This window comes from Colossoma macropomum, unplaced genomic scaffold (genome assembly GCF_904425465.1).
Source record: "Colossoma macropomum unplaced genomic scaffold, Colossoma_macropomum, whole genome shotgun sequence".
Taxonomy (NCBI): domain Eukaryota; kingdom Metazoa; phylum Chordata; class Actinopteri; order Characiformes; family Serrasalmidae; genus Colossoma; species Colossoma macropomum.
In genome coordinates, this window is record NW_023494802.1 from 32461673 (window position 1) to 32526163 (window position 64491).

Sequence of the window (64491 nt, forward strand, 5' to 3'; positions counted from 1 at the left end):
AAACTAGAAGACTAAATACCCTCAGAGGTTTGATCATGTTATCCTTAAAAATCCATTGAAACCTTTTTATCAGGTTAAGTCAAGGGGTCATATCTTTTTTTATATTTTATTTTTGTCCACTTATGATGCTTGTGGGTTTATGTACTTCAAATAGTCATAATTCATTTTTATATAACCATTTTCCTGTGTGTTTCCGTTGATTAAATCATTCAGTTCCGCCCAAACAGCTTCCTTTCAACAGGGTGTGTTTACCCAACACCCAACCAAATGTGAGCAGGCAGGAAGTTACATTCACTTGCCTAGTCATGCAAACTTTTTATACAGACCATTCTACCAAATTGGTTCAGACTGCAGTCAAACACAAAAGAACAATTAAGTCTTCAGACCAAGGATTAGGTAATGATCTATTTAAACCCGAGCCATTAGTTGAGATAGTAATAAGCTAATAATAAACAAAATCATTTATAGGGAACTTTCTGTCGGGAGGTGGCTGCGTTTTTCAGTTACGCTCAACATCAGCTAAAATTGTATCTAAAGTAAAGCTATTATCGTATTGGTAGTGACCAACTGGAGCCCCACTGTGAGCCCTGAATGGATTTGAGTGGGCAGTACACCACTGGATTAGCCCACATATAACCTGACACAGGCCCATTGCGGGTCTCTCCACGCTAGGCCTACATCACCTAGCCCACTGATGGCCCCAAATGGAGTAGGGTGGACAGAACATCAATGTGCTAGCCCACAGATAACCTGACACAGGCCCACTGTGGGTCACTCCACACTGGGCCCACATTAGTCCAATGTGGGCCCTTAATGAATTTGAATGGGCAGTACATTGCAGCTAGCGCATAGATTATCCAACAATGCTTAAACTTACTAAAAATTATTTTAATATTTCTTAGCTGAGCAAGGATGTTCAAAAAGTTCAATATCAAACAAAGAAAAGGATATTTACAAATAGTTTAATATTATTTAACTGAGGATATTAAAAAATATTTGAATATATTTTGCAGAAGAAAGATTTGAAAAATAGTTTAATATTATTTAGCTGACTGAGGATATTAAAATTTTACTGCATATATTTTGCAGAACATACGTACATAATCAAAACCGCTTATCCTTCTGGGTCACGGTGGGGTGCTGGAGCCTATCCCAGCTGTCATTGGGCGGAAGGCAGGATACACCCTGGACAGGTCACCAGTCCATCGCAGGGCAGACAGACAGAGTCACACACACCTAGGGGCAATTCAGCATGTCCAAACAGCCTGACTGCATGTTTTTGGACTGTGGGAGGAAACTGGAGTACCCGGAGGAAACCCACGCAGACACGGGGAGAACAGGCAAACTCCACACAGAAATGACCCTGGTCGCCCGGCCGGGAATCGAACCCAGGCCATTCTTGCTGTGAGGCGATAGTGCTACCCACTGCGCCACCGTGCTGCCCATTTCGCAGAACAAGGATATTAAAAAATAGATCATGCACCGTGGAAAGCAAAAAGTACAGAAATTGTCTTGACCTAAAGACATAGAGTAAAGCTTTCCACTAATAGTATATTTTTTATTAATTAGTTGAACATTGACATTTGCAGTTACTGATTTGGCTCCCTCTGGTGGCCAGAGAAATATAAAACACCTCTTGCTCTAATTAAAATTTGCTGAAATCAAATTATATGATTTCCTGTACAGTTAAGCAACCTACACATATTTGTAAAGTGTTAATGTGTCATTAAGATGCATAATTTGAAACAATAGTCATGTTTTTATTTTAATCTTAGACAGGAATAATTACATTTTAGATTGTTGGCAGTACATTGAGCATTGTAGGAGCCAACTTAAGCCAATTCAAGCCAAATCTCATAGGTTTCCTCAACTGATTATTTGCAATATATATATCATTTTTGGTCACAATCAGAGCATAAGTGACAGATTTGTGGTCCCTTGTTTCCGAATAGGCTGGACCGCACTGATTGATCCATAACTTGCAATAACATTGTGCTTAAAAGCCAAGGTTTTTTAAATAATCATTGATCTTGAGACTTTGACGGTTATATAGACCAAGTTTGAGGTGTTGCAAAAACATTTCAGCAAGCAGTATGAAAACATCAGTTTTCAAACTCCGATGATTTACAGAAAAACAATAGAGTTTTTTAAAAGACTTGTATAAGCAAAATTGCTTGGCTCAGTGGAATACATAAAATTCTGAAAGTTCCTTTGCCGCAAGATAGATGTTGCAAAGACTATGACCATAAGTATGTTTGAAGTCATAATTTGCATTTAATGCTGATGCTCCTTCTGCTGGGCAGAAAAGATATTACCCTTATTAATTATGTGGCCATCCTGGCTTTAACTCAAATTTCCACATTTCCTGTGCAATTTTGGAACAGACATATAATTGCAATGTTTTAGACGTTAATAAGATGTGTAATTTAAAACCATTATCTTTTCTTTATTTCATTCATAGAAGAATATAATGACATTTTAATAATTACGCACTAGATTAAGTGTTGTAGGGGCTTATGATAATCAAGTTAAATGAAACTTTGCATGTTTCATCAGAAAACAGTAGTGTACAAGTTTACCAAGATGTATCACAATCACCTAAAAACTAAAGAATCTATAGCCCCCTAAGTCAGAAAAGGCCAGGCCGAACAGATTCATTGGTGTTGATATCTTGAAAAACCTCAGACTAGTAGAAAAATGTAGATGTCACATATTTTGCCAATTATGATGATAAATTTGGGGGCGGAGCTAAAAACTTGCAGTGGTGTGTTGGTGTAGAATAAAGCAAGGATTATGTAGAAGCAAGAATTTTGAGGGTAGCCCCAATGGTTCAGGAGATATGGGCAAAAACGTAAAATGTTGCTCTATAGCACCACCATCAGGCCAACTGGGGTTTCATTTCAGTTGCCTGAGTAGTGGGGGGGGAATCTACACCTACCCTCTAAGTTTGGTCTTTGGATGACTTACGGTGTCTTCTCCACAAACCATTTTAGGGCAGAAAAAGAATAATAATAATAATAATAAGAAAAATCCGAGCAAAAGCAATAGGGTTCCATGCACCTAAAGGTGCTTGGACCCCTAAATATCAATTGAAAGGTTCTTTAGAGAACCAAATGAGGTTCCTCTATGGTATCATTCAAAAGAAGTAGGGTATAAGCTGTTATCCAAACCACTATGGGGAAACCACTGGTTCTGCTGGATAGTATTTGTGGACAGGGTTCTGTAGGTGCTGGAAGGTATGATATGACTTAGTGGCCTGATTCTGCTGAGAAATACTGAACTGAATCAGACCTTTTCTTGTAAATTATTACTGTCGAATTATTATTCAACATTGCATATATGAGTGAGAAATTTAAATGCAAACATACAAATACACTACAATTTGCTTAGAACATTTTCATTGTAATATTGATCCTGATATACTTTCACATGTTAGGAGTACAAAATAAGTAGATGACAGTTTAGGTGTTTATGGCTGACATATAGAGCTCATAAGAGAAGTGAAGAAGTATTGTGTATTTATTTTAGTCTGTGCGATGTCAGAAATAAAGGTGCTGTGCAGCATCATCAAGGTGCCAACAATGTAAATGTTCCCTCAAAAGTACAACAATGATTTCAAGCTCCAACTTTGTACCTTAAATATGCTTCTCCCAGAGTAAAGCTACATATTTGTACCTTTTCATGGCCTGAAGATTAAAATAGAACAATGAAATAAAAAGCACAGATAGGGTGTGTGGAGTCAATACAACTTAGAAAAAAAAAGAATGTTTCCATTCTTTGCCTTTATTGCGGCTTCCTTTCTTTTCAGGAGACTGGCTTCCAGTTTTTCAACGAAACCTACAGGGACATTTTTCCACACCTCCAAAGGTCAGTTTTAGAATTTGCCATCTTCCACAGGGTGTAGGTGCTTTTTAATGACGTGATGTGATACACCACAGAACCCACAGTTGCTCTCTCTTTCCACTGCCCTCCCTTCAGTGCTAATAAGAGTTACCGGTGGACAGTGGTTATTGGCAGAGTGCTGCTTCTTACATGAATATTAAACAGAACAGTTACACAGAAGCCTTAACAACTAGGGTTTCCTTAGCCAGCTTCCATTCTTTTCAAGAGACTTGCTTTTAGTTTTTCAAAGAAATCTGCAGTGATATCAAAAGTTCAGTCTTAGAAGTTGGGTGAATTTTCTGATTCTCACGATTGAAATTATCCAAAACACATTCAGTGATGTTAAGGTCTGGGCTCTGGGGTGGCCAGTCCATTGTTCTGTGAACATGCTTTCTTTTATCTATTTCCTTTCCCGTTATTGCTTCTTGACAGCTGTCAGTGTGACTCTACATCACATATACGAGGCTTCCTGGGCGGGCCTCCTGACTGACTCTACAGTGCAGCTACAAGGCTTCCAGGCTGGCCGCAATAAAATGCTATGGAATCCCAGGCTAAGGTGTTTCTAGGCTGTTGCTACATAATCCTGAGTGGTTGCTTTTTTTTTTCTGCCCGCCACCACCCCCCCTCTTCAGAGGAACAATTTTTCTTTATTACTGTATTACAAATTTCTTCTAGTATATGCTGTCATCGTGTAGAGGGAAGACAACAAACTGCAAACATACAAGCAAACAAAAATTACAAGGGGGGATAAAGGAGAAAAAAAATGTTAGAAATTGGCAGAAGAAAACAAACATATAGAACATGTAAAAAAAAAAAAGAAGAAAAAAGAAAACAGAAATGATAATATATGTACCCTCAGAGAATGAACTAAGCTATAGCTATTTATAATACCTGCCATATATATTTATTTGTGTGTGTGTGAGTGTGTGTGTTAATATGTGAACAGGAACATTCGGGTAGAGGCACCACAGGTAGGTATAAAAGCTGATGGAAGTTAAGGTGGTTGTAGAATGTTGTTAAGTGTTGACTATGTTTATTCGTATTAATGAGATTTGTTTTTGACAGATGCTGAGATGTTTTTCCATAGCTATGTGTTCTAGAAATGTTTCCATTGATTGATGGTAATCTTTTTCCTTGTTTTCCATTTTGTCAGAATAGTCTTTTTAGTGATGGCTAACGCCACAAAAAGTGTTGTTTTCTTCCTTGTTTAGATGGACTGATGATGTGTCACCTAACAGACAGAGTGATGGGGATGGGGAGATGGGTTGTTTTAACAATGGAGTTAGTTGATTTATAACAAGTTGCCAGAAGTATTTGACTGGTATGCAATACCACAAGGCATGTATGTAATTGTCTGGAGTGTTTAGTGAACAGTGTCTACAGATTTCAGAGTCTACTATTCCCATCTTATAGAGCCTTTGCCCAGTGTAGTGTACTCTGTGAATTACCTTATATTGTATGAGATGAAGGTTAGTATTGTTAGTCATGCTAAATGTGTTTTCCAGAATGTTTGTCCAGGTTTGTTGAGGTTGGTAGAGGGTGTAACCAAGAGATCTTCTTCCCACTTTTTCCTTGGTACATAAGTTGTGTTAAATGTTGAGGCTTAGGGATGATCCTGTGCCATTTGTAGTAGTTTCTTGGGCATAACAATAGTACTTAAAAATATTTAACAATGTATTATTCAACATACATTAAACTTTTGTGTTTCAAATTATGACTTTAGGGGTACTTTAAAGGCTAGTTAAGACTTGGTCTTGCTCTCATTTGGACTCTTGACTAGGTGGTCTTAACTACAGCCCTACAGGCAACTATATCCTGCACCAAGGTGCCATTAAACCTTTGAGCAAATCCACAAAACAAAAACTCAATAGAAAGAAACCAGAAGTTATAACCAAAGCCCAGACAACAGTCCAGTTGCACTTGTAGTGCGTTGCAGTTCCACCAGTTTTTGCAGTAGACTGACAGACAGTAAAAGGAAAAAAAAACATTATGATATTTCTGATAAAGGAACTAACAGTAAACCTTTAAGTCAAGGGGGCTCTAACTTTTAAATGAGTGCATGCATTACTTCAGTGTTGTAAAGGGAAGCCCATTTAAGAATCTGAAATAAAAAGACATCAAATATCTACAATCATGTATACAGTCATTTCATTGCCTGCTTGTCTGCCTTACTTAACGTAACGTTTGTGTCGACATGATAAACCCCCCACTGATATTTAAAATCATAGTATGATCATCTCCTAAGCAAGCTGTCTATTTAGAATACATGTTCTGAAAGGAGCACATTCTTCCTGGCATGTTTGTCATATGTTATAAAAAAATCTACACATAAGGCATATGTCGTGTTAGCAATGGCATCTTTAATCTGCTTTAATCTGTTCCAAACACATTCATTAATAACCGTTATTCACTCAGCAGCGGGTTTTAAACTCAGAATGAACAGAAAAACTATAAAAGTTTCAGCTTTCAAGCACAACATTTAAACAGGAAAAAGCTAAAATAAAATAATAAAATAATAAAAAAAAATAAAACCAATCAATTAAGCCAGCTATTTTTTTAGGAAGCATAAGCAATTTTTTGAGCATTCTGTTTGACTGAACTACCCAGGAGGATAAGTGGTTTAAATAGGTGTGTGTTTGACTAAACTAACTCAATATAGTTATAAAAACACCCTTCATTTATTTGGTTTCTAGTGAAAAAAGCAGAAAAAAATTGAATGCAAAATTACACAGAACTCTCAACAACTAAATTTTTTTGTAAGTATTTAGTGTCTCACTCTTTGCTTTTTTTACAGCTTCCATTCTTTTCAGGAGACCTGCTTTCAGTTTCTTAAAAAATCTGCAGGGAAATTTTTCCACACCTCCAAAGTTCAGTCTTAGAGGTTGGTTGCATTTTTGCTTCTCATCATCAAAGTACTTCCAAACACATTCAGTGATGTTAAGGTCTAGACTCTGGGGTGGTCAGTCTATTGTTCTGAGAACACCAGCAGCTTCTTTCTTTAATTTGCAAATTTTCTTCCTTATTTCATTGCCTTTTCTCAGCAATGGCTTTTTGACAGCTATGCACTTTTCTCTGTCACCTGAACTCTTTAGTTTCGTGATTTAGGCCCTATATAATTGCAATTTTACACTTGATACAGATATTGATCTTTGAAACCAATACTAATCCCAAATGATTGTGTGTTGTGTGAGCATGCAGGCATTTTACCACGCAATATTTGGAAACTCCTGATTTTTTCTTTTTTTCTTGGACTTTCCCTTCTTTACGCAATTTTATCTCATCTCCTCAGAAATATCTTCTGGAAAATGGCTATTCTGAGTGGAAATTAAATAAAATAAAGGGTGTTCTCTGACTTTTGCACAGTACTATACTTTCATACACACATACTTACAAAGTATGTGGGTGTAAGTTTTAAAACGGCTGAAATTATAAGCATAAAAATAATATCTTTCCATGTTAAGGATCAATAATACATTACAAGAAAAATTTACATGCAGCTAAATATTATTCAGTAGAACCACACAACTAAAAATAAAAAGTGCTTAGCAAGTCTGGAAGCTTTGGCATGTAATAAATAGTTCGATTGTTCAGTACTGCCTTTTAAATTGACCTTTGGTGTAATCTTGGTCCAGCACATATAAAATTTATTTGCATCTCCAAACAATTTAGGCTTAACAGTCTCAACAGCCTTTCGCAGGACTACACCTATCTCAGTGCAAAGCTACAGCTTCTGCAGCAGAATTACATTAGTAACATCCAACATATTGGTCCCCATTCTCAGTGTCATTATAACATTCCCACTTTTCAGTCAAAACAGATGGGCCAAATTCTTTTACTGTTTGATGCCCTCTTAAGAAAAAAAAAAAATGTAGGGATACATTGATACCATTTTTTCAGACCGAGTACGGGTACGAGTATGTCTTTTAGTGCTTGCCGATACCGAAACCATAATGAGCAATCTACTTAGAATTAAGTAGTTGCTAGTGTAATAAGGGCAATGTACATTAACAGTTAAGACGTTAAATCTAGATGATTTTAAATGACATGCATTAGATAGCCAAGTTACCTTTGATCAAATAGTGTTGCAGTGGAAAGAGCAGGGTTTAGTTCAACATCAGAAAAACACTTCTATACGGCTATGGGTAGAGTATGTTTCATAGTTCCTCATCTGTCTCTTTTAACAACAGTCTCTGTGGCATAGTGACAGAATCAGATTTTAGAAATCTTGTTCCTCACACAGTATGTTTGAATAGACCATTGTGTATGGACAAGGCCTACGATTTATATATTCACATTGTACAAAAACGCTTGATCCAACTGACATGCCTCATTAAACAGCCCCTGCAGACAGCTCTGTCCTTTACTGCCAGCAAGCGCTGTTTGTTCATTAACATACTAGCGAACAATAGACTTACATTACATGGTATCAGGCAGTAGACAAATGCTGAAATCATGCATTTTTCAGTATGAGTAAATGAGCATAGTATAGGTCCAATACCCGAAATCATTAATGGTATCAATGCATCCCTAATAATAATTAGACAGTGGTAGACAAAATATACAAATGTAGTACTTGAATAAAAGGAAAAGTGCCTATAAATATTACACAAGTAAAAGTCCAAAGATACTTGCTTTTAAATGTATCTGAGAATCCAAAGTAAAAGTACTGCAAGATATTCCCAATATACCTCAATTTAGGAAACAGGAAACATTTCACCTGCTGCCTAAAATCCAGATAAATCGAGTTTCTAACTTGCTGAAAGCTTGTCAGAGGTGCCCAGGCCTAGTTACAGTTGCTAAGCTGGACAAGAAAAATGCACTATGACTATTTCATTTGTGGAATTGCATCATATTCTTCTAGATAATATTGAAAATCTAGTTTCTATGGAAAGTGGTGGAGTAGAAATTAAGATATTTTACTGTCAAATGTAGTTGAGAGAAAGTAAAACTCTCAAAAATTGGAAATACTTTAATAAGTACCCACACATAAAAAAATTACGCAAGTACAGTAACGAAGAACATGTACTTCGTTGCTATCCACCACTGAATAATGATAAAGTACCTTACAGCAAAAGTTAGGACAAAGACAAAAGCCACTAGCTGTGGTTTGAGCACAGCTGTGAGAAAATGAACACAATCAGAAAAAAAAGCAGACACTGCATTAAAAAGCACACACATCTTATCTAATGGACAGTGATATATTCACTCAAAAATGCCAGTTTTTATCTCAATCAGATTACATTCATGGTCAGCATGGGCATTCAAAATCAGCCACAGTAAAAAAAAATAAATGCATTGAATTTACCTGATTTACATTTCTACATCATTTCCACACAAAACACAATTACTCTCTAAAAAATGTAAGAAAAAATCAAGTATATCTGGAATTTTTCTATGTAGAAATGACATACACATTTGAATCAAGGAAATTCAAGCCATCACTTTTTTCACTGCGTAAATACTTTTCCGAAAGAAACTCGCCCAGCATTTGAATAAACTGGAGAGGACACCCAGTCAAGCTTGTGTTTGGTGTATGCCATGTTATTTGAGTGAAGATTCCTCCTTGGAATACTGTATGGCCAGGGAATAGCTGTTGGATCTGGAAAGATTACAGAGAACACCCAAGTAAGTGAATATTATTGCCTTTGCGGTGGGGGGGTGTTGAGGGTTGTAATCAACATAAAAGTATTTATGTTGCTTTTGTTCCATCTCGTTCTGCCTTTTTTCAATAGCAAAAAAAATCAAAAAGAGTAGTTCAATTATATGGTCACCAAATAGGTGAGCACTGTACAATTTTCAAGGCTTTGTTCAATAAATGTCAAATCGTCTATCTTAACAACTGCTTAATGGTAAACTAGTAGAGAGGAGCTGGTTAGCATTAGCTTAGCTTTGCTCACCACAGAACATGTTTGATCCTGGACAACCAAAGCATCAACACAAATGATAATGATTCATAGCTGTGGGAGTGAAGTCAAGCTGCTGCTGTTGGAGGGACAGAGAGGCAAAATTAAACTGTTCTGTGGTGTTTGTACCAAACATCACTGTACAGGTAAGATTCTGACCAAATGACGCTCACCTGAAACAAGTGATGATAAACACTAACATCTGAGAAAGCAAAAGTCAAGTAAGTGGAGCTGGAGTGACAGAAAGCTGAAATCGAACCTGTTCTGTGGTGTTTGTAACTGTATGTTTTGGCTAAGCTAACAAGAGCTTAGTTAGCAGGCCAAATATGCCAAACATCACAGCACCGACTTGGTTCCAGCTAACTATGATAAGATGACACTCACTTATAAGATATCTGAAAGCGCAAAATCGAGTGACTGGTGTTAGAATAAAAGCTGAAATGCTATCATGCTTAACTACACGTTTTCCTGGCTCTGATTTTTCTACTCTTTCCATCAGCATCACCTATCAATGAGCTCCTCTAAAATACAAAGGGGTGGAATGTGTTTATTTAGCTGTTCAGACATGAAATAAATTTGAAATGTTATAATTTTTAAATACTGGCATAAGTTTTAATGCAATATTGACAGTAGTCACAGGAATATATTTTCATTGTTTTTGGTGAGAGCTAACATCAGCTAGAGTAGTTATCCTAGTAAGTGATTAAGCAGGGCTGGCTATCATAATAAAATAATAACATCAATACCAATAGCAACACTTCTACACCAATTCCCGAACAACAGAGAATGTGAGTGTAGCTCAAATCAGAAATGTGTGATATTGGCAGGTGATAGTAGTGGGTATATTTATGGACCGTAACATGCATGCACTATGTAATTTAGACGGCCAATCACTAGTGTATATTCTGGAACAAGCACGCTGATAGGCTCACAGCTGCTGAGAACACTGACTCCCTTAGGTATTGAAATGGAAATAACATTTTCGCTACTGTGTACTATTGGAGCAATTCAGTCTGAAGTACTGAATTTCCATATCTAGCCTAACCATTAGTCAGAGTGGGAAGCTTTCAAGTGTCTTGTAGGCCTAATGTTTGTTTTTTAGCTTTAGTTCAATCAATTTTTCAACAGTTCAGCATAATTAAATCACTGAGACGTAAAAAAGGCATTCAGAGTGGTCGGATATGAAAGGCTCCATTCTAGAGAAACTAACAGAGTCATAACTGGTCACAGTGGTGGTGATAGGAACCAGACATCTGAATATACATTAGAGGAGGTTATTACACAAACTGATTCCAAATAGGCTGATGAAGACATTGTTTTACGATTGTTGAGATAAGCCTTTGGCCTAGGACATATTTTTGTAAATACTTTCATTGTGGAAAGGTATATGCAGGGTGTTGTCAGGCAAATTAGTCCCTAAAAACATATTTTTTCTATTTCTATTTTACCATCTTCAGCATTATATATAAGAACAGTAAGTTTACAGATCATTTTGGATAGTACATAAAATGCGCTGTAGACATTGCAGCTCTTAGTTTCTACCACCACCACATCCAAGTCAGTAAGAACACAGCATTTCACATCAAACCACTCTGAATGATTTTGTTTCTTTGTCAACGACTAAAATATGTCGAAATTGAGAAAAATCAATGGATTTCCTTTTTAATATGACCATACGTCTGTTACTCTTATTTCACAATTAAGTTCGGGTTGGAAACAAAAGGGTTAAATCTGAAACACCCGATGGATAAGTGTCAGGCTTTAAAATAGGCATTATGTTCCCTGTTAGATACAGTTAGATACAGCCAAGCGAGATACAGTTAGATACAGCCAAACGAGATACAGTTAGATACAGCCAAATGAGATAATTAGATACAGCCAAATGAAATACAGTTAGATACAGCCAAACGAGATAATTAGATACAGCCAAATGAAATACAGTTAGATACAGCCAAACGAGATACTGTTAGATACAGCCAAATGAGATACTGTTAGATACAGCCAAACGAGATACTGTTAGATACAGCCAAGCAAGCTCTCTCATTGGTTAGGCCTACACAAGCTGTACAAACAGCCTAATGCATCGGATTAACCACTAACATAATTAGGAACAGCAAGTGGATTTACAATGGGGCGGATCAATTTCTGGAGAAAAAAAAGATCACTCAAGGCCTTCTGGAAGTTCTAGATACATCACTTATTAATCCGATAACTGCAGAAAATCAGATTTTGTCAGTAATCCAATCAACGCATTTATATGCACTTGAGTAAGCTGATAATGAGGAACCTCCAGGTCTACATGAGTCAGGCAGTAATCGAATGTCTGCTTTGCAACCAGCCAATAAACTCACAGAAGAACATGACGTAAAAGTAACATAAACTTAAACTTCATGCCGCAGCTTTTTAAAAATACATCGCGCCACGAACATACATCATCTAGAAGATGAAGAATACTTAAATCCCTCATTTCGTTGTCACTCCAACAGTGTTTGGCTGCCATCTCACAGCAGTGCTGCTTGCTTATTTCTTTTGCAAATGTGCAGACTGAGAATTCTAAAAGAAATCCAAATAAGAGGATACATGTACTGAGAAATCCGATTATGATCAGTGCATGTAACGCACTTACTGACTTTAATCTAGAACTGGCAAAATTAGCTTAGAGCTAACATATTACCAGAAGTACTACCAAATCCCCACAGGTGCGCTAACAGAAGCATTATTGTAGTCCTTCTTTTTCCTCATTTTTGACCAAGTCTTGTCCTTTGACCCAAACAGTGTTTGGCAAAATACTTTGAAAAAACAGTGATGTATTCATAGTGAATACACTGTCGAAAATGTTTTCAGTAATGTATTCCATTACAATATATAAGAAAGTAATGAAAACATTTAGAATATATTTAGAATACATATTGATAAGACACATAGGAAAACTCTGCTGTAATGTTTATTTAATTCACACTGCTACTGGTAGGCATTTTTTTTCAAGTAATCCTTCTTTTAATGTTTCATGGAAAATATGCGCTGAAAATCAGTTCTTTTCTTTTCTCTGTCACCGCCTGCTTCTGACCACTGCTGCTCCAACAGCCCTCAGCAGAAATCCAGTACCACACCGATGCTAAACTTATCACTCACAAATGTCCACTACTGAGATTATTAGTTTGATCATTGATTTGTTTATTAACTCTAAGATTAACTGATCATTACATTGATTTATCAGTCTACTCAGGCTTTAGCAGGAACTTTAGTGTTTGTGAAGAAGCCGTTAAAGAAGTTCTCTTTACAGTTCATCGAATGAGCATGTTTTCTGCATGCCATGTGCTGATTTTAAAATAGTTAACAAACAAGCATTGATGATGCTTCTTTTGAACATTGTGTTTTTATTAAGTATTCTCAAAGTATTCTTATAAAAATGTAAAAGGTAACTGTATTTCGACTACTGACTTTACAAAATGTAACTTGGACTGAATATAGATAATTAATTCCTGTATTTTGAATACGTTTTCCTAATACTTGTATTTTATTACATCCCAACCCTGGACCCAAACTGAAGGCCTAGCAGTAATACTGATGGTTCGCTACTACCATTAATGAAGCATTTTCTGTATTTGGGTAAAATCTTGCTAGTAATTCTAGTAATTGTAACCCTAGATATATATGGTCTCTATCCAAAAAAAGCAAATATTCTTAATTTCTTTCAACATTATTTGAACACAGCAGCTGCCCTTTACATTGTGTTGAACTTTGCTTGTCTATTTTGTTGTTTACTTTTTTTATCATTTTGTTTTTACCATTTGAAAATGACAACCACTGTTTACATTGTGTTAAAATTTCATGATGAATGGACCAATAGAAATAAAATCGAAAGTTAAGAAAGTTTTCTTTCTTTTCCTGTAAAGTTACTTTTTTGGAGATACAAGGTTTTGTTCTGACAGCGACAACATACTATTTCTGCTTTTGGGCCTATCATGGTCCTGACCATCTGTCATGTGGTTTTATCAGGTTTCGTAGAGTAACTAGCAGCAAAATTATCCAGTAGAAACAATAAGAAAATAAGTAGGATCAGTATCTAGGCCAGCAAAGAAGTTAGTGCTACCAAAACAATGATTAAGCAGATACACGTACTGTTTTCCTTACCAGGACAGTGAGTGTGCTATAACTCGCCCTCTTCAATTATAGTGGCCACTTTTCCAGAGTAAACACGTCTACAGCTGCAATCCAAAGGTCCAGCATTGGTCATTTTGGGTGTAGCTAAATATCCAGGTACATTTAATCTCAGCCCACTTCCCTGATATCAGTTTAACTGCAATACTTACCCAGGACTTCGTCAGTTTAAAAAACATGTGCCTACTATATGTTCACTTTATCTAAGAGAAGCAGTTTCTGTCCTGCAGGCATCACAGTGTGGTATGCATACAATGCAACCAATAACAGCAATTCAGATCAGCTTTGTGGTGGTTATTAGAGCAAAAAAAACTTGTTACACCTACAGCATGCTGAAAGCAGTAAGGAGAATGACATGAATACTAACTGACTTTAAAAATAAATTATAAACCTTATTAGTTCACTATGTTGTTCTGAACATTTGTCCAAATGCTCTTAAAAGACTTACTGTTTTTTTTTCTTCTTTAAACACAGCAGAGCAGCAGCTGGATGAAAAACAGAAAACATAATTAATCTATAAGCAAGTTTTGTAAATATTTTATCTTGTTTCATGTTCTTTCTTTTATCTATACGACTGAGAAAGTCTAAGAAAACAAATACCCTTAACCTATATATAAGCATCCTGTGACCACTGATGCAGGACTAGAGGATGACTAACACAAACTGTGCAGCAACAGATGAGCTACCTGTGAACTGTCTCTGACTTTACATCTACAAGGTGGACCAACAAGGTAGGTGTGTCTGACAGAGTGGACAGTGAGTGGACACAGTGTTTAAGAAGTGTTTAAATAACAAATTATGCAAAGAAACTATGGACTACAGTCTGTAATTGTAGAGCTACAAAGTGCCCTTATTTGGTAAGCGGAGCTATAAAATGGACAAGGTGTGTAGATATAAGGTAGGTGTAGCTAATAAAGAGCTCAGTGAGTGTATATTTCTATATACTGGGATATTAGTTGACTCAACTAATATTCCAGTATATTAAACTCAGAAAATAAAATTTCAAAAATGCCATATTTAAGTGTGTTCCTGTAGTGGATGTGTTAACTTCTTTTCACTTCAAAAATCAGCAAAACATGTCATAAGACTGGGGTGTTTGTTTGCATACAGCTATAAATATAAGGCATGACAGAGGGCAAATTCCCTTATTCTCTCATCAACAGGGAAAAGATCAGAGAATACACAAATGAAATGAGACAAAAGTGTGCTGACCTTCAAAAATCAAGCATTGTCTATTAAAAAATAGCTACATGACACATACTGAAACTTTGACTGGATCTGGTTTCTATGGTGAAATGAGACAGAAAACAGAACCTGAAACAAAATAGGGTTTGTGATGTTTTGGGACTGGTTTTCCGCAAAAGGATCTGCGAACCTTGTTAGGATACATGGCATTATTTTTTTATATTAAATCTTAAATGACAGATTTTTTTCAGGGTGTTTGTTTTCTTAGACTAAATTTACTCCAGTTAAAGTTTTTTTCCCTCACATTGCAAGTGTAAGCTTTAGCTAATTAACCCTTTTTACCCATCTTTACTAAGGGTGCTAACTGTATCTGTTATGCCAAAATAACCCAAATGATAACCTAATCTAATGTTTAATGTCTAACCTTTCTACATGTATTTTAACCAAGTGAACCTGTCGATATGACTAAGTTATTAACATAGCAAGTGCTGGAACAAAAAGTGGGTGTGCATGGTAGGTGCTTAGTCAAGTTTCAACCAGTATTCAATTCAATATCTGTTAGTCATCAACAGAATACTTCCCTAACACCAACCTAAACCTTGCTTTAACCACACAGCATTGCCACAGTTAAAGGGGGTATTTAGATTCCTCACTGGACTTCCATTAAATGAACAATCAGAGTATTTGTAGCCAATAAATAATCAAAAATATAATAAAGTGAAACCAAAATCTTTATTTCAGAGGTGGATAATGATGGTCCAGACGGTCAGTCAGTCACTTAATTAATGTAACAATTCATTCTAACACTTACCCAGCAACAAGAGGAGTATCAGTAAAACAAACACCAAAATCCCATAGTGACCTATGAAACATGACAAAGAATAAATTCAACTTGAGATTTCATTTGCTTAAAAATATTATTTTTGTCACTCAATCTGTAGCTAGTAATATGAATGCAAAAATTAATAAAATAAAATCAATAAAAACTTGTTTACAAAATTTCAAAAGACTTGAGGTAGCCTGTCAGTTTTGGCACATGTATGTCAATAAAGGGCGCTATAAAAGTTGTATAAAAGTACCCATACATCCAATCAAGCTGAAATTTTGCATGCTACATCTTTGAGCTTATTTACAAGACGGTTTTTTTAAGGATGATTTGATAATTGGAAAAACTGTGGCTGCCATCAGCCAATCAGATTTCAGCTTATATTTGACAGGCTTAACATTGACCAATCATTATTAAACTTGAGTCTCGACTCTCGATTAGCCTAAGAAGTTTCAAAAGATTTGACCACTGGAGGCATTGACCACGTCTTGTACATTATTTCACTTCAGGAGATGAAACTGGGTTAAAATAATGCAATTTAGTGATCTTAATAACTTAACAATTACAAGCGTTTTCAAGAAATGCAATGAAATCCTTCTAACATCAACTACTTGAAAACAACCCTTTGCAAACCAGTTTTAATCTGATCATTTCAAAATTGGTCTTGAAATAATCTGTGTAAATTCAATTATTCAAAATTGTTTACTTTTCTGCCCACCATAGTCACCACATATTAATTAATAATTGAGGCTTTGGCGATTTTGAATTACATTACTAAAACTCAAGAACTGTTTGTCTCCTTAAACCTCTCAAATTAAACCACTTATATAAACAAAGATTCAGAAGAGGCAGGCAAAATTTGACAAAAACAGGCTTTTGGGGATGATACAGTGCACAATAAATCTTAAAATCCATTAAAAAAACTATTGCTATTATTTTTATTAGTTTCCTGCAGATAAATAAAGCGTCTGGTGTGATTCTGTTCTTTTTAAGCTGAACAACTCTGCAAATACAAGATATTTCAGAAACTTGACTGCTTCTCCAGCATTTTAAATTATTCTTTTAAAGGCTGCAGCTTAGTAAGCCAAGGTCAAACAGTCAGACTCGACAAAACTTGAAAAGAATCTGCACTGAAGGCCCGAGATGAATAATCATAACATATGAAGGACTATTGATAAACTCTGACTTTCAATCATTCATCTCCTGTCTGCGAAAATGCCCCAGACCTCACCGGGCATCTAACGATTTACAGACAGTTACCGTAATTTTACAGATGCATTAAGATAACAGGCCTCTTACCAGTAAAGTTAGCTATCTAGCATCCTTCTGCAATTCAATTCATTGTAACATTTCAAACTGCCTGCCCTCAAAAATCCATCCCACAGCAGTTGTGGTTTTTCAAAAGTTCATTTCACCTTCAGAGAGAGTTTTTTTTCTAGCTTTTCAATGAGAAAATGTGGCTCTGCTGTAGGATACATGGGCCAATAATACCCAATAATCATCCAGAACTCGGTCCTGGTCTACAACTGTCTGAAGCCACTATATAGATTTTTTTACACATTAATTCCTTATTTGGAATTTGGATTCCATGCATTATACTTTGGTGTTACTTAACATAAACTCTTATCTAAACTAAAAAAAAAGACCTATAACAGATCCCTGCCAAAAGGAGTCTGAAGGAAATTTTCATTTCCTCCTACTACTACACTCAAAGGTGAATTTCATTTACGTGAAAATTTTAAGCACTAAACCGATGCATTTTCAAACTTAAAGATTAAACAGCAGAACTATTTTTGAATTTTTATTCACCCAGTATAACTTACCCACACATTGAGGAGCAGGATGAAAGTTTCCTTCATCAGAACAGACCACTTTTGAAGCTCTATTGTAAAAGAGTATTTTACAAAGGTAACTGACTTCTTGTCCATACTCATATGTCTCTTGGTCTGGTTTAAATTGTCCGGTATGCATATGAGGTCTTAGACATTTCACCACTAAAAAGAGAAGAATTGCAATGAATCAGTTAAAACAGTGTGATTAAACACACACACACACACACACACACACACACACACACACACACACACACACAAAAGTTCTCAGATGTTTCAGAACACATTGAAATGCAATTGAAATTGCTTTGTATGCAACATCATGGATACGGTCATTATTCTACTTGACTCAAATTAGATTCAAAATATCATTAAAATATTAAATTGTGAACCTAATATTGTGAACTAAATCAAACTGAATCGAATCTTGAGCTGAGTGTATCATAACATATCTAAGAAATAGTGATCCCAAACATTATTGTTGATATTAAGTTGATGTGAAATTAGAACTGCAGTCAGAAAAAATTGGTAATGCAGACAAATTACACAATTAATACTGTAAAAATAAACTCTAAATAATACACCTAAGAAAAATCTAACAAATTTCTATCGAAAAATTATATTAAAAATTAAAATTCTATTAATTTTTATATATATATATTTTATATGTATATATGACATAAGTGTTCAGACACCACACATTAATTACATTAGTACTTGCAACACTGAGGTTCAGTTTTGGCTGATTCCTCTCAGCAAATCTTCTTTAATTCCTCAACCTTTCCCATCTTCTCCCCTTTCTTGGCTAATGAGGTTAAATAATCCTCTAATATATCCTGGTACATCTCTCCATTAATATTTCCATTGTTGACATGTTATGCCCCAGTAGCATTTGCAGAGAAGCAGCCCTATATCATGATGCTCCCACCTTCATACTTCACTGCGAGGATATGCTGCTGTTGGGATCATATGCACAACCCTTCTTTCTCTAAACATGATGAGCTGAATAATTACAAAGAGTTTTATTTTTGATTCAGAGTACATTGTTCCAAAACCGTTCTGATTTGTGTGCAGTTTTAAGACGTGCATCTTGGTGCGGTGCAGTTCATTGCATATAGTTCTGTGTGTAACTGTCGTTCCTGCTGCTTTCAATTCGTCCTGCGACTCTGCTAGTTTCTCCCTCCTTTACATTAGTCTGAGAGAAATCTTGCACGGCACACCTGTCTGAGGATGATTAGTTGTGATTTTATGAACTTTCCTCTTGCCTGTTATCAACCAAATGTACTGACAGGGATGTTCAAGGTCTTTGCGAAGGCTCTGTTGTAGAGGTTTGTGTGAGACTGTTGTTTCAGTCCCATTCCCGCAGAAAATCTGAATCATTTGTCCCGCTCTAGCGTGCAGTTGCGTCAAAGCGAACAGACATCCAATATCTGACACAGTCTAATCATAGAGACATTATCCTATACATTAATAATATTATCTCTAAGAACTTTAGAAAGCTCCTGTAACTCCACCATGATTCCTACTTGTTGAGTGAAATCCTGCCAACCATTGGCAATGTCTTTTAGACACTGTTAGAAATAAAGATTCTGTACCACCCCAGTGACAAGAAGGGGACTGCCCCAGTGACAGTTTCATACCTTTATTTCTGAGAGTGCAATGATACCAAATGCAATTTGCACTACAATATTTTTATTTTTGTATTGTTAATATGTTGAGGTTGATTTATTTTTATTTTTAACCTTTTTAACAAAACAAAACAAAAGATGTGTAAACCTGATTGTGAAAGTGTCTGAATACTTGCCTCCCCTCACTGTACCTAATGTAAAGCAATAAAGATGAAAAAATAAAAGCCACCTACTCTGACACCGAGGAGGAGAAGGGTGAAAAGTTCCATCACCAGAACACGTTCTTTCTGAAGCTCCAATAAGTTTGAAGCCTTTCATACATGAGTATGTCACAGCTTGTCCATATGTATAAACGTCCTGGAGTTGCTCATTAATTCGTCCATTCTCTATACCAGGAGGTGTTGGGCATGTGATCACTGAAAGGACAAGAAATGCAGTTATTTCAGGTTTGACACACTGACACTGACTGCACTCAATGATTACAGTCCTCACTAAATAGTAGAAAAGAGAGGGGCACCAACTGTTCTCAAGAAGAAATTTCTTCTTAACACAGTTTTTTTTTACAAAGATTCTGACATTCACTAAATGTGTTTTCTGTTTTGGGATTTGTTCTTAGGTAAGAACAGAATCCACACTATCATATAAACAGTACTCAAAGCTTCATTTTGTCAGAGACTGTGAACATTTTAAACAATATAATAGAAGAAAATAATATTTTTTTCCCTGGTAATCAGTGTTGCATCAATGCTGATACTGGCACTTAAAAAGCAGTATCAGTACCAGTAATAGAGAATACCGATAGCATGAGGCAATTTTTGACATGCATGTGCCAGTAGAAAGAAAGCATCACATCAGAGGTGTGGGTTGACAAGCAGTAGTGACGATGCTCACTGCAAAATCTATAATAGTAATAGTATTAATTATAATATATGAATAATGTAAGTGTACTGTTTGAACACTAAAGTTTGCAAACTACCAGCACCAATCAACACTTCCCTCCAGCTCTCCTTCTGCCTCCCAGCTCGAGTGTCATTAGTACTTTCCTCTTGCCTGTTATCAACCAAATGTACTGACAGGGATGTTCAAGGTCTTTGCTAAGGCTCTGTTGTAGAGGTTTGCGCAAGATTGTTGTTTCAGTCCCACTCCCGCAGAAAATCTGAATCGCGCAGTTGCGTCAAAGCAAATTGACATCCAATATCTGACACAGTCTAATCACAGATACATTATCCTATACACTGCGCCGCTTCAGTGAATCGCGTGAGACTCCCGCTTCACACGCGCAGCCTGTTTGAAAGCACTGACCACTTACCATGGGGGCCGAAATGAAAAGCAAGACTTTGTGAATCAGACCTATGAGAATGTGGGTGTTGTTCACGTGATCGGTTGCTTGAGAATGACTTTATTCATTGTAACTGTTTTACTGTTATATTGTTTATATATATATGATTTAGTGATCTACTTCATTTAGGCTATTAATTGATTTGTGGAATTTCTCTTCATGCCTGCTTCTACCCGCTACCAGGGGTCTGATTTCCCACCCGCTCCAGCAAGCAACACTGAAAATTACTCCCGCAGCACAAGATATTGTGACGGGTCCCGTTGGAATCCGTGGTAGTGCAGACCTCTACTCTGTAGCTGTGTCTCTGTAGTGCTGGTTAATAGTATTATCTCTAAGAACTTTAGAAAGCTCCTTCAACTTCACCATGATTCCTACTTGTTGAGTGAAATCCTGCCAACCATTGGCAATGTCTTTTAGACACTGTTAGAAATAAAGATTCTGTACAGGTACATTTTTCATTCATTAAGGTACAAAAAATGCAACTGTAGCCTCAAAGGTTTTAAAGTGGTTTTAAGGACCAGTTGTGTACCTTAAATAGGTTTTTCCAGGTAAAAAGTACATATTTGTACCTTTTCATAAACTCATGTTGTAAAACAGAACAATAAAATAAAAAGTCTGGAGACGAGACGGGGTGTGTGGAGTCAATACAACTTAGAAAATATCATTTCAGTGGATCATGGTACAGTTATGTTCCCTGACTAAAGGTACTGAGATGTACCCCTGAGGGTACCACCCCAGTGACAAGAAGGGGACTGCCCCAGTGACAGTTTCATACCTTTATTTCTGAGAGTGTAATGATACCAAATGCAATTTGCACTACAATATTTTTATTTTTGTATTGTTAATATGTTGAGGTTGATTTATTTTTATTTTTAAAAATAAAAAAAATGTCTGTGTCTGAATACTTGCCTCCCCTCACTGTACCTCTTCTTTCAAAAACTTCATTCAGCACTTAATTCATTATAGTATCTCCATTCTGTGCCTCACAGTATTTGCTATGGAAGTTTATTTGCTCACTTGGCACTGAATCTCACTCTTATTCTCAATACTGTTGCATGAAGGACTTTAGAAATGCTGAATACGCCTCATACTGAAATCATGTGTAATCATAAAAACATATCTGAGAACAAAACTTCAGGAGCCAGTGAAAAACTCTCTATGTTAAATATTAAAGCAATAAAGATCCAAAAATAAAAGCCACCTACTCTGACACCGAGGAGGAGAAGGTTGAAAAGTTCCATCACCAGAACATGTTCTTTCTGAAGCTCCAATAAGTTCAAAGCCTTCCATACATGAGTATGTCACAGCTTGTCCATATGTATAAACGTCCTGGAGTTGCTCATTAATTCGTCCATTCTCTATACCAGGAGGTTTCGGGCATGTGATCACTGAAAAGACAAGAAAGGCAGTTATTTCAGGTTTAAAACACTGACACTGACTGCACTCAATGGTCACAGTCCTCACTAAATAGTAGAAAAGAGAGGGGCAGTGGGGCTGTTACAGGCTGAAAATGACTTTAAGTAATTATCAATGACTGATGCACCAACTTGAGAAAGTGCAACCAATATTAACTACAGTGAGAGTCCAGAGCATTTCATCAATAAGCCTCTCTCACCAACTGTTCTCAAGAAGAAATTTCTTCTTAACACCCACTTACGCAGTTTTTTTTTACAAAGATTCTGACATTCACTAAATGTGTTTTCTGAACAGAATCCACACACATAAATCATGAATCTGACGTCGATTTTTTCTTAGGACCTTTCTCAAGAAGAAATTTAAGAAAAAACTTATGAAGATATGATGAATGAGGCCCAATGTTCTTGTGCGATTACATACGACAGATATATCATACTATATTTTCTTAGTCATCAATTATAAATACTGGATTCAAAAAAATGTTAGCATCCAATTAGAGACAATGTCACACTAGACAGACCAGTAAACAGTACTGTGCAAAAGTCAGGGACCACCCTTCATTTATTTAATGTCCAGTCAAAACAACCATTTAGCACAAGTTTCAGAAGATACTTAGATGTAATATAATCCATTTGTATAAGAAAGTGGATGGTCTAAAGAAAATAAGTGGAAAAAAAACAGTTTCTAAAACTAGTATATAAGTTTATAACGAAAGCAGGACTCCTAGAACTGTGCAAGGCCTGGTAGACCAGCTAAACTGTCACTATCAAAAAAGCAAAAGAAACAGCTGAAAATCAAGCTCCACTCTTATTTTAGATCTGTAAAAATCCACAAGTGTTTCTGTCCTTCCTTCCACTGTGAGATGACAACTCAACACTATGAGTCTGAAAAAACGAGCAGCTGTCAAGGACCAGTTAAACAATAAAATAAAAAAAATTAATATCAAAATATAAAACAAACCAATACAAACAAGCTGCTGGTGTTCTCAGAACAATGGACTGTCCACCCCACAGTCCAAACCTTTACATCACTGAATGTGTTTGAGAATGTGGTGAGAAGCAGAAAACACAACCAACTTTTATGACTGAACAAAGGGGGGACAAACTAAATACACCAAAGTTTGATATTATATTTAGTTGCTGATGTCTATGTGTAATTTTCTATTAAACATATGATTTCTGATTTTTGCCTGACACTGAAAAATAACTTAGTGCCCATTTTGATGACTTGAATGTATTTCCTTGGCTTTTGTGTCTCTGTGAGGCCTTGTATTTCTGGTATGGCTGTTCCTTGAGAAAGTTACTGCGACATGAGATAAGGACTTTGTTTATGTCCATCTCCAAACTATCCTACCAGCCTGTGGCAGTGGACCTGGAAATGTGTTAAAGTGTTAATTAAATAAAGTTAGATTATGTCCTGAAATTAAATTTATATCTTTCAAACTTGTATATATAGTGCTCTCAAAAAGATTTGGACCCTCTATCCATTGGTAAACATTAATAAAGTTGTTTAAATTATTTCATAAAATGTTTAACACAACAATATTTGTTTTAGAGAAAAATACTTCCAGCACAACATCAAACTGATGGTAGACTCTCTGTGTGGAGAAAGTCTGGAAGGGAATTCCAACCAGACTGCAATAAGAGTACTGTAAAACAAGTCTGAAGCTTTGTCTTATGGTTTAGAAAACAGACATCAACATCAATATATGTGTTTGGGATTATTTGGATTGCAAGAAAGAAAAAATGCAACCAACTTCTAAGACTGAACTTTGGAGATGCAGAAAACATATCCCTGCCGATTTATTTTGAAGAAGTGAAAGCCAGTCTCCTCAAGAGAATGGAAGCTGTAAGAAAGGGTGGACACACTAAATACTGAAGAAAATTATGCTATGTTTAGTTATTAAGGCTTCTTTTCTGTTAAATATATGTTTTTTGCTTTCCTTCAACAATAAAAATGAGCATTTATTGTTAACTGTATTTAGTGGCCTTTGCTGGCTGGAAACAAATGAAGTGGGTGTCTGGTCTCTTTTGCACACTACTGTATAGTTTATGGTGTACAGAATGTGAAAAAAATGGAAACACTGGAAATTACGTCATGTTCTTAAGATGCTATGAAGAGAAGCAGTATTTCAGCTCTGAACACTTTTTCAGTGACGCACAGTACAGGACTGCCAATCCTTGTCACCTATATATATCAGTCTTAAAGGCACGGTAACGGAAACAGCTTATTTAATTCTAAAGGATAAAGAATGGTTGGAAAACAGTCATGTAAAATGAATAATGACTGTTTACTGGTGCACAAAAGAGCACAAATGTAATAAGCAGACCTCAAGGGAAAAATAAAAATATGTAGGATATGTAGAATAGGTTGCCTTTGTGAGAATGACCACTTAAAGAGACTGTAATCAAGAGAACAGGGCCTATACCAGAAGGTTTCGGGCATGTGATCACTGAAAAGACAAGAAAGGCAATTATTGATTATTTATTATTAATAATTATATTATTTCAGGTTTGAAACACTGACACAGACTGCATTCAATGGTCACAGTAAATAGTAGAAAAGAGAGGGGCAGTGGGGCTGTTACAGGCTGAAAATGACTTTAAGTAATTATCAATGACTGATGCACCAACGTGAGAAAGTGCAACAAATATTAACTACAGTGAGAGTCCAGAGCATTTCATCAAGGAGCTTCTCTCACCAACTGTTCTCAAAAAGAAATTTCTTCTTAACACCCACTTACGCAGTTTTTTTTACAAAGATTCTGACATTCACTAAATGTGTTTTCTGTTTTGGGATTTGTTCTTAGGTAAGAACAGAATCCACACAAACTCAAGAACACAAAGGTGTGAACAGTTCTGAGGTTTAAGAACACATCATGAATCTCATGTAGACTTTTTCTTAGAATCTTTATCTTTAGAATCTTCTTACAAAAACTTAGAAAGATATTGAGTCCCAGTGTTCTTATGTGATTGATTACATATGATAGGAAAAGAGAACCAATTACATACGATAGAAAATGAGGAAGCCAGGTATCATGCCATATTTTCTTAGTCACGAAATATAAATACTGGGTTCATATAATGTAAAATAATAAAATTTCCATTCAAGACAAAATGTTAGCATCCAATTAGAGACAATACTACCCTTGACAGACCAGTAAACAGTACTGTGCAAAAGTCAGGGACCACCCTTCATTTATTTAATGTCCAGTCAAAACGGCCATTAAGTGCAAGATATTCAAAACTAGAATAAAAACTATGAAAATATATAAAGACAATGAGACTCCAAACAACTGTGCAGGACCTGGTAGACCAACTAAACTTTCACTATCATATAAACAGTACTCAAAGCTTCATTTTGTCAGAGACTGTGAACATTTTAAACAATATAATAGAAGAAAATAATATTTTTTTCCCTGGTAATCAGTGTTGCATCAATGCTGATACTGGCACTTAAAAAGCAGTATCAGTACCAGTAATAGAGAATACCGATAGCATGAGGCAATTTTTGACATGCATGTGCCAGTAGAAAGAAAGCATCACATCAGAGATGTGGGTTGACAAGCAGTAGTGACGATGCTTACTGCAAAATCTATAACAGTAATGGGTGATATACTGGTTCGAAATTTCCTTTAAATGTTTCTTTGTAATATTAATGGTGTTCCAAAAAACAAATGTCATAACATACAGTGCAACAGCGCTAATGTTAGTCCAGTTTGTTATCAAGGCAGTGATAATTTTAGATTTTTGTAGCCATCTTATAATGAGACCATACTTCTTCTCAGTGTGTAACAATGCATCAAAACATTGTGATACCACGATGCAAAAACGTGACGATGTGCACTGTAGACGATGGAATTTAATAGTATTAATTATAATATACGAATAATGTAAGTGTATTGTTTGAACACTGAAACTGGCAAACTACCAGCACCAATCAACATTTCCCTCCAGCTCTCCTCCTGCCTCCCAGCTCTAGTGTCATTAGTAGATTATGCAACATCACGGATACAGTCATCACTCTTCTTGGCTCAAATTAGATTCAAAATATCATGAAAATATTGAATTGTGAACCTAATATTGTGAACTTATTCAAACTGAATTGAATCGTGAGCTGAGTGTATCATAACGCATCTAAGAAATGGTGATCCCAAATATTATTGTTGATATTCAATTGATGTGAAATCAGAACGGCAGTCAGAAAAAATTGGAAATGTAGACGAAGTACACAATTTATACTGTAAAAATAATCTCTAAATAATACACCTAAGAAAAATCTAACAAACCTCTATTTGTTAATTAAAATTCTATTCATCTTTATATTCTTTTTATATATATATGTATATATATATATATATATATATATATATATATATATATGACATAAGTGTTCAGACACCACACATTAATAACATTAGTACTTGCAACACTGAGGTTCAGTTTTGGCTGATTCCTCTCAGCAAATTCCTCAACCTTTCCCATCTTCTCCCCTTTCTTGGCTAATGAGGTTAAATAATCCTCTAATATATCCTGGCACATCTCTCCATTAATATTTCCATTGTTGACATGTTATGCCCCAGTAGCATTTGCAGAGAAGCAGCCCTATATCATGATGCTCCCACCTTCATACTTCACTGCGAGGATATGCTGCTGTTGGGATCATATGCACAACCCTTCTTTCTCTAAACATGATGAGCTGAATTATTACAAAGAGTTTTATTTTTGATTCAGAGTACATTGTTCCAAAACCGTTCTGATTTGTGTGCAGTTTTAAGACGTGCATCTTGGTGCAGGGCGGTTCACTGCATATAGTTCTGTGTGTAATTGTCGTTCCTGCTGCTTTCAATTCGTCCTGCGACTCTGCTAGTTTCTCTCCTGCCCTCCTTTACATTAGTCTGAGAGAAATCTTGCACGGCACACCTGTCTGAGGATGATTAGTGGTGTACTGACAGGGATGTTCAAGGTCTTTGCTAATGCTCTGTAGTAGAGGTCTGCACGGGACTGTTGTTTCAGTCCCACTCCCGCAGAAAATCTGAATCATTTTTCCAGCTCCCACCCACAACGGAAATGATTTGTCCCGCTCCCGCCCGCGCAGTTGCGTCAAAGCGAACAGACATCCAATATTTGACACAGTCTAATCACAGATACATTATCCTATACACTGCACCGCTTCAGTGAATCGTGTGAGACTCCCGCTTCGCACGCACAGCCTGTTTGAAAGCACTGACCACTTACCATGGGGGCCGAAATGAAAAGCAAGACTTTGTGAATCAGACCTATGAGAATGTGGGTGTTGTTCACGTGATCGGTTGCTCGAGAATGACTTTATTCATTGTAACTGTTTTACAGTTATATTGTTTATATATATATGATTTAGTGATCTACTTCATTTAGGCTATTAATTGATTTGCTGGATTTCTCTTCATGCCTGCTTCTGACGCTCCCACCTGAAGAGGTCTGATTTCCCACCCGCTCCCGCAAGCAATACTGAAAATTAGTCCTACGCTGCAAGATATTTTGACGGGTCACCCAGGAATCTGTGGTAGTGCAGACCTCTACTCTGTAGCTTCTTCCTTTCGAGTGCTGTTTAATAATATTATCTCTAAGAACTTTAGAAAGCTCCCTCAACTCCACCATGATTGCTTCTTATTGAGCGAAATCTTCCCAACCATTGGCAATGTCTTTCATAATGATACCAAATGCAATTTGCACTAGAATATATTTATTTTTGCATCATTAATATGTTGAGGTTGATTTATTTTTATTTTTTTAACAAAACAAAACAAAAGATGTTACTTTATTCAGTGCTATTATAGTATCTCCATTCTGTGCCTCACAGTATTTGCTATGGAAGTTTATCTGCTCACTTGGCATTGAATCTCACTCTTATTCTCAATACTGTTATTAATAGCAGAAGCATGAAGGACTTTAGAAATGCTGAATATGCCTCATACTGAAATCATGTGTAATCATAAAAACTAACACATCTGAGAACAAAAACTTCAGAAGCCAGTGTAAAACTCTCTATGTTAAACATTAAAGCAATAAAGATCCAAAAATACTGATAAAATCACTTACCCTGACACCGAGGAGGAGAAGGTTGAAAAGTTTCATCACCAGAACACGTTCTTTCTGAAGCTCCAACAAGTTTAAAGCCTTCCATACATGAGTATGTCACAGCTTGTCCATATGTATAAACGTCCCGGAGTTGCTCATTAATTTGTCCATTCTCTATACCAGGAGGTTTCGGGCATGTGATCACTGAAAAGACAAGAAATGTAATTTTTTCAGGTTTGAAACACTGACACTGACTGCACTCAATGGTAACAGTTAATCAGTAAATAGTAGAAAAGAGAGGGGCAGTGGGGCTGTTACAGGCTGAAAATGACTAAGTAATTATCAATGACTGATGCATCAACGTGAGAAAGTGCAACAAATATTAACTACAATGAGAGTCCAGAGCATTTCATCAATGAGCTTCTCTCACCAACTGTTCTCAAAAAGAAATTTCTTCTAACATCCATTTATGCAGTTTTCATGAAGATTCTGTCGATTACGACAGAAAAGGAGGAAGCCAGCTATCATACTATATTTTCTTAGTCATGAAATATGAATACTGGACTTACATAATGTAAAATAATAAAATTTCCATTCAATGTAAAATGTTAGCATCCAATTAGAGACAATATCACACTAGACAGACCAGTATACAGTACTGTGCAAAAGTCAGAAACCACCCTTCATTTATTTAATTTCCAAGTTATTCATTTTTCAAAAGATACTTCAGGGGAGATTAGATATAATACAATCCATTTGTTGGATGGTCTAAAAGAAAATAAGTAAAAAAAATTAGTTTCCAAAACTAGAATTTAAAAATTAAGAAAGTATATGAAGAAAACGGGACTCCTAACGACTGGTAGACCAACTGTCACTGTCAAAAAAGCCTTTATCTTTGAGAAATAGCTGAAAATCAAGCTCCACTCTTATTTTATCTTGTTTAAGTTCTTCCTTCCACTGCGAGAAAACAACTCAGCCCTATGAGTCTGAAAGAACGAGCAGCTGTCACGGACCAGTTAAACAATAAAAAAAAACTGAATATCAAAATATAAAACAAACCAATACAAACAAGCTGGTGTTCTCAGAAAAATGGACTGTCCATCCCAGTGTCCAGACCTTAACATCACTGAATGGTTTTGGGATTTCTTGGATGGTGAGAAGCAGAAAATACAACCAACTTTTATGACTGAACAAAGGGGGAACACACCAAATACTCCAAAATTATATTTAATTGTTGACGTTTCTGTCTAATTTTCTATTAAACATATAATTTCTGATTTTTGCCTGACACTGAAAAACAAATAACTTGTACTTAGTGGCCATTTTGACATCTTGAAATGTGTTTCCTTGGCTTTTGTGTCTCTGTGAGGCCTTGTATTTCTGGTATGGCTGTTCCTTGAGAAAGTTACTGTGACATGAGATAAGGACTTTGTTTATGTCCATCTCCAAACTATGCTACCAGCCTGTGGCAGTGGACCTGGAAATGTGTTAAAGAGTTAATTGAATAAAGTTAGATTATGTCCTGAATTTAAATTTATATTGTATATCATCTAAAATGTTTAACACAACAATGTTTGTTTTAGAGAAAAACACAACATGAAACTGATGGTAGACTCTCTGTGTGGAGAAAGTCTGGAGGGGAGACTGCACTAAGAGTACTGTAAAGCACAGAGGTGGAAATGTCAAAGTCTTGGGTTTTATCTCACAATGGTTTAGAAACCAAACCTCAACATCAATAAATGTGTTTGGGATTATTTAGATTGCAAGAAAGAGAAAATGCAACCAACTTCTAAGACTGAACTTTGGAGATGCAGAAAACATATCCCTGCTGGCTTTCTTTAAAGAAGTGAAAGCCAGTCTCCTGAAGAGAATGGAAGCTGTAATAAAGGTAAAGGGTGGACACACTAAATACTGGAAAAATTATGCTTTTAAGGCTTCTGTGTATTTGTCTGTTACATATATGTTCTTTTGACATTAAAAATGAGCATTTATTTTTAACTGTATTAAGTGGTCTTTGCTCGCTGGAAACAAATGAAGTGGGTGTCTGGTCTCTTTTGCACACTACTGTATAGTTTATGGTGTACAGGATGTGTTTTGTGTGTGTGCTTCTAAGCTGAACCTTATGGGGCAGACAAAATTGAAAATTGAAAACATTGGAAATTACGTCTTGTTCTGAAGATGCTAAAGCCAAATGAAGAGAAGCAGTATTTTAGCTCTGAACACTTTTTCAGTGACACACAGTACAGGACTGCCAATCCTTGTCATCTATATATATCAGTCTTAAAGGCACGGTAACGGAAACAGCTTATTTAATTCTAAGTATGAAGAGTGGTTGCAAAACAGTCATGTAAAATGAATAATGACTGTTTACTGGTGCATAAAAGAGCACAAATGTAATAAGTAGACCTCAATGAAAAATAAAAATATGTAGGATATGTAGAATAGGTTGCCTTTGTGAGAATGGCCACTTGAAGACACTGTAATCAAGAGAACAGGGCCATGTTACCCTGCACATAAATCACATAAAAACAAAATAATGAAATGGCTAAATAGGAGCTCAGATTAGTAGAGGTGTAGAAAAAGTAAACTAAGTTTCTAATGCATTTAGAAACAATGATTATTCTTACCGGTGCAATTTACAAGAGGTGGGACCCAGCCACTTACTTCACAGATCATGTAACCGGGCCCATTCATTTTGTAGCCAATGTCACACTGATAGCGGACGCTAGATTTGTATTTATAGGGTGGCATCGTTCCTTCAACTCGAATTCCATGTGGAATGTCTGGTTTCTCACAGGAGACGACTGGATAAAGAGCAGAGTGAATATGCAGGGCATGAATGCACAATATTTAAATTCCCAAGTTGCTGGACAATTTTTATAATTACATTCAATGCTTTTTATTATCTTTAAAAGACCTCATCAAACATATACACACTCTATAGCATATAGCATGTATTCATTTCTGTTATATTTACACAGATATTAGAAAACCAAACATGGATACATACAAATATGAGGGATACACACTTAAATTATCATTGAAAAGTGTAGAACCACTTGCCAACAATTGTCATTATTATATACATAATAATAAATTAAACTTAGTCTTTTCTGCAGGTCCCCTAGGGGCCATTTTGTCAGTAAATGGAAACAGACTGGGAAATCTGTAATCAGTATAATCAGAACAAAATAATAATTTTTCACCCAGTAACTGCTGTTAGTAACTGTTAGTGAGCAGTGAGGGGTGAAACAGGAGAAGTGAGAACAACGTCCTGTGAAAATTTGTGTTGCATAAATGCTGATACTGGCACGAAAAGCAGTATTGTTATCGGCAGTAGAGAGTACTGACACCATACCGATACCATCAGGTCAGAATTTCCTTTAATACTGCCTATTAATATTAACAATGTGTGACAAATGACATAACATCCAGAGTAACAGTTAGCCCTAACGTTAGCCCTGTTATGTGGCTGATTTTGGCTTCTTTCAGCAGTCCCTCATCTTCTGCTGTGCAGTCCTTTACAGTCTAAGTTAATGTTAGTCCAGATTGTGATTGAGGGGGTGATGATAGATAGATAGATAGATAGATAGATAGATAGATAGTGGGCAGTGGGTGGCCATCATCATCCATAATGGAGAGCAGTCTCTGCAGTGTCCTTCTCTCGGCCACCTTAACCACAAAGTCCAGTTCCACACTGTCCACTGACCCCGCTCGCCTGACCAGCTTGTCCAACTCGTCTCTCTTTTTCATGCTTCCTCCCCAGCACACCACAGCATAAAAAGACAGCTGGCAACCACGGTCTGATAGAACATCTGCAGGAGCTTCCTACAGATGTTAAAGGACCTCAGCCTCCTCAGAAAATAGAGCCAGCTTTGCCCCTTTCTGTACAGGATGACTGTGTTTGCTGACCAGTCCAACCTATCATCCAGTTGCAGTCTGAGAAATAGGAACTGCTGGTCTCTTGGGCTAACAACAGATTCTGGCCTGGGGTTAGCCTGCTAGCTGGGCCAGCGTGTCCACTTGACCTGCAGGGTGCCTTCATCAGTCAGCTGCACCAGACACCTCTGTGATCTAGGGCCTGAGAATCCCATCAAGGTGAGAAATCTGTGGCTCAACAGCTGCTACCAATAGCGTGAATTATTATTATTTATATAATATTATATTATTATATAATATTATATATGAATATATATATATATATATATGTATTTACAAAGTCTTTACAAAACTTTACTGAAGCCACATCTGATGCTCATAAATGTAAGTGCACAGGATGCATATATGAGACAAATGACTTGAAACAACAGCACTATTTCTGCTATTTTTTTTAGTTGTTAAATATGGTTCTTATTGGCTTAACAATGCTAAATTACAGTTCTTTATTTTAATATGCTATGCTTTTTTCACAGCTCATTTTTTCTACAATAGGAAATGCATGGTGGAATGGTGAGAAACTGCCACAAATGATGTTACATATGACAACTCTCTTATTGTCCCTCACAGACATTACATACAGACTTATATACATACTAACACAAATCCATTAGCAACCACCTGTGACAACTCAGTAACAGTCAAGGAACATCTTAACAAGCATAGCAACAGCCAAGCAACACCTTCGCAACCACCTGGGATTCCATAGCAACAGCTTAGCAACAGCTTAGCAACACCTTAACAACCACCTGGGATACCATAGCAATGGCCTAGCAACACCTTAGCAACCGCCTGAGATAACAATGGCCTAACAACACCTTAGCAACCACCTGGGATACCATAATGTATATAAGATATTTTGAGAATAAAATTTTTAAATTCTATTTTAGGTCTTTATAAGGATCCACAGGATCCTATCAGTTTTATTCATATATATGAACACTGTATACTTTCTCAAATAATCTCAAAATAAGGCCAACATAATCACTTTGATACAGTGAATCCAGCATAACTCACCTAAACACTGAGGAGGAGAAGGCTGAAAAGTTCTATCAATTGAGCATGATATTGTTGCCTGTCCAACAAGAGTGAACCCTCTTTTACAGCGGTACGTGACTGCTTGTCCATATTCATATGACTCGTAGTACGCATCCTCAAGTTCTCCATTTTCTATTGAGGGAGGTTCAAGACATTTCACCGCTAAAGAGAAAAAAAGGTAAAGATGTAAAAAATGTTGATGTTATAAAGATTTTAAATAATTATGAAATGATGTTGTCTAAATTCATCCAAATTAAGTACATGTTCACATTAACCAACCTGAAATTCAAATAAACAAACAAATAAACAAATAAATTAATAACCTTCACAGGTAGGGTTTCTCCCACTCCATCCAGCATCTAGGCAACGTCTATATTGTTGTCCAACAAGCTGATGGCTGGAAGCAGACAATATTCATTTAGGGATTTTTTTGTTTGTTTTTTATCCTAAAGGCACATGCATATTCATTTAATCTTGCATTTACAATTTACAGCATGTACTCTTTTCATGTACATGCATACATGTTTGCATAAGCAAACACAAACAAACCAAAATGAAAAGCTCAAAAGCCAGAATAATTTCACTGACCCTGTGTTACACTGTGCAACAGCTGTCGCACCAAACTCAATTCCTTCATCAAGTAAAAATTTCCCATTGGGGATCTCAGGTAGACTTCCACAGGACTTTTCTAGAAAGTGAGTGAGGCAGGCAGGAAGGCAGGAAACAAGAAAGAAAAGAAGGAAGGAAGGAGGGAAGGAAGGAAGCAAACAAAGAAAACAAGGAAACGAGGAAGGAAGCATCAAAGAAACAAAGAAGGAAACAAGGAAGGAAGGAAATAAGGAAGGAAAGAAAGAAGAAAGGCAGGAGAGAGTGAGAAATCTGAAACACTTGGATGGTTAAAAACTCTTTTCTTGCACTGACTGATACTGCTTCACACCTTTCTAAAGAAATCATCTCCTAATTATGTGAGTACACTTCCAGCACTCGGTTCAGTCTTTATTTTTAATTGTTATCCATTATTTTCTTTATGTATTTCATTCATGTATTTTATGCAAAACAGGACGATTTAAAAAAAATCCTACAATACTGAGGCTATATATAAACAAAGTCATTATTACAGAGAATATGAAATCTATATTGTGCATGGGTGAATGTATGCAATGAGAAAATTTCAACATGATTACTTTGGCATTGAAGTTTCAGTTCTGTCCACTGGCCGTCGATACACACAATAGACTTGCTGGCTCTAAAATGGACAGGTTTATAACCAACTGAACACTTGAATGTTGCAGTGGATCCATTTAAGTAAGGCGGTTTGCCTGGTTCAATAGTCAAAACTCTGTTATCTCCAATGTTGGGTCTTTCACACTCAGCTGAGGAGACAAAAACAGATCACAGGTTTCAGAGGTGAATATATTATCGGTACATAACACAAATTTAATAAATACCCAATCTTGTCTTATGCTTTGTTTGATTCCAAATGTATGTACCACCACACATAATTCTGTCCAGAGTAGGGGAGAGTGGGGTTAGGTAGCACAATTTCCACTCTCTGGCGCAGGCCTGTCACAATTGTTATATAAAAGACTTCATCACAATTATCTGAGATGATTAATTTTTTTGAGCCACATCAAATTAAGTAAAAAAGGCTGTAAATGCATTCATTGAGACACATCCACACAAACCAAAAAGCTTATTTGCTTATTTATTATTAACGTAGCTAATTCTAATTACGTGAATCAACAAATGGTAGGTGTTCGTGTCAATGTGTCAAGTCAGTACAACCAGTATTAGCTACTCAGTAAACACAGCCAAAAAGCAAGATGGCTAATCAGCCTAATTTTTATCATTTTTATTAATAAAGTGTGTACCTTAATAACTACATACAATGAACAAGAAATTACATTTTTATATGGCAATTATCATACAATTGTTAATAATTATTTTTATTAATTATCAGCTAACATTTCATGATGGTGACAGCCCTACCCTGGCATATATCCCACACATACTGTAGAATAAGTTAACCCAACTAGCAGCAAATGAAAGCTGGATATGTTAACTAAAACAGACACTTTTAACATCAAAAGATATTTCCTGGAATTAATGCATTAATTACTAAATGCATGTATGCATTTGTCCTAACCAGACCCAACACAGCATGTATTATAGGGATGGTTGGCACAATGTTCAAATATTCAAAGAATAAAGCAACAAAAAATAATCTGAGCTTTAAATTTAAACCAAACAACAAATAAAATCATTATGTGGCAACTAAATATTATTTTTGAAACATTTAAACATTAGGAAAGATCCTTCCATTTTTTAGCAATGGATTGAATAATAAAAAAAAACTTTAAGAACAGTAATAAGAGAAATAAAAGTGAGCAACTTTACCAATTTAAAACTCCTTTAATTAGCCTGCATTGAAACATCACAATTGATCATAAACATTAAATCATTTCAAATAAAAAAATCATATTTAAAATAGAAAAATATAAAAATCGCTTAAGTTAAACGTTATGTTACTTTCATCATGAGACAGACTAACGTCATCAAATGGCCTTCATATCAGAAGTAAGAACAATCAATATACATTTTATAAAAACAATGATATAGCAGAGTACTGCATTCTGGTTGTGTCAGTTAGTATACTATTTAGTATGTGTGCAGTACAAACAACCCTGTTTCCAAAACAGTTGGGACACTGTGCAAAATGTAAATAAAAACAGAATGCAATGACGCGCAAATCATTTAAGCCCTATATTTAACTGAAAATTGTCTGTGAACACAGTTCATCACTGCATCTGCAAATGCAAGTTAAAACTCTAAAATGCAAAGAAGAAACCACATATAAACAGGATCCAGAAACGCAGCCACCTTCTCTGGGCCAGAACTCATTTAAGATGGACTAAGGCGAAGTGGAAAAGTGTTCTGTGGTCAACAAATCAAAGAAAGAAATTCTTGTTGGCAATCATTGACGCGTCCTATGGCTTCAGCCATCCGGGACCATCCGGCTTGTTATCAAAAGCCAGCATCCGTGATGGTATTGGGGTGCAATAGTGCACATGGCATGGTTGACTTACACATCTGTGAAGGCACCATTAATGCTGAACGATATGTACAGGTTTTGGAGCAACATCTGCTGCCATCCAGATGACATCTTTTTCAGGGAAGATCTTGCTTATTTTGGCAAGACAGTGTCAAACCACATTCTGCACATATTACAACAGCATGTTTCATAGTAAAAGAGTCTGTGTGCTAAACTGTCCTGCTTGCAGTGCAGACCTGTCAGTCATTGAAAACATGCGGCGCATCATGAAATTAAAAATATGACAAAGGAGACCCTGAACAGTTGAGCAATGAAATACATATAACATGCAAGAATGGGAAACCATTTCAGTTTTTACTACAGCAATTGGTCTCCTCAGTTCTCAAATGCTTTCAGAGTTTGTTAAAAGAAGAGGTGATGAAACACAGTGGTAAACATGTCCCCGTCCCAACTTTTTTGAAACGTGTTGCTGGCATCAAATTCAAAATAGGCATATATTTTTACAGTTCAACATCTGATATGTTGTCTTTGTACTATTTTCAATTAAATATAGAGTTTAAATAATTTGCACATCACTGCATTCAGATTTATTTACACTTACATTTATTTACGGGGTTTGTAATAAAAAATACTATATGTTTGTGACAACAGTCCTGCACTTGAGCAGGCTTAAACACGTGCCAACCAATTCCACCCACATCAGGCCATAACTCTGTAATTAGCAAGCAAGCATCATGTATCTTTGGCTTTCAAATCATATACAAAATTTAGATATTTTCTATCTCTCCCTTTAAATTCATCTTCAATGAATTTACTCAGAGAAATCTGTTCTTTTAAAACAGAAAAACAGTATGTTATACCCTCCTTAACAGACAGTAATGTTCAGAGCCCTTGACAAAATGGACAAAAAGGATCAACAGTGGTCAAGAAGGCAAACATTTTAATATAACATTTTTGTAAATGTACATGCAAAAAAATAAAGTGACAATTACTAGCAATAATGAAATGAACATGAGCTGAAATTGGTAGTTTAACCACCCTGAAATAGCCCTCTCTACAAAACATGTGCTGACCTCAAGATAAAACGTTAACAGTGAGAGAAAGATAAACACAGAATTATATTAGTAAATGTATTCACCCTATTTACTTCAGTGGTGGATATAATCTACATAAAGGAATGGAAAAGCAATCGCTACAGTGGAAAAACATGAAATACAACAGACACAACATTACTTTTCCATGCAGAATATGTGCCAAAATGAAAAACAAAACCTGTATTACATTGTTTTCACATCACTTCACCTCTTTACTGGAAAACAACGCATGAGGATTTGGATTTTAAAAAATGAAATGCTGGATTTAAGAATTAAATACAAACTATCTTAGAATGTAATAAAGGCAAGACTACATTGCTTTCCACTGTGCAGTACTTAAAGGAATGATAAATCAGTGTCTTACTTTTCATTTTGGCACAGATTCTGCAAGTCACGCATGGAAATATAATATCATGTGTGCACTGTAGTATTCAGTAACAGTATAACAGTATTCACTGTTATGACTGCAATTCAATGAGGAAAATCTGTTTAGTACTGCATGGTGGAAAGTAATGTAGCCGTGCTTTCAATACATTTTAAAGTGGATTGTATTCAGAGTAATTATTCCATGCTGAGAGTGGAAAAACCAACGAAAATCCATTCGCATCAACAAAACACGTGCAAATCATTTTGCCATTTTTTGTGTCCTGCTGATGGCCCGAGAAGGCCGCAACACGTTGGCACATTTTTATACATACTGCCAGGTTTCAATAAAGGATGCTTATACTTCTCTTAAGACGGTGTGCCTGGGAATCTCTTTGCTCTGAGATCTATTTTGCACATGCCTTGTGGTGGCAGATGGATTTTCTGGTTTGCACCCCTCCCAGCATTGAATTGTTGTTTTGATCATCTCATAGCAAATTACAGCACTACCAGCTTGAGCGCTTCCTGAAAATAGAGGACACCTAAAACAGATCTTACCTGTGATGTTGACAACCTTCAGGACAAACAGGAGAAATGGGAAAAGGACGACATTGTAGCGCAGCGTCTCCATCTCTAGTTTTAACCGTAAACGTTAGTCAACATCGGTGACCTTCTGACCTTCTGGATCCGCACACGTTCATAACTAGGTTTAGGTTAAACCACATGAAGAGAAAACGAAGACCAGTAAAACCACATATTCGGTGCAGCTGCCGTTAATTATCCTTAATATGAATGTTAATAGTTTTTATTATTAATAATATATCATTTTATTTTATCATTTTTAAATAATTAATAATGTATCATTTTAATATTAGATATACGACAAAGTATGAATATTATAAATAAAAAGAAAAAAAATACAGTATTAATTATTCCTATTAATAATCATTCTTAACACATTAGTAGTAGTTGTAGTAGTAACAGTAGGAGCAGTAATACTTGCAGGTCTGTCGTTTTCAGATATCTAAATCTTTCTAAAAGTGAATGGAGCTGAATGTGTCCTCTGTTCAGTAACGTGCTCGTACACCGTTAGGCTAAGACCAATCTGATTAAACTGACTCAAACTGAAAGACGAGGCTGAATTCAGCTTCCTGTTCTCCAGCTTCTTGTTTGAATTTTGTCAATGGCGCAGCAGTTACTGTCACTGTCAGTGCACGACATTTCAGCCTTGTAAGAGAAAGAAAGGCTTCGATAATAAACTCATAAAAGCATAACGGGGCGTCCTTCTAACGAATTACTACAAAACTCAAACGCTGTAATATCCGTTGGCTGCATTAAAGCCACAACACACACAATTATTTTACACCGTTTTCCGCTTTGTTTCGGTATCTCTGACAGGAAAAACAAACGGAAGCCTGGAGCTTCATGGCCCCGCCCCTTTTGATGATGAAACCGAAACTGAACTTCAGAACTCCGCACTGAATCACTGAATCAGTGCCAGACTGAGCTCCGGATCAGTGAGTCAGATTCTCGGCTGGCTGAGCTCACCAATAAGAACCGACTCTTTCGATTCTCTAACGAGTCTTTGTTCACTGGAGCGTTGCAGCTCAAAATGAGCCGAAGTTAGCGATGTTATGACCTTTGTTTTTTTTCAAATGTGCATTGAAATATGATTTTTAAATAGATTTTTATTTCATGGAAAGCTACTCCTCGCTTGTTTAAAAAAAATGAGTTTGATGTAATTTAAAAACACTCTAAAAATTTCAAAATGTACCGTTCACTCTCCAATCCAAAATGTTCATGTATGAAAACAATGCTGCAAAAACAGCCCATATTAAAGTCCTTGTTTTTATGATGTCATAAAAACCAACATAATTACATAAAACAAATGTATAACTGGTAAAGGTTAAACATACAGTCAAAAATAAAAATAAAAAAGTAAAAAAAAAAGTAAATTTTATATAATTAATGATAAAAATAAAATGAAATAATACTAAACAATAAAATAATCATGAGAGAATTACAAATTAAAAGCACTGTGGAAAAAGTAAGTCTTAAGATTATGTTTAAAAATGTCCCTAGACCGCCCTGCCCTCAGGTTCCAGAGGTGAGGGCCAAATGTGCATGCATGTGAGGACCACAAAGATGAAGGTGTCCCATTTTTCATTTTGTCAGACAGACTGCTTTTAGAATAAAGCACAATACAAGGCAGCCCATCAGAACAGAGTCAATCCTATATATCAGTTATAAAGACACAGTAACAAAACCAGCCTGTTTAGTGCTGCATTAACATTGCGGTGTTGGACTGTCGATGGCATGTCGATGAATATTCCATTGTTTTTAATGGAACAGCGACACCACCAGTGGCAGTGTACCAAAGGCACTTTTGTCAAGAGTTGAATTTTCCCAACATTTGCTGTCAGCTGTGGATGTTTAATGATGTTGATTTTTTTCATAGCTATGGATGCCAAACGTCTCACTGTTGACATCCTGGTGCACCCAGTATTACACTGCAAAACATTAAGAGAACAGAACGTCCTCCTGCCTTTTTCCACCTTAATTTAACAATCGACACTACTAAAGCTCTCACAGCTAAAGCACAACCCTGCTGCTCTTACTGGACAAACTTTATACAAAGGAACTGAGCGTTGGCCAATCAGACTGTTGCTTGTGAAGATGCATGCACACATCTTGCAGGAGATTATTATAATAGCTGATAAAAATAGATGAGAGAAGGAGATTATTATGTTGGTTTTGGAAAACAAGTTGTAGTAGTTGTTAAAACTATGTTAGGCCATTTTAGGGCACAGAACTAGCCTATAACCAGGGGCATCGGCCTGCAGGTGATGATGGACTTATGGACCTGACTAATGACTGCCTACAATGGGGAGGCGTTCTGCAAAAGCCTCGGAAATAAATTGATTTTGGTTTCTAATTTTGATATTGTCTGTTATTATAGTAATAAACAATAGTTATGCTCTCTACTGTTGTTTCCTTGACCCACCCCCTCGCCAAAAGCAAAATGGGTTTGATCCTGTCATTAGTGGCTGTCCTCCAATTCTGACCTGATTAAAATGAAATCAAACTCAGAAACGACAGGCGCAAAGAGCGAGAAAACAATAAATGGGCAAGCAAATTCTGACCTGTTTCTTTCAGAAAACGGGTGAGCCTAAAGTACCAAACGGTACACATGTTGTAGTAACATAAGCTAGCTAGCTAGCTAACTAGCGATTATTCATATCTATGGGAATTAGCTACATTTGCAGTCATTTGTGACAAGCACAAGCTGATAAGCACAGGATTTAACTTAATGCAGCAAGTAAGCTTTTTTTTTAACAGGCAGTGAAATCATAGCTAAACAAAATTAGCCTCAGCCCAGCAGCTAACCTGCAAAACGCACACTTTTAGTTTTAGACACAGTCAGTGAGAAAAAGAGAGCAACACTTCTTCCTTTTCTGATGCAGCTGAAGAGTGTTCTAACCAATAAAGCACCTGTTAAGCAGTTTCAGTGAAAAACATAGTAATTATATTTCAATTTCAATTTTTTTTAGGTTTCCTCTTTTGAATTTTCCTCTAAATAAATTGATTGTTTTGAGCATGGACCAAGTGTAGAGGTCCAGTCTAATTTTTAGAGACCACTAAACTTGGTCTTTATTGAGGTACAGCAAGACTGATGACTTAGAGCACATTTTCCTTATTGTCAGCTGTTCAACCCCTAAATGTATACCAGCCAACCTCATAAAGTCATACAACATAATAAATACACAATATTTTTCCTTTTCTTCATTTTCTTTGGAGCGGGGGAGGGGCCTGGGGCCTAGAATTTGATGCCAAACCCCTGCCTACAACTCTCGTGTTGTAGCAACACGGCCCCAAAGCGGCCAACAGTTGGCCAGCGAAGTAATTCACTGTACTCTAAAAGGCACCAGCAACTTTTACACTGAACAGCTACTGCAGATTCTGAACATGAAATAAAAAAATGCATATGCACGGTTTGAAAATGAAAGAAAAATACTAAAAAAAGCAAAGAAAATGCCCAACATTGCACCAAAAAGGAGCACTTCTCAAATTATGGGTGCGGCATCTCACACTTGCATTGCGGTATCCTTTTGAGGAAGTGAAAATTTCCTGATTTGCATAGTCAGCCCTATTATTGTCTCAAACACATTGCCATTATATCAGAAAAGTTTAGATGTTAAGTGTATGGACCAAGCATTTTTGCCGTGATGTGTGTTTGTTTGCTTGTGTCAGTGCCCAAACATAAAAAACAAGCACATTTCATGTTGAAAGATAGAGATACTATTAGTTACAGTCGTATGCAAAAGTTCAAACACCAGTCAAATTACATGTTTTGTTAATTTTCTAAGTGAAAATAAGTTCAAGCATCCCCTACAGGGAACACACGTAAATATGCTTCTGCTCAACTTCTATTTATTTGCTGTTGCATGCATGCATAGGTGCATACCTACATACAATAAATCAGAGGTGTGGACTCGAGTCATGTGACGTGGCTTAATTTAATTACTATACAGCCACACACTATTAACATGCTGTCATTAAAAGGTGCTATTACTGTTACCATCATTTTTGGTGTTTAGTGTTGAAATGGCCTTAATATAGCTAACGAAAGCAAACTCACTTGTTTGGGATTCAAAGATTAGGACTTCGGAGTCCACTTGAGACTCACCTGTACTGACATGGCACGCTGCCAACCAGGAGATGGCATTGCAGAGAGATGCACGAAGAGGCTCATGGGAGGTGTTCGCCCTTGTTAAAAAGGGTACTGTTTATTGTTTGGTATGATATTAAAGCATTTAAAAGGTGTGTGATGTGTTATATGTGTTATTCTGTGGCAGGGGTGTGGGTGTTTGTGTATGGGCGGGGGTGTCACTGGTTGCATGAAGTGTGTGGTTGGTGACCTCCCCCACAGGTTGGCTGTATGTTATGTGCGTTTGTGCTTGCTTTGTTTAATAAAAGGGCTGTTCTCATAGCAGAATCATGGCTTCAGCTGAATCTTCCTTTGACCGCTGTTACGACATACATGTGTAATTCCAACCTCACAAGCAACTAACAATCCGTGAACTCTTTAACCTTCTGTACAGAGTTTTCAACTTTACCTCCTTCGATTGTTACTCTTAATTCTTAATTCTTACCATTTATATTTGCTCAATTAGCCTTTGAGGTGCTTTAATGGTTCTACTAGACTTCCTGACTTTCCTTATATCTCTAAATGCCTTTACTTTCAGTTATAGGCGTCTCGTGTTTGCACCTGGGTTTGCTACCTCTGCTCTATTCAGTTTCCTTTCAGGTACTTCCAGCAAGTATCTACGATTTCTCCTGTAAGTCACTCCCTCTTGAGCTTGAACCACGTAGAACATTCTGTGGTACATGAGTTTCTATCATACAACATTAGTCTGTCATTTGGTTTTAGCTCCTTTAGTTTTTTTGATCCTCTGTCATAATCATTCTGTGCATATTTGGCCTTTCATTTGTCCACAACTACACCGATCAGGCATAACATTATGACCACCCCCTTGTTTCTATGCTCATTGTCCATTTTATCAGCTCCACTTACTATATAGGTGCACTTTGTAGTTCTACAATTACAGACTGTAGTCCATCTGTTTCTCTGCATACTTTGTTAGCCCCCTTTTACCCTGTTCTTCAGTGGTCAGGACCCCCATGGACCCTCACAGAGCAGGTACTATTTGGGTGCATTTGCTTCTTCTCACAAGTCCCAATCACATTTAGTGGTGTGAGGTCTGGACTCTGGGGAGGCCAGTCCATTGTTCTGAGAACACCATCAGCTTCTTTGTATGATTTGCAAAAGTGATTTTCTCAGTAACAACTGTTTGACAGCTGTACTTGCTTTTAGACCCATAGCACTGAGTTTTCTTCCCACAGTGGAAGGCTGAATAGAAACTCTTGTGGATTTCTCAGATCTAAAGCTAGAGTAGAGTTTGATTTTCTGCTATCTTCCAAAGATGAAAGCACTATTTATCTGATGGTGACAGTTTTGGTGCTGTACCACATCTTTCTTGGTCGTTATGAGTCACACTGAACTCTTTTGAACAGTTTTGGAAACTCTTGTCCTTTTTATTGTTCTGTGTCTGTGTAATGGCATGTCTGTGTAAATCAGTTTGAAAATGCTTCCATCTACAGGACAAGCAACAGAACTCCAACTATCCATATGACTGTGTAAAAGGTTGTTTTACATACAACTGTACACAAATAAGATAAAGCGTAAATACAGCTTAATTATACCCTAAAGGCTAAATGTATGTCTTTATTAACTATAAAATAAGACCTATTGGCTCTAGTATAGCACACTTGGCTGCAGATCGAAGAGACACAATGAAATTAAAGCACAGAAATCAAAATACATCCCATAACGAAGCCAATGACTATTGGCTCTATAAGGGACAGGCAGCTATTTAGATGGACAGGTGCATAAACTGGCAAACTAAAGCAAAGATTTTCCCACAGTCAGATGTGTTTGTGAGTAAGTCTGTGTCCACTGGGTATGGCCTGTGTGCGCATGTGCACTAGACCAGTGGTGACCATCATAAGAGTGAAGAGAATCCAGCGAACGATGTCATACCACAGCGGCACTCCTGACCATGACCTGAGAAATACAGACATTGGAAGGAGTTTTTACAGTTTCCTAAAATGTATTGTTCCACACTTCATCGACTTCATCGTAGGATCTTTAACAAACTACTGAATAGTTTGCAGAGGAATTCATGCCAAGTATGATGATGAAAGAAAGCAGAAAGTCAACATGTAGCATAGGTGACTGGGGGATGGCCCACCCCCCAAGTCCTGGGGAAGTGTGTGCTCTCTTGAAGACTTACAGTGTGCTGGGTAAAGGGGTATAGCATCCCAAAGAAATAGCCAATCTACAGGGGCCAATAAGGCAGTTAGGTATTGAACTTATTTCATCACCAGATGCAGACCTGAACATTACATTGGGAATGCATTGTATGCACTTCAGCTGCTCTCATGGCCCAATATGATCAGCTACCTGGGACCCTAGTTCTCATGGCCCTCCAGAACGATGCCCCTCAGGACCCAACCAACGCTCCCTTGTCACACAGAGAACCCCTCCAGGCTTTGCCAAAATGCTGCCGATACACTCCAGCAGCTTTGGAGTCTCCTCAATGCCGGCCAGAGATCCGGGAGGACCACAACAGCCTGACACTGTCGGCAGCACCTGTGAGGATGCCAGGCACCCCCTCAGGTCTGGAGCCCTCAAAGGGGGACAACAGGCTTCTAGACATTTCAAAGAGTTTGTATGGTGGAACTGGTAAGCAGTTGCTTCTCTTGGACAAGGGGGGGGGGGCTTTTGGCTCCCATGATGCTTTGCTCATGCTTAACTAGGCTGTATTTAGTTTTTAAAGTGGGTAAGTAAAGGCTTTTAATTGCTTTTTCAAGTATGTGATGTTTTTTAGAGTTTATGTGAACTCTAAACATTAACATAACCTCCAGTGGAATTCTGTAGCAGGTTACAGCTGTACCTCCGGCTGTTGTGTCAATTCTAAATAAAGCTTTGTCATAGACACAATCTTAGAGTTGTCCAAGCTTCTTCTGTGCACCCTCCATGCTACAATATCATAGCTGTCTCAAAGCTATTTACTTGAAAAGAGGATAAAAGTTAAACGCTTTTAAGTTTAAAGCACCTTAGTGTAAAAAATTGCTATGTTCACATTACTGTAATTATTGTAAGTCTCATTGCTGAATTCCAATTTCTTGCTCAGATCCCATCATTCTAACTTCATGGTTCACATTTGTGTAAGTGGGACGACTCTGTCCTGAAGCGACCCGCATGCACACATCCTAATCAGTAACGTCATGTGAATGAACCATGGACATAATGAACAACAAATCGTCCTGCAGTTCACAATTGCACGTGCACATGAGGACAGTGAGGCTCCAGGGTGTCCCAGTTCTTATTTTGCCACTCAAAGGGGTGGTAATTAACACCCTCTATGACCCCTTACTGTGGCCTTTGGTGAGGGCTGCAACAATGCAGACTCAGGAGTGGTGTATTTACACAGAATCCTTTGAGAAACAGGTGAGGACCAATCATTTTATTTATCTGAGCCATAGATACGGTCTGGCCAACATGACCAACATAAAAATGCATTTGTTTATAAATTTCACTTGTCTATGAGCTGTCTTATGCTTGTACTTTGAATTCAGATACTGTAGACAAACAAATTAGTTTATTTTACAAAAGAGTACAACCTATATGGTGCATGTGGCACAAGCGGAGCCTGCATATCGCACGAGTCTGTCCTAAATGCACCTCAGAGTCTCTTGCCTTTTAGGACACAATTTAGGGCTGGACCTCTCTAACCATCAGAACAAGTCTTTGTCCCAAAGATAATTAGCTGTGACCACCTCTCAGCTATTCATTATTAGGGAAAGACGAAGGCGAGAAAGAGCCAGATGTACTACTTTTGCAAAGTTTCCTGGCACTAATGCTGCATTTGGGTGCTCAACTGAAGGCTGTATATATCAGATGGTAAGCTAGTAGGACCACATATGACAGTGGCTCAGATCTAATTTGAAAAGACCAGATTTGTGTGTTCACACAGCTCTGAGAACATCAGATCTTTGTCACATAAATGCAAAAAAATCAGATTTGTGCAACTTTAGCCTGCTAATGTGAACATAGACTTTGTTCCAATTTTTCCAGCATTCATCATGAAATGTTTATGAAATGTAAAGCTGTTTTCAAATGGTGGTTTAGATATGACAGCGACAATGTTTAAGAACATTCTTTCTGCAACAGATGTTAGTTTAAACTTGTATGCTATTCAGACAGAAAAATTAAAATAAACAATCTTGTTCATACCTGAGAAGGAAGTTTTCCAACCGTGTTTGATTGACATGTCGTGAATGTTTTTTATATCCACTGGTTTGAGTGACAAGCGTTAAGCTGAAAACTTCCACTGCGGTCATGGTGGTTGTGATGGGTGGTGTAGTTGTCCTACAGTCATAGCTATTAAAATCTGAAAGGAGACCAGCAACACTAAAGCACATTTTCAAAATAGTACTGCATAAAAATGATCTGGTAGTATTCTAAAATCAAAATGAAATGGTCTAAGTCAGAACAAGATTTGACATGACTTGCTGGATCAGCATATTTGCAAGTGGTCAGACGTGGTTTGTTTTATGCAAATGCTAACACATGGTTACTTTTAATATTAGGCCAAAAATATAACAGCATATGCCACAATTATTATAAGTTTGGACACCACTGTAGTTGTAAAGTCTCAAAATAAATAATTAGTTTGCCCCTAATTGACTCTTTAAGACTAGTTAGGCAAGTAGTCATTAGGAATTGATAGCTGATGATAATTCCAGAATGTAATAAATTCTCTGACTCTTCAAACTGCGCTAAGACTCAAAAACCATGGGCTCATCTTAGCAGAAACTGAAACAACTGAAGCAGAAAGAGGCTTCTACAACAGGATCTAAGTGTACCTCAAAATCCACCATGAACTACTTCATAGAATACAAGTTGAGGCTTTTGGAAAGGCCCTCACAGAGCTCTGAACCAAATATCATTGAAGACCTGTGGGTATATTTTAAACACACAGCGCAAGCAAGACAGCTCAAGCTTATTGCAAAAATAGAAGCATTTTATAGGAGGAGTAGCATAAAATTCCTAAAACAGGAACAGAAAGACTCCTAGCTGGCTGCAAGCTGTGACATCTGCCAAAGAGGGTGTTAATAAGTACTGACTTAGTACAGTGGTGACAATGCCACAATTGCCATTTAAGTTTTTATTATTTTCAAATGAATCAAAGATAAAGTAACCGTGGATTAACATTTGCAGAAAAATGTTATTTTGAAAAAATAGTTTGCTGCAGAGGACATATTTATGTCTTTTCAGTTTAAAAATCAACATGATCAAATCAATATAATTTGCTCAGAGGTGGCCATACTCTTTTTATTTTACTGTATACAGTGAAAGTAAAAGGTAGGTGTTTCTACCACACTGGTCAGTGAGTGGAGGGGGCGCTCTTTAAGAGCACAGCTTCAGGATGGGCCTTTCTGTACCAGCTGTACTGCACATTAGTGCCTCTCTCACTCCTACAGAGCAGTGTCAGCGGCTGACCCCCACACGTCAGCAGAAGGGAGCCCACTGGCCACACTTTCGGTCTGCTTACAGCTTCTGAAATTCGAACCATTAATTACTGGTTTACATCATAGCTTACCAATATAAATTGATATTTAAACCATGCAAATGGTTTAATTATTAGTACAATGTACAAAATCTTTGAGATTATTATGGCATTTTAAATAGTGCTTTGAACATATAACTAAAAGAAAGTGATAAAAAGATGTGTTAAGAAAAAGAATTAAACACAATGTCACTGACACCTTTGGGAACAATTTTGTCTGTTGTTTGGGAGGACACAGCTGTAACTCTTTGTTTTTAAGACTGGGAGGATGAAATGGATGTTAAAGTGGCAGTACGATGCATGAAAGTAAAAAAGGGGAAAAATTAAGTACTGATAGATTTGATATTATACTTGATGACTTGAGGCTTTTGTGTAATTTTAAAAATATTTTGTAATACATATATATATATATATATATATATATATATATACATATAATATATATATATATATATATAATATATATACAAAACGCTGTCTCTGACTTTTGCACAGTGCTGTAGTTGACCACCTACACTCATTCCTACCACTGTCATTTGCATAACACTCGTGCGTTACAGAAACAGCACTTCATTTAGCTCTGCTCTTGAAGAAAAAGTATAGATATACAGCGTTCTAGAATATTTACTAGACAGTATACAGACTAATTCTTACCCTCTTTTACTTCAACCTGGATCTTAAACATGATATCAGCATACATCTTGTCAATTGCAGCCCAGTAGACTCCACTGTCTCCCACCTGCAGTCCGGTCATTAGAATGTGAAAGGTTCTGTAGGTCTCAGTGATCTGAACACGACTCTTGAGCTCAGCTTTGGTGAAGCCGTCAGTATCCATCAAAATCTTACAAGAGCTTTTGGACTCCCCCAAACACCAGTACTTCTTACTGAAGCGGAACTGGTTTGTGTTGTATGTGCAGGCGACATTAAACCTTCCTCCGACTGTGGCACGGACAATGGATTTGTCACACTGAAGCTGCGCACTGACTGGTAGAAAACAACAAGAAAAAAAAGCTAATTTTCAAGTAAAATTTTGTAAAAGTAAAATTAAGTGATTTAAATTTAAAATTAAATTGAGATGACAAGACAGTAACAGATGGGACTAACTACATAGACTAACTATTAGCTAAAACCAGATTTGCATAAGGCTACACTTAACAGAAGAAACATGACATTAAGAAGGGTAGTACTGCAAACTACATATGGGAAGGTTTAATCTCTTCTGCATCCCATTATCAGTGGCTCTGGCTCTATTGTTTATTTAGTGGAATTGAGGAATTAACCCTATTGAATCCAGCAGCAAGAGTCTGAGTCGACTCCAGAAAACCAGGAGTTCTGCATCAGTACTACTTATAAGTAGGACTACAGGTGTTGATTCAGTTTCCCCTGAAATTCACAGTCCCTTTCACAAATCAAGTCCTTGGGTGGTACATTCACTGAACAGAAATCAACGCCAAGCAATGCTGGAACTAAGGAAAGTGAAAGAAAGTGTCTCCCCTAAAAGCTGTCTGTGCTTCTGGATAATAAACCCCTTAAAATCCCAGGCTTATTATTCAGTAACTACAGGGTGTAATAAACTTTGGGCCTGCTAGTGCACCCTGGCCATGTAAGGGGTTAACCTAATGCAAAAATTTGGCCATCCTCCTGATTGTATCACGTTAACAACAACTGATCCATTAATAAAAAAGTTTTTTGTTGATTAACAAGGCAATATTAAAACAGCCATTATGAATAACAGATATTAGAAAGCAATAATTCTTGTTTGCATGTTGCATGCAGTTATTTTTAATCAGAATAAACAGTAAATGATTATGCCGAAAATTATTTTTGTATTGTTTGATAAGTTTAAAATCCCAGGCTTATTACATGTTAAGGCTTAAAGTTCAGTAACTATAGGGATTTGCATGCAAACTGACTGACAACCTTTTTTGAACATTTCCACTTTCTGTTCAGTGAAGGCACGTACCTGAGGACTTGCTTCATGAATGGAAAGTGAATTTGAGGGAGAAACGAATCAGATGCAAAGCTGGAACATGCTGTGCTCTTGTGCGCTCATGCATACAGTTCCAAAATGCTCTTCAAGTTAATTAAAAAGACAAACGCATCGGTCGAGCATTTTGTCAGCTACTGGGTGCTTGGATAATCATTAACATCCCTATTGTATGTTACTCGAAAGTGGCCCCAATTCCACAGCTATTTTGTAGAGTAAGGATGAGCAAATACAATAACTTGTCTTCATGTAACTGATGGATGTTCATGGACATCCAGCAAGTGGAAACAAATAATTAAAAAAAAAAATTGTGTAGAAAAAAGGGGCTGTTTGGACCTAAAATGAACTGAACTGTATCTAGCTTGTATTTCCTGTGCACCACATTATATCATAATGTAGCATTGCTAACCACAGGAATTTAGTACTGTTTGATGGATTTCTACTGTATTTGTACTGTATTTCCAAATAACACTAAGAGTAACAGAATATATATTCAGTTTATTTTCAGTCACTGACATTTATATTTTCATTTCTTTTCTGGGTTTAATTTTATTCGCTTCGTTCTCTTTGGTTCAGCACCTTGACTGATTAGCTCTTAATCACAACTCTCATTTTCAGCATTTACCAGTTTTTCAACTATATATATCCCAAAATGAGAGGATTTGCCTCTAACAAGTTTTAGTTCCTACACTCTCAGAAATTGAGGTATGAAACTGTCACTAGGGTGGTACCTTCAATGGTATATCTCAGTATCTTTAGTCAGGGAACATAATTGTACCATAATCCACTTAAATGATAAGTTGTATTGACTCCACACACCCGTCTCGTCTCCAGGCTTTTTATTTTATTGTTCTGTTTTAAATCATTAGGTTATGGAAAGGTACAAATATGTACTTTTCACCTGGAAAAACTTATATAAGGTTCACAAATGGACCTTAAAACCACTGTTGTACCTTTGAGGGTACATTTACGTTGTTTGTACCTTGATGAACAAAAAACATACCTTCACAGAACCTTTAACAGTTACAGGTTAATATATGCTAGAGGTATTTTGAAGTTCCATTGCAGTTCTACATGTTACCCAGTGAGTTTTTGGAGCTGATATTTTTACTCCTACTCCAGTTGGTTTTTCATAGCTACTTTTACTTCTGCTTGAATCAATAATACAGTAAAGTAAGCACTTAAACCTAGTTAAGGCTACTGTACCCACCTCTGATGCCAACACTGAATGCTAAAAGTACAGCCCTGAATGGCCAGCAAACATGAAATACAAGAATATAAGGATGTTTGTAATATTAATTCATAAAAGACACTTACCATGACAGAGAACCACCAGGTACAGGATCCTCATTGCGTGACTGTGTCTTGTGTGCTGGTGTGCTTGTGCATGCAGTCCTCGAAAAACAGGATGTAAAACAGAGATGGACTGTGGTTTTCAAATGACCTCCTTCAGCAGCAGTGTCCGCTTCATCACTACTTAACCTTATTTTATAGTACAGGTACAGGTATTTTATAGTATAGGTACAATATATCAGTAGTTTACTGAATAGATTATAGCTTTATCCCACACTGTCAGAATGAAGTGCACTGCACAGTTACACTGTTATTTACTACAGTATACTATATGAATGTACCCACCTTTTTTTTTTGGTAAACTGCAGTTTTGAAAAGTTGCACAAAATGGTCTATTCTGCCGAATTAGTTCAAACTATGGTCCCACAGTAAAATAAATAAATAAATAAATAAATAAATAACAATGAAAAATTCATTCAGACATTCGTAAACAGGTTATGATCTATTTATACCTAAGACATTAATTGTGATAGAAATAAGCTTAATATACACAAAATTGTCATTTATAGGGCATTGGGAGATTTCTGTCCTAAACCCTGACCACTGAATTTCCACTATGTCCATATACGGAGAATTATTTTAACGACACTCCTGCATTTTAGAACAGGAAGTGAGGCTGCATCCCTGTCACTTGTTGCCACATGTTGAGCAGTTAGATCATATTGTTTTGATGTACATGTGTCCCAAAGTCTCAAAATCAGTGTATAACAATCACTTTACCCAATGTGTGTTCAATACAAAATAAAATGACCGAACATGCTACTCTTTTGAAATATGACAGGGATTTTAGCAAAGCCAGTTTGATCTGTTTTACGGAGACCTGGCTGTCAGAAAACATAACCAACATCGAATTGGAGGGATACTCACTTATCCAATATGACAGAGATCCCAGACGAACAGCAAAAAGTATTGGAGGTGGATTATGCATGTTCATCAATACTAGCTGGGCAACTGACTGTTCTACCCACTATGAGATCATGACTGTTTCTTTTCGACCACATTATCTCCCTCACGAATTTAGGCAAATTACAATCATTCTGCTATACGTGCCTGGCCCAGATTATGCACAAGCAGCTGAGCGCATAGCTGACAGCTATAATAAAGCGCAATGTCATTCTGCTCCAGTCTTCTTATTGGGTGATTTTAACAGATGTATTTTCTCCACCCACCTGCCAAACTTGGAGCAATATGTATTTTGTCCAACAAGAATTAATAAAACTCTAGATCAGTGCTGTAGGGCAGCGCGGTGGCGCAGTGGGTAGCGCTGTTGCTTCACAGCGAGAATGGCCTGGGTTTGATTCCCGGCTGGGCGACCGGGGTCATTTCTGTGTGGAGTTTGCATGTTGTCGGCGTGGGGGTACTCCGGTTTCCTCTCACAGTCCAAAAACATGCAGTTAAGCTAAATTGCCCCTAGGTGTGAGTGATTGTGTATGACTGGCGACCTGTCCAGGGTGTATCCTGCCTTCCACCCAATGACAGCTGGGATAGGCTCCAGCACCCCATGTGACCCCGAAGGATAAGCGATTTAGATAATGTATGTATGTATGTAGATCAGTGGGACTTATTCTTCAATGACCAGTTCTCCTGTAATGACCCAGAGTTGATAAATTACACTCTTACCCGTTATGTAAACTTCTGTGTTGATTCTATTAGTAAAACATAAAATGTCAGAATCTACTCAAATAATAAGCCATGGATCAACAAAGGACTAAAATATCATTTAAATCAGAAGAAAATAGCGTTTTTTAGGGTTGAGCATAAACTGAGGAATGGAAATGCAAAAGATGCTTGGAAAGGATTAAATACAATGATGGGAAGGAAACACAGTGTAGCCCCTTAGTGTGAGGATCCTATTCACCTCTCAAACAACTTGAATATGTTTTATTCTAGATTTGATAGACATGATTTTAGTGATTATTGTGATTCTGTCTATGCAGGAATGACACCTGCTTCCATGACACTTAAAGTAGAAGAAGTTATTTCAATCCTACAACGAGTCAACCCCCATAAAGCTAATGAGCCAGATGGGCTTAAGGGAAGGGTCTTAAAGGAATGTGCCATCCAACTGGGACTTGTCCCAGCTATTCCAGATGTTTCTTAATACTAGTTTTGTCCCCCAAGCCTGGAAAATGGCAACAATCATCCCAGTGCCAAAAACAGCTCACATAAAATCGTTGAATGATTTCAGACCTATTGCTCTTACATCATTATTAGTCAAATGCATGGAGCGCCTAGTGAGCAGGGAGCTTATATCACAAACTGTTAAGCTCATGGACCCCATGCAGTTTGCCTATCGAGCTGGTCGAGGAGTAGAAGATGCCACACTGATTCTTCTGGATAAAGTATTTGGTCACTTGGACAAGGCCAATAAATATGTCTGGGTACTTTTTATGGATTTTTCCTCTGCTTTTAATACAGTTCAACACCATCTCCTTCTGCAACGTTTGTGTGACCTGAATGTCAGTAGTAGCCTTGTCTTGTGGATCAGGGAGTTTCTGAGAGAAAGGCCCCAACGCGTCTGTATCAACAACACTTTTTCCAACTGCCTTTGTCTTGAACAGTAGTGTTCCACGGGGGTGTGTTTTATCTCCCATTTTATTCTCCATGTACATAAATGAGGTCAAATATAACAGCGAACATCTCTCTTGTAAAATATGCTGATGATATGGCCCTTGTTGCCTGCTTGCAAGATGTTACCAGCCCCTCCCACTCTCAGTGCATCAACCATCTAGCCACTTGGATTGATGGTAGCTTTCTTGATCTTAATGTCAGTAAGACCAAGGAGCTATGTTTCGGAGGGAGGGTGGGTGCAGGCAGCGTAGGATCTGTCTTCAAACCAATCACCATGAAAGGGCAGGAAGTGGAACAAGTCGATCACTTTAAATACCTGGGAACAATTATTGACAACAGACTCACTTTTCAGAACAATGTAGATTATGTTTATAAAAAAGCACGGCAGAGACTCTCTCGCCCCAGGAGGCTGAGGGGTTTTAACACCAGCAAACATACTCTGATCATGGTCTACAGGTCACTTATAGAGAGTGTTCTCCGTTTCAATATTGTGTCCTGGTATGGGAACCTCTCAATTAAGCAAAGAAATAAACTGGCCCAGGTGGTCAACCAGGCCAGTAAGATTATTGGAGATAAACAACTGTCACTCCAGAACTTATGCATCCGATCCATAACCAACAAGGCAACAAGGCAAGGTCTACAAGGACCCTACCCACCCTCTTCATTCATCATTCCGGTTGCTGCCATCAGGCAGGAGACTTAAGGTCCCACTAGCTAGAAAGAATGGGTACAAAAAAATCATTTGTGCCCACTGCTACATAGTTCATGTGCACTGTCTATGTATTTATGTGCCAGATTGCCAAAGACAAATTTCCATTTCATGTAAATTTAATGGACAATAAAGTTTTTCTTATCTTCTTATCTTATAACTTGTTACTAGCAAAATAAGTGTGGAACGGTCACTAGCAAAATTTCTTTTTTGTAATTTAGTCATTTTTTTGTGAGTACTGAGTAGTCAATAACAAAGCAGATGCAAAAAATATTTCACGCTGGTGCACTTTAAAATTTGTAAAGATGATTCTATGGAAGTTGTTAACTTCAGATATCAGGCTTCCATTCAAAATCTACTGACAAATAACACATAAATGTGTTAGTGGGCTTATTGAGGCCTGCATTATCTTATTGACTTTTTTTCTTGTATTTTTTTCTCTTGAAGCCCTTTTATTATGTTTATGTGGTTTTATGTACCAAAAAACAGTCATAATTCATCATTACATGACCATTTTTCAACCCCTCTTTATCCCTTAGAATCAAATAGGCTGTTTTTGTTACTGTGCCTTTGAAACTGATATGTCAATGGATATGTTTTAATATGTTCCCTGAAGATCAGGCCGTTAGAACTTCTTTCTCAATCTTGGTTCTTCAGATTTTCTCCTCTTTGGCTGTTTCTCTGCCATCTTCCTGTCTTGACGATGCGGAGTATGCACCAGATATACAGTTTCCCCTGCCCCTCCCCTTCCCCTGTCCTGTGAGAACGAAAGCCCCCTGTTGCTGATTGGCTGGAATGATGTTGTGTGGTTCCATCCAAACCACTTTGCTTGTTTCCCTTTTACCGAGCCAGGGCTGTGTACGAACACTGCGCTTTTACAATCGCGCACACAGAACAGACAGCTAGCAGACTGTAAGGAGATAAAATAGGATTAAACTCACTTACTGCACCTTTAATGCTTGCTAATGTATATGGGCCTAACCAGGATGAGCCAGCCTTTTTTGGAGATTTACAGTGCAGGATAGCAAGAAAAGCAGAATAGTGCGCTACATCTCATAGTGAAGCTAACTGCCAAATATGATTGTTACACCAACTGTCAGTTTCTCTTTCAGTTATTTTTTAATGCACTTTTTTTGTTACTTGTTCCTTTCCCATCCCTCCATTCTTTCATGAGCTGCTATTACTGCTCCATAAACTGATTCTGGTTTTCCTGTTTAATTAATGTTTTAACTATGAATTCCCTGTTTATTTTCAGCTGAAAATACACATTGAACCTTACACTAAATCAGGTGGTCCTCTCTCTCTCTCTCTCTCTCACGCTCTCTGTAACGTGGTAGCATTTTATTTGTTTATTTGTTTGTTTTTTTTCCCCTCATACCAGGCTATTGTAAGCATAATTATTACTATTATTACTTTGCTTGTTATAACAAACCTAACATAATCATTGTCTGTGCGGTCTATATTGAATGATTGAATGTTCAGTAAAGTGCTGATCATAAAAGAAAAAAACAATCAGGAAACAAGTTTATTAAAGTAAATAGGGAAATTTAAAGTAAAAGATGAGTTGTAGTGGCTAGAAGATGGGTGTGTCCCAGTCTTGTTGGTTCCCAGCAGCTTTCTGCATTTAGGAGGCAAGTGTCACACCAGCATCATCCATCAATCAGCATCAAGAGAAGTAACAGGAGTAAGATAGACATCAAAATCCCATAGTGACCCACAACACATGACAAAGTATTAATTCCTTTTTATATTTTATTGATTTGAAAATATTTTTTTCCACTCACTCAATAATGTAGCTAAAAAATTGGATGCAAATGTGACCCCTACCTAAAAATATGTTGTCAGAATAATTAATTCTTTATACATGTATGTATCATTTTGTTCTTCCATATTTTTAAAATCTGAAAACCATTTCCAGTTCATACCTGTTGCAATCGCTAGGGGGCGCTCTTGTGTAGGAAGCCGTGGTAGTTGAGCGGAAGTGCCTCTCTTTGAATCATTCTAGAAGACACTGAAACACAGCACAGCTTTCTCCTGTTTTTTCATATCTTCTGTTTTTTTTTTATATTAAAAGCTTAGAAATCATGAAATAACAGACTATGGGATGTTATTCCGATTCTGTTCTTATAGTACCATGTTGATAGACGAAATGTAGAGCTTAAACAGAGTGAAATATATCGCTGCTGTCGGAAGAAAACCTCATATCTCCAAAATGGTAACTTTACAGGAGAAGGAAAAAACCTACCCAGCCGGGACACGACCGACCTTCAACGTTGAAATGTGGTTGAAATGATGCCATGAAAACACGTTCAAAAAACGTTTAATGTTAAATGGTTGTTAGCAAAATACTAACAAATCATCGTCAACTTTGACTTTAAATCAACATGTCTTTAACATTCTGCTTTATTAATAAGATTATTATTATTATTATTATTGTTATTATTATTATTATATTTTGATCATAGGACCACTTCAAAAATATAAATTTATACATTAAAAATAGAAAACAACAGCAACAAAAACTTAAGTTTGTGAGGAAACCTGGCTTGGCGCCCACTGTAACAGCATGAAAACTACATTAACAGACAATCAGTACCCGTATTGAGGCCCCCGAGTCCACCTGTATTGAGACGGTCCCAGTGCGCCTGCACTGAGCATGAACAGTGTTTAGATCTGCTTCTGGAAACTTCGGAAGGCTTCAAAACGCGTTTGGTGACGATTAGCCGAACTGGTGGACTGGATCCGTATACCCTGCGTTTCTCCAGAGTTCAGAACATTCCAGTGTGTGATATTTTATAAAAACGTGACTACCAAAGCTCATAAATAATAAACGCATGCATATATATCAAGCTCAAGTTAGTTACTTACCCGCCAGCTTCTTATTTGAATTTTCCGTTCCACCTTAAATAGTGCTGCAGTTACACTGAGGTGCCTTAAATGTAGAACGAAATACGAAAGTTGGCGAATACGAAGCCAACATCAGCTCAATAAATGCATCAGTTTACGTCCAAAATAACCCTCGATCAACAAATTACCTCAAACCTTCGCTTGCAGATGTTTATCGAGCAGCTAGCGTGCAGCACAGCAACGTTATGATCAGCCGTTGGAGCTGTTGATCGCGTCTCACTGGCTGCGTCCCAAACCACACACTTGTGTACTTCACCTACTACACTAATGAGTGCACTTGTAACGGTAAATGCGCTGTTTATGTATACTATTTAGTGGGTTAGTGTGCGGTTTGGAACACGAAAATATCATCGCTGCGTCAGCTCAGTTTTTAGCTTTCGTTTGTCATCAGTACAACCACAAATCGAATGAGATCAAGTCAGTACAGTCGAGAAGTGTGTTTTACTGCCTTTGCTGGATCGGTTACGGCTTTGTCTCCTTACAAACCGCCACAGCACCGCTAGGACCAAACCAGTGGCAGCGTGATTGTGACGTAATCGGAATGCTATTGATAGGAAACTGCAGGCATTGGAATGTTGGGGTTTGCTGCAGAATGATTGGGTAGGACAAAGTTACCTATTACGTCATCACAGCCATTTGTGACGTCATCCACGAAAATCTATAAATAGACCCGCAGAACATCAACTCTTCATTTCTGAACTTCGCACAGCAGTGGAAGGTCAGCGTCTCTCATACAGTGGCAATAAATATTGCGCGTTCTTGTTTGTTATTTCTTCAAACTAACAATCTTTACATTGCAGTGTCCCGACTCTTAGTGTTAAAAAGTAAAAATGGAAGGTGATTATGTGGAGAACATAAGAACCGATATAGAGTACTTGGATTACAAGATCTCTTGTCTTGACGAAGACAGAATCCAAGCGGCATGGAAGAGGCTTCAGGATAATGTAAAGCACCTGAATCATCTGCTGATGACTGAGAGGATGGACAGACAGAAAGAAAGAGAGCAGGCAGAAAGAATTAGAAAGGTGGAACGAGGACAGTGGACGGTCAAGGAGGCCTGCCTGGTGTTGCGTGTGGAGAAACTCAGTGCTGAGCTCAAGACAAAGGACTGGCAGTTGGACCAAGCCAGAGTGATGGAAGAAGCGTCCAGAGAGAGAGCGGTAAGCTTGAAGGACAAAGAAGCTGCTGAGGCACTGGAGAAAGAACACCTAGAAGCCCAGATGAAGCAGCGCATCCAGAAGCTCTTAGAGGCGAACGAGCAGCTACAGGGTGAGCTCCTGATGAAAGAGGAAGAGATTGAGGAGGTTATAAAGATGTGGGAAGCAGAAAAGAAGCAGGTGAAGAAGATCTGGGCGGTATCAGATGAGCTCCGCTCCAAAAATCTGGAGGTGAACGTCCAGTACAAGGCCATTATGAAGCAAAAGATGGACGAGCTGGAGCGCGAACGGGAGATGATGAGGGATCCGGTAGCTGCGATTAGGCAGAGCGAGGACAGGATCCTATCAGCGGTTCCTCTGGTGGTCATTCAGAAACAGAGGCTGATGCAGGAGCTGCAAAACCGCGTGAGCCCGATCCCGAGTGAGAACATGAGCAAGGTAGAAAGACAAGAGTGGAAGAAGATCCAAAAGAAGAAGGCCAAAGCGCTCAAAACGCAAAAGAAGGCCGAGGATAAAAAGAGAAAGGAGGCCTCAAAGGACGCAAAGGTGAAGAGCAAAGAGAAGAAGAGCTTCTGGAAAAGACTTTGGTGTTGTAAAGGGAGAGAGTGAAGAATTAGAATGTATGCTTTTCACTTAAAACACAAATAAACAACATTAATAAACACTTCCATTGGTCTCTTTATGTTTGTCAAAGGGATAATAGGCCAACAATACTACACTATAAAACAACAAATAACCATAAACAGAAGAAACAGAATTGTAAAATAAACAGTAACATGTAATCTGGTTACTTTTTCCTTTCAATATTTATTTAATGCTTTTTATGTGCAGAAGTTTTGTTCGAAAGGAAAGCGACAAAACCGCACTTGGCCAGGGGGAAACTCACTTGCATACTCACATATTGAGTGTATGTATTCTGTTGTGTTTTGGGTTTGAGAGGTTGCAGCAGAGACCGCTAATAGGCGGACCGTGGTCCAAGTCCGGACCCAGATGCTGTCCTATGCGCACCTGGACCTATAACCGATAAACTATGGAGAATTATTTAGACTGGATGGTCCTATTTTAATTGCCGTAACTTTTCTAGCTTTTATGGTACTGCTTTAGCAGCCCGGGAAAACTCACAGACCAATCACATGCGTGGTAAATATCACATGTGACACTACTCAGCCAATCATATCTGTGCATTATGAAGAGCACTGAGACTCGAGTGAGTGATGCACACACAGAGAGGGATGAGGTGAGGAACAGCAGTCGGAGAAGAAAGTGAGCCAGAGGGAAGCTATTTCACATGGCGCACCCTAAAAAGAGAAAACTGACAATAAATGTTATTGAAATATTACTGAATTGTACTTCATTTGATTTGCCATTGAGTTGTTGACTACATAAGATGTTGATATAACTACTAGGCTACCTCAATATACAGTATATGGCACTGAATCATGATGCAAGTTAGACATGATGTTCCAAACCTTTGCTTGAGGAAATTTTCTCTAACTGGACCTTACTGGATTTTAAGTGAATACCCCTGATTTAGAGGGAGAGACGTCGAGTGACTGGTGCTTGAGTTAGTTAAAACTTAAAAGGGGAACTCCACCAAATCTGTATAATTAAATGGTTGCGATGTTGACAGTCATTCAGAGTGTGCGAAATGCCCTGTTCTAGAGAAACTAGCTATGATTTAGAAATGTTCAAAGTGGAGGTGATAGTGGGGACGTCTGAAGAATTGAATGCCTCTGAAAGCCCCCTTTCAAAGTTATTATATAAAATTGTGGGATATATGCTGCGTGATGACTGAAACATTGTTTATGGTAGTTTTGTGATAAAGTTTTGACAATGTATTTTAATCAACTCATTTTAATTCCTCTGTGGCTGACGAGTACATGTACTATCATCAACTTTACACAAAACACACGTATAGGTTCACGGGTGGTTTTGGGTAGTAAATAAAAAGGCTGTTTTTGTGTGGCGGACATGGTTCCTATCACCACCGCTATAAAGAAATCTGAGTCGGTACATTTCCCTACAATGAAGCATTTCACATCAAACCACTCTGAATGACTCTGCAACCACATGTCTACATCTCATGGAGTGAATTATTAAGGAATTTAGAAATTCTTCTTTATTAATTATGCTAACTGAGCTCTAACTTGGTTACGTCCTGCCCTATAGTTGTATAAACTGGAGTTTGAGCATCCACTTTATGAGTATATTAATGTATGTATAGTAAGCGGAATAAAAACAATTGTTGTTAGTACAAGAAATCACTGCATCACTGACTAGAGGCTCAGACAGAATAATGTTTCTGAAATCCTGTTTCACTCATGATTGTCACTGCTACTTCTCTTTGCAGTCACTTGCATGCAACTTTTATTTCTTTTTCAACTGGGTTGCTGCTTTGTTTTCACTCATTTTTCTGCCAGTGTAATCGCCCAAGGTAAGTATGTCTGTGTTTGAATATTTTATACTTTAACCATATGTCAACACGAGTATGTCTCTTTCCCTCTCTCATGATGACTTTTGACTGACAGTAAGTCAGTTTCGTTGTCTTTTGTTCCTCTCTTACTTCTACGCTCCCTATTAACTCATCACATATTAAAGTGCAGGAGTAGCTGAGTAGTACAAAACCTCTGCACTTGAGTAAAAGTAGAAACTCTTAAAGTAGAAGTATTCTATTTATACTTTTGTCGATTTTTGGAACAGTAATTACATTTTTATAAAAGAGAGTGGTAAAATAAGAATTATGTCATTTTAAATTAAGGTTCCGATTTGATTTCAGGTTGACTTCAAATGCATTTCATCAAATTATCTTAAATAAAAGTAGTGAGAATTACTGCAGTTCTGTTTTTAATATTTTCCGTTAAGGAGGCCTGTGTGGCTGCAGGCATTAGAGTGAACTGTTCCTCTCCTTACTGCGAAGTATTTATCAAAAGTATGTAACTCATTTAATAGCTTAGTTCTCTTACTTCTGATACTTAAGTAGTTTAAAGCAAGCACAAATTTGATCAATTACTTTTGCTCAAGTAATATTTTACCAAGAGCATTTCCCTTTTGCTCAGGTACAGAGGTTGTGTACTTTGTCCATCCTGCTGCTCCTGGCTTTCAAGCAGAGGCTGGGAAACAAGCCCTATCTGCATAAACAGGTATTTCTCAGGTTTGGAAGCAGTGCCTTTACTGGATTTGTGAGGCTTGTATGCTTATAGAAATGCAGTTAGTAGACTTATATATGCCTTTGTTTCAGTTATTAAAGTTAGTATTTTAAACTTTGACTAAATGTGTCCTCTTCCTACAGCCATCCATCTGCTGCTTCTGGTTCTCAACTGATAAGGACTTACAGCTCGTCCCAGGAACTTTTATTTATAGTAATGGTTACAGTGTTGCTCTTCATAATCTTAGTATAGAGTTCTTTACATATTTTACTGTACCTTTTAGCGTAATATTATGTATTTAAAACCATGGCTCACCTGCTTTGCTCTTTTTCATTAGTTTGCAAAAGCTATTTTAGTTCGACACAAGCATTTTCAGTTCACAGGAACATCCTCCTTCTTGTAAGCTGTTTCACACACATCCCCTTTTTCTTGTTGCTTTATAGATTTATTTCTCATAATGCCTGCTGTTCTTCTAGGCTCATTCGTAGCCCAACTGTGATTTGTCTGGTGAGGATGTTATGCATTTTGCTTACTTTTGTCTTCATTTTAGGTGCAGCCATGAAGAATCCACAATCCCAAGCTGCAGGTGACAAAAAATTGACCAGAGGCCTTCACATCTGTTAAGAGCGGAGTATATTTAACATTATTGGGTAGCAGTCAGATGTTCATTCTCTGTCTGCCTCTCTCTCTCTCTCTCTCTCTCTCTGTCTCTCTCTCTCCCATTCATGCTCTATATATATGCTCACTGACCACTTTTTATACACCTAACTTAAACTAGTTAAGCCTGTTTGCATATGACAATACATCACTGCGTTGCTGTGGCACGTGCTGGCGGGCATGAAGCAATTTTCATAGGAGGAACTGCCACAAGCTCTCAAAATGCCTATGGTTTACATTGTTTATGGTTGCTTAAATAGTTCTAACTGAGAAACTACAAGGAGTATTTATAAAGTACCAAAGCTTGTTGTTCATTGGGGGGGAGTAAAGATTTACCAAAAAAGCTGGCAACAATATTTTGCACAATTCATCTCTGGGTGTGCACAGGTGATAGATTTAAAAGGTACAAGCAACACCACTTGCACTTAAATCAGGATTAACAGTTTTTAAACCCTGTGTCCATTCACTGTCCACTCTAGACACACCAACCTTGCTAGTCCTTGTAGATGTAATAAGCTCATCTGTTGATACAGTTTGTTAGTTATCCTCTAGGCCTTCATCAGTGGTCACCAGATGCTTTTGGCTGGATGTTTTTGGTTGGTGGACTACTCTCAGTGCAGCATCAACAATGAGGTGTTTAAAACTCCATCAGCGCTGCTGTGTCTGATCCACTCGTACCAGCAAAACACACACTAACACACCAGCACAGTGTCACTGCAGTGCTGAGAATGATTCACCCCCAAATAATACTTGCTCTGAGGAGGCCCTGACTATTGAAGAAGAGGGTAAAAGGGGGTTAACAAAGTATGCAAAGAAACAGATGGACCACACTACAAAATGCTCCTGTATAAGTGGACCTGATTAAATGGAAAATGAGCAAATACAAGGTAGCTGTAAATAATAAAGTGGCCAACGAGTGTATACATATAACAAAGCATGGTGGTGTTATGCACATTTCGGTTTAGTTTGTATTTTTAACACCTATTTATTGGTATATGGTAACTGATTATGTTGTAGGCAAATGATGTATATTTATGTAAGACAATTAAAGCAATTGCTTCCAAATGATTTTTAGTGTTGTCATTGAAATTCATGCATGCATACGGGTGAAAACAGCTGAGCTTTAAGAATTGCTGACTTTACAAGCCATGATACGATACATACTGGCTGAAGATAATGCACATTAAAACTGTGGCAGACTATTGATTGATCATCTGTGTTCACCTATGCTGTAGTGTCTTCATTGGGGATTGGGTCATTTGGTTTTCTTTTTATGGTTGTTTGCTTTCTCCGTTATGCTGTTTCTAAATAAGAGTGAATGTTGGTCTACATCTGAACAAATGCTATGCTTTTGATTCAGGTACATGTAGTTAATAAATAGAGACTTATGCAGAAAGTATCTGGAAGTGAATGAAGTGAGTATATTTTGCTGGCTGGGCAGGGGAGTGTTAATATCATGGTGTACCCGGATGTGAGCCGAGCAATTGGGCCAGAATTGGGCCTGGATTCAAACCGAAGTCTCGGCCGGTGCCCTTCAAGCTCGGCGTGCTGTATTTGGTCTATATGTGGCCCAACTGATTTTTGTTCTCAGGGAGTTTCAATGTTAAAAAGGTAAGACGCTGAAACAACGTCGCGATATCAACGTTGATTCACTTTTCAAAATCAAAATAAAATCTGACAGTGATTCAACCTGCATCCAAGACATTCAACCGTGAATAAATGTTGAAATGCCTGGTGGGTGCTTTACTTTTAATGTGAGTCAATGAAACCAGAATTTTTTCCAAGTCATTTTTGGGCTGTTTCTTTGGTCCATTCATCATTACATTTACACACAGTGCAAACAGCAACAGGCATTTTCAAATAATGGTAAAAACTGAAAAACAGAAAAAATAGAGATAGGAGGTTTTCTTCTGACAGCAGCAATATGCTAACTCTAGCCATTAAAATTAATGTATTTAGGCTAATCATTAACCTGATTGAACTGCCCAAGGGTATTTGAGGTTTTCTACTGTTTTTCTTCTGTTTCACAAAGCATATTCTTAAGGACATTAACCTTTATTTCTTTACTGATTGGCATTTCACAAGCTACATAGT

At 37.3% G+C, this 64491-nt stretch overlaps 2 protein-coding genes across 8 annotated transcripts; both read right to left on the bottom strand.

Moving 5' to 3' along the window:
* Positions 1–6222: 6222 nt before the first annotated feature.
* LOC118822342 (complement receptor type 1-like) lies at positions 6223–39188 on the bottom strand. Of its 7 annotated transcripts, XM_036591323.1 has the most exons (15): positions 38718–39117; positions 38273–38417; positions 34390–34578; positions 33794–33893; positions 33529–33602; positions 33185–33367; positions 30859–31035; positions 28253–28435; positions 21962–22144; positions 19651–19833; positions 17781–17951; positions 15943–15993; positions 14395–14431; positions 13920–13993; positions 6223–9481 (listed from the first exon to the last, which is right to left on the bottom strand). In XM_036591323.1, the coding sequence occupies exons 2-14, from the start codon at positions 38343–38345 to the stop codon at positions 13936–13938; spliced, it is 1662 nt and encodes a 553-aa protein (XP_036447216.1). In that variant the 5' UTR covers positions 38346–38417; positions 38718–39117; the 3' UTR covers positions 6223–9481; positions 13920–13935. The 7 variants fall into 7 exon arrangements, with proteins under 7 accessions (XP_036447216.1, XP_036447214.1, XP_036447217.1 ...); XM_036591321.1 differs by lacking the exon at positions 13920–13993 and having other exon boundaries at positions 39081–39188; XM_036591324.1 differs by lacking the exons at positions 13920–13993; positions 38718–39117 and adding an exon at positions 39124–39169 and having other exon boundaries at positions 38273–38347.
* Positions 39189–44200: 5012 nt separating this feature from the next.
* Positions 44201–51266, bottom strand: LOC118822888 (CMRF35-like molecule 1). The gene is made up of 4 exons (XM_036592215.1): positions 51215–51266; positions 48565–48894; positions 46575–46731; positions 44201–44339 (listed from the first exon to the last, which is right to left on the bottom strand). The coding sequence occupies exons 1-4, from the start codon at positions 51246–51248 to the stop codon at positions 44201–44203; spliced, it is 660 nt and encodes a 219-aa protein (XP_036448108.1). The 5' UTR covers positions 51249–51266.
* Positions 51267–64491: the final 13225 nt, after the last annotated feature.

What these genes read in the sequence shown, in the direction of transcription:
- LOC118822342 (XM_036591321.1), bottom strand. Translation starts at nt 38,345, where the DNA reads ATGGAGACGCTGCGCTACAATGTCGTCCTTTTCCCATTTCTCCTGTTT. An exon ending in GAAGGTTGTCAACATCACAG is followed by an intron (nt 34,579 to 38,272) that starts GTAAGATCTGTT and finishes TTGTCTCCTCAG; the next exon opens with CTGAGTGTGAAAGACCCAAC. An exon ending in GAGAAACCCTACCTGTGAAG is followed by an intron (nt 33,368 to 33,528) that starts GTTATTAATTTA and finishes TTTTCTCTTTAG; the next exon opens with CGGTGAAATGTCTTGAACCT.
- LOC118822888 (XM_036592215.1), bottom strand. Translation starts at nt 51,248, where the DNA reads ATGAGGATCCTGTACCTGGTGGTTCTCTGTCATG. An exon ending in CCTGGTGGTTCTCTGTCATG is followed by an intron (nt 48,895 to 51,214) that starts GTAAGTGTCTTT and finishes GTTTTCTACCAG; the next exon opens with TCAGTGCGCAGCTTCAGTGT. An exon ending in TTGGAAAACTTCCTTCTCAG is followed by an intron (nt 44,340 to 46,574) that starts GTATGAACAAGA and finishes TGTATTTCTCAG; the next exon opens with GTCATGGTCAGGAGTGCCGC.